This window comes from Budorcas taxicolor, chromosome 7, assembly GCF_023091745.1.
Source record: "Budorcas taxicolor isolate Tak-1 chromosome 7, Takin1.1, whole genome shotgun sequence".
Lineage (NCBI taxonomy): Eukaryota > Metazoa > Chordata > Mammalia > Artiodactyla > Bovidae > Budorcas > Budorcas taxicolor.
Window position 1 is genome coordinate 45,208,967 of NC_068916.1, and position 72,089 is coordinate 45,281,055.

A 72,089-nucleotide genomic window follows, 5' to 3' on the forward strand; every position below is an offset into this window, starting at 1 on the left:
CTGTTTTCATGAATATGGAACCCACTCTTTTAACTGAACAAAATGTAAATCCTAAAGTATGGGCTGATGGAAAAACTGTGGGTCGAGCACAAAATGCTGTTCCTGTCTTTATCAAGCTCAAAGACCTCACCTATTTTCACATCAAAAGCAATATCCCATTAAAGCCTGAGGTGTTAAGGAAGGGTTAAAACCCATCATTGAGAATTTAAAGGAGCAGGGGCTATTAATTCCCTGTTAATAGTCCATACAACACTCCTATTTTGGGTGTAAAAAAGTCAAATGATAAATGGAGACTTGTTCAAGATACACAAATAGTGTGTCTAATCTTTATACTTTATTGTCTGAAATTCCTAAACAAGCCAAATATGACTTTAAGATAATGGAGAGGATTCTTGAGCATTACAGGCTATTGCCACATTTGGACTCCAAGTTACGGGAAATTTGCCCAGCCTTAATATAAACTTTTAACTGAGACTCAGTAGGCCCAAACTGACAAGCTGGTTTGGTCCCCAGAGACACAAAAGGCTTTTAAGGCTCTTCAAACTGCTCTCTTACAGGCTCCAACTTTGAGCTTGCCCACAGGATCAGAGTTTAGTTTGTTACTGAAAAAAGGCTATGGCCACACTGCCTAAGGGTAATTGTTACTATTGTTTTACTAATGCCTAAAGCTCATAAGTCTACTAATGGGTGAAATTTTACTGTACTGACTTCTCATGATGTAAGTGGGATCTTAAACTCTAAAGTTCAGAGTAACAAGGGCTCCGTCTTTAAAGCTGCTGTAATGCAAGGGATGTCAAAAGCTTTAGGAATAGAGTATCACACTGTTCCTTGAGACGCCAGTCTTTCAAAAAAGTTGAAAGGCTAATGACATTATTAAAAGACATCCACGTAAGCTAACTCAGGAAACACAGGACAGTTGGTTTACAGTTCTACCAATGAGGGCTCGAACTAGCCCCCTCCTCAAAATGGACTGTCTCTATGACAGACTGTTTTTGTGCACAGATACTGCCATAGATCCTGAAGCCTTAAAATTAACTACGTGACTCAGCTTTTAGTTTCCCAACAGACATTGCTGCTGCTGCTGAGTCTCTTCAGTCGTGTCGGACTCTGTGCGACCCCATAGACGGCAGCCTACCAGGCTCCTCCACCCATGAAACTTTCCAGGCAAGAATACTGGAGTGGGTTGCCACTGCCTTCTCTGTCAACAGACATTAGCAGGAGGTTAACTCCTGACCCAGTCTTTGAGTCAAACAAGCCGCTGTTTGAGCCAGGAACCAAGATGGGCCTGAGAATCTAGGTGAGCTTGCCTCTGGTGATTCTGAAAGTCCTGAGCCTGCCATTTGACCCTCAAGACAACACCTTCCTGTCCTGGGCTCCTTCCTACACCGCATTCCAAAATCGGTCTAATTGCTGGGTCTGCAGAGCACTCCCCTCCTCATCAATTGAAGACTTCCCATGGTGGGTTTCTCTGCTTCAAGGAAAGAACTTTCTTCAACTCTGTGATGACATCTAACAATCCTAAGATGGACTGATATAACTATGGACATAATGTAACTTTTAATTTTGATTATGTTTTAACTTGGTTTAATGACTATTTTGCCTTATATCTGTAACTATAAAACGGGGTTTGTTTCTAACCGTCTGAAAGCTTTTAAGTTACAAACGGTTGTCCAAGCTCCTATGAGTGCCACAACCTCCTCCAACTATTACTTGAGGCCCCTGGATCAGAGACCCTCAATATGAGGATTAGGAGAATATGTTGCCTTAACAATTCAGGGACAGCGCCCTATCACAGCAGGAAGTAGTTATGGGATGAAAACGACGCCCCTTTCCCTTGACAACATAATTCTCCTAAAAGAAAAGGGGGGAATGAAAGTCAATTCCTAGGCAGGTTGATAAGAAGTCCAGGGTCCCCAAGGAGGAGAAAGGGTCTGGGGCTCTCAAAGCAGAGATAGGGGTCTGGAATTCTCAAGGAAGAGGAAAAGACAAACATCTTTTTTTTTTCTCTACATTCCTTAGTCTTAGTCCCATAAAACATCTTTTTCTTTAAGCCCTGAACTGATGATTACACAACAAACAACTCAGTTTAAACTCTGTATTAAGCAATACATGAACCGTGAACTTCCTGATGTTCAAGCTGGTTTTAGAAAAGGCAGAGGAACCAGAAATCAAATTGCCAACATCCGCTGGATCATGGAAAAAGCAAGAGAGTTCCAGAAAAACCTCTATTTCTGCTTTATTGACTATTCCAAAGCCTTTGACTGTGTGGATCACAAGAAACTGTGGAAAATTCTGAGAGAGATGGGAATACCAGACTACGTGACCTGCCTCTTGAGAAATCTGTATGCAGGTCAGGAAGCAACAGTTAGAGCTGGACATGGAACAACAGACTGGTTCCAAATAGGAAAAGGAGTACGTCAAGGCTGTATATTGTCACCCTGCTTATTTAACTTATATGCAGAGTACATCATGAGAAACGCTGGACTGGAAGAAGCACAAGCTGGAATCAAGATTGCCGGGAGAAATATCAATAACCTCAGATATGCAGATGACACCACCCTTATGGCAGAAAGTGAAGAAGAACTAAAAAGCCTCTTGATGAAAGTGAAAGAGGAGAGTCAAAAAGTTAGCTTAAAGCTCAACATTCAGAAAACAAAGATCATGGCATCCAGTCCCATCACTTCATGGGAAATAGATGGGGAAACAGTGTCAGACTTTATTTTTTGGGCTCCAAAATCACTGCAGATGGTGACTGCAGCCATGAAATTAAAAGACGCTTACTCCTTGGAAGAAAAGTTATGATCAACCTAGATAGCATATTCAAAAGCAGAGACATTACTTTGCCGACTAGGGTCCGTCTAGTCAAGTCTATGGTTTTTCCTGTGGTCATGTATGGATGTGAGAGTTGGACAGTGAAGAAAGCTGAGTGCCAAAGAATTGATGCTTTTGAACTGTGGTGTTGGAGAAGACTCTTGAGAGTCCCTTGGACTGCAAGGAGATCCAACCAGTCCATTCTGAAGGAGATCAACCCTGGGATTTCTTTGGAAGAAATGATGCTAAAGCAGAAACTCCAGTACTTTGGCCACCTCATGCGAAGAGTTGACTCATTGGCAAAGACTCTGGTGCTGGGAGGGATTGGGGGCAGGAGGAGAAGGGGACGACAGAGGATGAGATGGCTGGATGGCATCACTGACTCAATGGACGTGAGTCTGAGTGAACTCCGGGAGATGGTGATGAACAGGGAGGCCTGGCATGCTGCAATTCACGGGGTCGCAAAGAGTCGGACACGACTGAGTGACTGAACTGAACTGAACTGAATAAGGGCCTACTGGAGGAGGAAATGGCAATCCACTCCAGTATCCTTGCCTGGGAAATCCCATGGACAGAGGAGCCTAGTGGACTACAGTTCACGGGGTCGCAAAGAGTGGGACATGACTGAGCGACTGAACTGAACTGAAGGATTATATAAGAACAATGTATCCTGCTTGAGGACTGTTTCTCCGTCCTGAAAACCTTCTGGCTAATCCTGTTGTCTTAAAATGTAAATTATGGGAGTGGGTCTAGTAAGATCTTTACAACCTTGAGACAGTCTTTTGATTTATTGTAATAACTAATTTTAAAAGTATATAACTCCCTTGCTAACACTAGCAAGAGGGGCACTCTCCATCCCCCTTCTGATGTCTATGTCAGAAGTTTTCTCTGTCCTTTTCATACTTTAATAAAACTCTGCTACACAAAAGTTCTTGAGTGATCAAGCCTGGTCCCTGGTCCCAAAGTTAAATCTTCTTTGGAGATCACAAATCTAAGCTATCAGTAGGAAGACTTAACATTATTAAAATGTCTATTCACCAGAGATCTACAGGTTCAGTGCAACCCCTATCAAAATTCCAATTGACTCTTTTGAAGAAATAGAAAAGCTGATCCTCAAATACATATGGACTTCAAGGGGCCCCAAACAACCAAAACAAGTTTGAAAAAAATTTTTGAAAAATTTGAAAATAACGAAAGACTCATACTGTCTGATTTCAAAACTTACGACAAAGCTACAAAAGTCAAAACAGTGTAGCACTAGCATTAAGAATAGACACGTAGACCAGTGGAATGGAACTGAGAGTCCAGAAATAAACACACATATCTGCAGAAATTATTTTTGACAAGGATGCTAGCTAAGCCTATTCAATGGAGAAAAAACAGTCTTTTCAACAAGTGGTGCAGGAAAAACAAAGGGTAACGGTCCTAAGACAAATGAATTTCCACGGAATACAGAAAAGAATGAAGTTGTAACCTTACCTCACAAGGTGTAAAAACTAACTCCCAATAGATCAAGAACTAAATGAAGAGTTAAAACCATTAACTTTAAGAATAAAACTATGTTTCATGATCTTGGATACAGCAGTGACATCAAAAGCATAAGCAAAAAAAGAAAAAATTGATAAATTGACTTTATCAAAATTAAAAACTGTTCTGCATCAAAGAACATAAAATGGGAGAAAATATTTGCAAGTCATATATTTGATAAGGAATTAAGATCCAAAATCCTACAACTGAACAACAAAAAAAACAACCCAATTAAAATCTGGACAAAGAGATATAAAAATTAAAAAATAAAATTAATAAAAAATATTAAAAAAAACAAATAACCCAATTAAAATCTGGACAAAGATATAAAAATAAGCACATGAAAAAATACTCAATATTCTCAATATTACAATAAGATACCACTTTATACCCACTAGGATACAAATAAATAAAGGAGTGAATGAAAATAACAAGTGTTAGCAAAGATGTGGATCTGGAACCCTTCTACATTGCTAGTGGGATTGTAAAAATGACGCAGCTGCTGCAGTAGTTTGGTAGTTCCTCAAAAAGCTAAACCACAGCAATTTCACCCCGAAGTACATACTCAGAAAAATTGATAACAAGGACTCAAACAGATATTTGTATGCCAGTGTTAATTACAGCAATACACTATAGGTAGAAACAGGGCTTTCCTGGTGGTCCAGTGGTTGAGAATTCACCTGCCAATGCAGGGCACACGGGTTCAATCCCTGCTCTGGGAGGATCCTACGTTCTGCAAGGTGGCTGAGCCCGTGCACACAGCTACTGAGCCAGTGCTCCAGAGCCCATAAACCACAACTACTGAGCCCACACCCTAGAGCCCATGCTCCACAACAAAAAGAAGCAATCACAGTCAGAAACCCATGCACCACACCGAGAGAGCAGCCCCCACTCACCGCAACTAGAGAAGGACCACAAGCAGCAACAAAAGATCCAGCGTAGCCAAAAACAAAATGTTTAAAAAGGTAAAAATAAGTGTGCATTAACAAACGAACAGATGAACAAATGGAATATTACTCATCCATTAAAAGGTATGAAGTTCTAATCCAGCTACAACACGAAAACATTGTACTATGTGAAATAAGTCAGATACAAAAGAAACAATAGCATATGATTCCATTCATGTAAAATATTACACTAGGCAAATTCCTGGAGACAGAAAGTAGATTTGAGCTTAATAAGGTTTGAGGGGGTTTCTATTGCATAATGACTGCAGTTTCAGCTGGGATGATAAAAAGGTTTGGAAACAGTGGTGATGATTGCACAACAGTGTCAATGTCATTAATGCCACTGAATTACGCATGTGAAAATGGGTAAAATGATAAATTTAAGCTATATTTTACCACAATAAAAAGGTTAAAAAAGAAAACCAACAGCAACCTCAGTATTCATTGCAGCATTGTTTACAACAGCCAGTACATGAAAGCAACCTAAATGTCCATCGACAGAGGAATGGATCAAGACATGGTACATACATACAATCAACTGTTATTCAGCCACTAAAAAGAATGAATTAATGCCATCTGCAGCAACAGGGATGAACCTAGAGAGTGGCATACAGAGTGAAGTAAGTCACACAGAGAGGAGAGAAACCATACGCCATCCCTTATATGTGGAATCTAAAGAGAGAGGATACAAATGAGCTTACTTAACAACAGAAACAGACTCACAGACTTAGCAAATGGACTTACGGGTTGCTAGGGGGAAGGGGTATTTAGGGATGTCGGGATGGTATACACTGCTATATTTAAAATGGATAACTAACAAGGACCTACTGTCTAGCACATGGAACTCTGCTCAACGTTAAGTGGCAGCCAGGATGGTTGGGGAATTTGGGAGAGAATGGATATATGTTATATATGGCTGAGTCCCTTCACTGTTCACCTGAAACTATCACAACATTGTTAATTGGCTATACCGCAATACAAAATAAAACTTTTTTTTTAAAAACCAACAGCAAAAAAAAAAGGAAATATTTCAATTACATGAAGAGGATTTTCACCAAAGAAGATATACAGATGACAATCACATGAAAAGATGTTCTATATCATCATCTATTAAGGAAATACAAATTAAAACCATAAGACATTGCTCCACACCTAGCAGGATGCTTAAGCAAAAACTGGTGACAACACCAAATGCTGGTTGGGATACAGGGAAACTGGTTCACTCATTTGTTGCTCACAGCAATGTAAAGTAATACAATCACTCTGGTAAACTCTTTAGCATTTATTTAAAAAACTAAATATGCAGCTACCATATAACCCAGCAATTGCAGTCTTAAGCATTTATCCCAGAGAAATAAAAACTTATGTTCACACAGAAATCTGTACCTAAATGTTTATAGCAGCTTAATTCATAATTGGCAAAAATTGGAAACAATCCAGATGTCCTTGAGGAGGTGAATGGTTAAAAACATGGCATATCCACACCATGGAATACTACTTGGCAACAACAAGGAAGGACCCACTGCTGCGTGCAAGGACCCAGATGAACCTCCAGATGATTATGCTGAATGTGAAAGGCACCCCCAGAAGGTTGTGTACTACACGGTTCAATCTGTGATCGAATCCCAAGTCTGCACGCCAGGTCCCCAGACCCTGCCCAGCTGTCACCACTGAGGCAGCCAGGCACCCGCCAAACTGGCCCTCACCCAGAGGAGCACCAGGTCCGTCACTGCTAGCAGGTCACAGAGACAGGGGCGGGGCAGGTTCCCCACTGCCTCAAGTCCCGGGCCCGGCCAGCGGTGGGCTTGGTGAGGGCTCTGGAGCCCCGTAGGACACAGCCCGCAGCCTGTTCCTGGGCCACCAGCTCACACAGCGGCCTAGGACCGGGTAAGCCGGAGGCCCAGCGGGGGAAGGCCAGCATCTGCCTCTCACCTCACTTTCCACCCAACGACCACGAAAGAATGTATACAATGCATACCGCGTGATTCCATTTACATGCAGTCCAAAACTTACTACAGCGTTTAAGGATATATATTTACATGGCAAGTCTAAAAAGAAAAGCAAGGTAATGGTTGCCATGAAGGTCAACTAATAACTCCCGACAGAGGGAGAGAGATGGTGATGGTCGGGAAAGGGAGCAAGGACGAGGGTGAAAGCTGTTACTACATAAGCATTTGCTTTTTAATCACCTTTAAGCTGTACATTTGTCGCAGTCCTCTAGAGTGTTATGTTATATTCATAATAAATGCAATTTTTAATGGACGAAAAAGAGAATACACCTAAATGTTTAGGGCCTAAGAGGAGAAAAAGCTTCGGATAGTTTTTCTTCTAACTTTTGAGTAGCTGTCTCATTTTCTGTATTAACAAGCAATTAGTAATTAAGGGAGTCTGGAGTCAGACCTTACCTTAATTCAAATCCCAGCTGTCTCTTATCAGCTCTATGACATCAGGAAAGTCGCTTAACCGTGTGCTTGTTTCCTGATCTGTGAAGTGGGGATAATAATAGTAATCACCTTATTTAGCCAGTCTGCAGACATGGAAGAGTGATTTACCTGATCCGTGGGATACCCTCATTGTTAGCTGCTATTGTAACAAGTCTAAATTACCTTGACCATGAAGAAACAAAGGCGAGGGAATTCCCTGGCCTCCGGGCCAGGACTTAGGTTAGGACTAAGCACTTTCACTGCCATGGGCTTGGGTTTGATCCCTGGTCAGAGAACTAAGATCCCACAAGACAAGAGGTGTAGCCAAAAACAGCAACAACAAACAAAAAGCAAAGATGAAATCCAGTTTTTGGTGTGTAATATTCCTCACACTTCACTGTGACTGCTTAATTTCTTTTCTTCTCTGCCTGACAGAGGGCACCACGGGGACAGAGACAGTGTCTGCCTTGACCCACTGTCCTCCCCATTTCGCAGCACAGAGCCAGAGTGAAAGGAGCCCAGGTGTTCCGCTTTCAATGCAATACTGTGGTAATGGCAGAAGGTGGACACCTGAGGGTGAACCTTGGCACCCAAGCCCTGCCTCCATCCTTGCAAACCCCCCATCCCCTGCAGAGCTACACGATCCCAGCTCAGGCATACTGAGAGGCCTGAAAGAAACCTTCCCTGGGGTCCTGGGTCTCACTGCCTCTAGACGAAGCTTCTTGGTAACAGCCCAAGGCATGATAGGAAGGAAGCTGCGAGGTTTCAGGGAGTCCTAGGGGAGCTGGGTGGGCAGTCCCGGGACTGTAGGCAGCTCCTACCAGCTCCTTCGGCCTCTCCCCTTGGGGGACCCAAGGCTCGAGCTGGCTCTTCTGTCATCTAAGACAGGTTGGGAACTCTTCTCCATACACAAAGTTCTTTCACAAACATAAATCCATTTTTTCCTTCCTTACAAACCCATAATCTTATCAGTTGCCCATTTTACTTAAACATAGAGCTCAGACCAAACTCATCCAGCCCTGACCTCACCTCATACTCCTCCTTCCCTTCCTTTTCTCCCAGGTCTGTCTTCCTAGAACAGGTAGATACAACCTGAGCCAGGACATCCTCAGCCCCAGCCAAGCCCAGGATGTGCAAGTTAGCCCTGGAGACCCCAGATACTTCCTCACTCCCAGGGGATCAGGAAATGGGTTTGGCCTCTCCCAAGAGGCTGCAAAATGGTGTGCGAGGGACTCTTAGGGTCCAGAGGTCAGGCCCAGAATGGGAAGCCAACCCAGATCTGTGACTCCAGGGCCCACCAGAGCTCTAACCCATGGCAAGGCACTGCCTCCTTTGGAAGGGTCTCAGGTGGGAGTGCTGTCCTACCATACTCCAAAGGGTGGCCTGGGAGAGAAGCCCAAAAGACCCTATAAAGAAGGGCATGTTGGAAGGAAAGGACTCCCAGAACATGGCATCTCTAGATTTCCCAGCAGAGGTTTGGGGGTCTGCGGGAAAGAACCGTAAGGTTTCAGAGCACAGATATTATTGGTGTGTTAGGTATAGAAAGGCCTCCTACCTTTAAAAACAGCAGGGCTTTTAAATCTGGAGCCTCATCAAGAGCGCAAAAGGGGTCTGGGACTCCTTAGGAGGGAGCTTGAAGAGAGTGGGCTTAGAGCTAATGGGGAAAAAGCTGCTGCTTACAGGTCCAAAATCCCTGGAGTCACTTCACTCTAAACAGCAGGTCAACCACACAGGGCTCTTGAGATGGGGGTCAGAGGCAGCTCCAGTTCCACCTCCAGAGCCTGTCGTGGCAACTTACCCTCCTCAAGGAAGTAAAACCACAGGTGAACAGAATTTAACTATAACTGACTTCAAACCTCAGGACAGCCCCCTTTTCAGCTCCCTTGGAAGATTTCTGGCCCTCACAAGTTACTTGTAATCTCCTGAGCTTCTGCTGGGATGTTTCCACACCATTTCAGCTTACTGCTGAACCCAAAAAGGAGGGAAATTGTTGCACCACCAGATCGGGCAGAAAAAGGGCAAAAGGCAAAGTCAGCTAGAGAGGGAGAAAGAACCAGAACACTGGTAGCTGTGCTCACAGTAACCTTCATCCCCTTCACCTTCATGGGCAGCAGCTGCTCTGATCAGAACCTGGGGTTTGTGGGAAGAAGCCATGTCTCACACAATTAACGTGGGCTTTCGCTTCATGTAGGAATGTGGGTATTCAGACAGAGCGGACACACTCCATCGCGTTCTCCCCACTCCCTGCAGTGCCCGGTCCCAGATGTTATTAGTATTAGACTGTATGCCAGCTTCATGAGCCCATTTTCTCATCTAATTTCACAACTATGTCATCAAATGATTGATTTCAAGGGGCCTAGCAGGCATCATGCAGTGCTGAGTAAGGGGCTAGAGATGAGTAAGAGGCAGTCTCTGGTCTCAAGCTCACACTCTGGGGCAGACAACTATATAGACAGCTGCTTCCTGCACACATTCTATTAAAGAGCTTGCACTCACCCTCTACAATTCACATATAAGATCAAATTCCCAGGGACTTCCCTGGTGGTCCAGTGACTAAGACTCCACACTCCCAATGCAGAGGACCCAAGTTCAATCCCTCGTCAGGGAATTAGATCCCACATGCCACAATTAAGACCCGGCACAGAGCCATGTGGCCTAGCAGTCCTGGGTTCTCTTGCCCTACTGCTCTCCACCCAGGCACCCCTTAACTATAGTCTCTTGCTTTGTGAGAAAAAAAAAAAAAAATTTTTTTTTAAGTCTTGGGTAGCAGACTGGTTCCAAATAGGAAAAGGAGTACGTCAAGGCTGTATACTGTCACCCTGCTTATTTAACTTATATGCAGAGTACATCATGAGAAATGCTAGGCTGGAAGAAGCACAAGCTGGAATCAAGATTGCCGGGAGAAATATCAATCACCTTAGATATGCAGATGACACCACCCTTATGGCAAAAAGTGAAGAGGAACCAAAAAGTGAAGAGGAACTAATAAGCCTCTTGATGAAAGTGAAAGTAGAGAGTGAAAAAGCTGGCTTAAAGCTCAACATTCAGAAAACGAAGATCATGGCATCCGGTCCCATCACTTCATGGCAAATAGATAGGGAAACAGTGGAAACAGTGTCAGACTTTATTTTCTTGGGCTCCAAAATCACTGCAGATGGTGACTGCAGCCATGAAATTAAAAGACGCTTACTCCTTCGAAGGAAAGTTATAACCAACCTAGATAGCATATTCAAAAGCAGAGACATTACTTTGCCAACAAAGGTCCGTCTAGTCAAGGCTATGGTTTTTGCAGTGGTCAGGTATGGATGTGAGAGTTGGACTGTGAAGAAAGCTGAGTGCTGAAGAATTGATGCTTTTGAACTGTGGTGTTGGAGAAGACTCTTGGGAGTCCCTTGGACTGCATGGAGATCCAACCAGTCCATTCTGAAGGAGATCAGTCCTGGGATTTCTTTGGAGGGAATGATGCTAAAGCTGAAACTCCAGTACTTTGGCCACCTCATGCGAAGAGTTGACTCATTGGAAAAGACTCTGATGCTGGGAGGGAGTGGGGGCAGGAGGAGAAGGGGACAGAGGATGAGATAGCTGGACGGCATCACAGACTCGATGGACGTGAGTCTGAGTGTACTCCAGGAGTTGGTGATGGACAGGGAGGCCTGGTGTGCTGCGATTCACGGGGTCGCGAACAGTTGGACATGACTGAGCGACTGAACTGAACTGAACTGGGGTAGCCAAAAAATAATGTTGTTTCATTGTTTTTCAGTGGCTCAATCTTGTTGGACTCTGAGACCCCATGACAGCAGCATGCCAGGGGGTATCCTTCACTATCTCCTAGAGCTTGCTCAAATTTATGCCCACTGAGTCGGTGATGCCATCCAACGATCTCATCCTGTCGCCCCCTTCTCCTCCTGCCTTCAATCTTTCCCAGGATCAAAGTCTTTTCCAATGAGTCAGCTCTTTGTATCAGGTGGCCAAAGTACTGGAACTTCAGCTTCAGCACCAGTCCTTCCAATGAATATTCAGGGTTGATTTTCTTTAGGATTGACTGGTTTCATCTCCTCGCAGTCCAAGAGGGCCTCAAGAGTCTTCTCCAGCACCACAACTGGAAATCATCAATTCTTTGGTGTTCAGCTTTCTTTATGGTCTAACTCTCACATCTGTACACGACTACTGGAAAAACCATATAGCTTTGTTTATACAGATCTTTGTCAGCAGTGACGTCTCTGCTTTTTAATACACTGTCTAGATTTGTCATAGCTTTTCTTCCAAGGAGCATCTTATAATTTCGTGGCTGCAGTCATCGTCCACAGTGATTTTGGAGCCCAAGACAATAAAGTCTGACCCTGTTCCCACTGTTTCCCCATCTATTTGAAATGATGTGATGGGACCAGATGGCATGATCCTCATTTTCTGAATGTTGAGTTTGAAGCCAACTTTTTCACTCTCCTCTTTCACTTTCATCAAGAGCCTCTTCAGTTCCTCTTCACTTTCTGCCATTAGGGTGGTATCATCTGCATATCTGAGGTTATTGAAATTTCTCCCCGTAATCTTGATTCCAGCTTGAGTCATCCAGCCCGGCATTTCGCATGATATACTCGGCATATAAGTTAAATAAGTGGGGTGACAGTACAGCCTTGATGGTCTCCTTTCCCAGTTTGGAATCAGTCCATTGTTCCACGCCCGGTTCCAAATGTTGCTTCTTGATCTGCATACAGATTACTCAGGAGGCAGTAACATGTTCTCGTATTCCCATCTCTTTCAATAATAAATATACACACATATCAAAAAGTAAACAAAGTTGAAAATCTTCAAAAATAAAGTCAAAACCCAGTCAAGACATGCTTGCCCTCCTGAGGGGCTTCTCTAGCGCTCTACTGGTTAAGAATCTGCAGGGAATACAGGTTCGATCCCTGGTCTGGGAAAATCCCACACGGTGCGTAGCAACGAAGCCGGTGTGCCACAGCTCCTGAACCCAAGAGCCCATGCTCCGCACCAAGAGAAGCCCACACACTGCGACTAGAGATAGAACACTCACAGCAACAACCACCTAGAGCAGCCACAAATATATGAACCTTAAAAAACAGACAGACATGACTGCCGGCACAAATTCTAAATGTCCGCTTCTGCCTGCCTCACGACTTTCAACACGTTCTTTTTCAGATAAGACACAGAAATGGTAACTAAAGTGTTATCTATTATGCCATTAGTACCAACATTTGGAGCAATGCTCCTGGTCTCTCCGGAAACTGACACTGAAAGACTACACCACATATGAGTAGGATACATTGGTGCCCTAAGACTCAAATGTAGGTCTTATTTGTGCCATTCATTTCTATTTATGCCTCCTTTGCCTCATTTAACCCAACAAACCAATTCCAATACAGAAACATCCACCACAATATTATTTCGGAGTCAAAAACTGGAAACGATCTAAACAGTCAAGAGGAAAATAGTTAAATAAATTATGCAGCTATTAGATGTTTTTTAAAAATATTAATGACATAGAAAATGCTCATGATCTGTTAGGTAAAAAGCAAGATGCAAAACAATATGAAATCAAGTTCATTTAAAAATTGTTAACATACACATGTACGTCTGAATTATACACACACTTATAGACCAGTGACTTGGGTGCCTTAGTAAGACACTGGAAGCATTTTTGATCAATGTACAATCTGATGATCCAAGTCAGAGGCTATTTGATTGCAGCACTGGGACATGGGTAGCAAAGACTGTGCCATCAGGAAGCACCAAAGAACCCCAGATCCACTAAGGGGGGCAATCCTCCAGGATGGGAGAGGCTTCAACAGGAAGACAACAAGGAAGCGGGATGCCAGAAGTGCAGCACACTGATTTAGCTGCTCTACTTTCGTTTGCAATCCTACTTTGCTACAGTTTTCAATGAACCACAGTACATGGCCATAAACTAGATCTAAAGTAGGATCTAGAAATGTTATGCAGAATTCACAGAAGCAGAGTCCCAATGTTAAAAGGAACAAAAGCAAGCTAATACATTTTCTTTTTTTTTCTTCCCAAAGATACACTACCCATCTATCACCACCCAGTGAAGGACACATCATTAAAATGAAACACGCTCATAAAATCATGAATTTATATCTTTGCCATTTATTTTTTAAAATCTTATTCAAAATATTAAATAATACAATTTCAGATATGAAAAAAATTACTGCAAGAACAGTTCAGGTGTACTTCCAGTGTGCCTCCCTTCCTTACTCAAACAGTAAACTGTCCACCCAAGAGAAAGGATGGACTACCCTGCCTCTTCCATCTCTACACAAACCATATGCCCACTAGCTCACCTGGGTTTTGTGAGTGGCGTTTAACATATATTAGGGGTTATGTTTTCTAAAAAGTTGTTGTGACACCTATAAGTCAACTATGTTTCAAATCATATATTTACATACTGATCAACTCCTTATGATAGAAAGACAAGTCAAAATTAAATATAGTAAGTAATTTCCAGTTGCTATTAAAAAAGAACAAGAAACCAAACACAAAGGGAGAAAGAGTCAGTGTACATATACAGCCTTTATGTATACAAACAGGTATAATTTTAATTTGAAAGCCCTAGATCCAATATTATTTAAATTACAATGTCTCCTAAAATTCATTCAAACTTACTATAAAAAATAAGCGAGTGAACAAATATGATATAATTTTAAACTCTGCCCCTTGCTTGAAAGCTTGGAGGAACCCGTGCTACAATCAATTGCTAAGTAAAAGCAATTGTACGTGTATTTAATATTTCACAACAATTTCTACCTCTAAATTTAATTCAGTAATTCAAAGCAAAAAAGCTATCTATAACATCTTATTTACGTCTACTGCAAACTGCAGAGTCTCTATTGCCAGAATTTTTAGACACATTTATTAATGTGCTACTTAAAATCGTGGTCAGAATGAGCAATAATAAATTATACATAAATTATCCAAAAATATCCAAAGCAGAGAGTCCTGGAAGAAAAAAATGTTACTTATATGTAAAGCATTATTACATACATCCTTGTAGATTACAGTTTGACAGCACAAAGAAATGTGTGCTTAAGAAACAGTATTTGGATGGCAGAAAGAGAATCTGAGTCAGCAATATCAGATGTGTTAGAATTTAATTATAAGTTTGGGATTTTTTTTTAAGTAGCATTACTAACACTTCCAGAAGAAGTACAATAAAGAAATCTAAAACAATAAAAAACTAACAGGTAACACTTAGCTCCACATTTTGGACACCTGATTGAATTCACCTTTAAAAACATAGATAAAAAATTATATACTCCTTGTTCGTGATACTTAATTTCCAAAGCACCAAGGCAAAATAAAGAGAGGCCCACCTCCCATTTAAGTATGAACTGCCAATGGCAAACATCTGCACAATATCATATAAAAAGTCAAGCAAATAAAATTACATAATAAGCAAATGCAAATCACAGTGCTTTAAAATATATAATCATTGGTAATCTTCAGAGAAGGCATTGCTTCATTAACATTCTGGTCAAGACGATGATATTCCACTGTTTTGGAACAAAAACCATCACGCCATTTCCTGCTTTGAACCAGAAGGAAAATCTGGAATAAAACAAATCAGATATTTAAAAGAGAAAATACAGGACATGCTAAAAGTTTTTATAACTGAAATAACTGTCTCCTAGGTTCCCAAACACAAAAGTAAAATGTCAACAACAAAAGGGCTATTTTGTTTTCCATCTTGTAAATAAGCTGAAACAGTGCTTTTTAAATTTTAATGTGTACAGAAGTCCCTGTTAAGACTGATTCCTGGCCTCTCTCTTCAGGGATGAGCTAATAGATAGCAGTGGAGTCCAGGAACCCACCTGTTTAACAAGTCTCTTAGGTGTTTAAGTCCCTAGGGCTTCCCTGCTGGCTCAGATGGTAAAGCGTCTGCCTACAGTGCAGGAGACCCAGGTTCAATCCCTGGGTCGGGAAGATCCCCTGGAGAAGGAAATGACAACCCACTCCAGTACTTGTGCCTGGAAAATCTTATGGACGGAGGAGCCTGGTACGCTACAGTCCACAGGGTCGCAAAGAGTCAGACATGACTGAGCACCTTCCCTTTCTTTCTTTAGGCGCTATTTGTAATAGCGATGGTCCAACACTGAACAGTGGAATAAAACATAGCTGGCATTCAAAATTCCATCCACCTACAAATACAGAGCTAGTGAGAGACCACTGAACCGCAAATAAACCAACGCAAAACCACAAATGAGATATTAGAATCACTGACTCCAGGAGCTGGAAGGCATTCTGAAATTACCTCTGTATCATTTTTGCCGGTGAGAAAATCAACGTCCTAAAGGGGAGGTGGGTGCTAGGAATCACAAAGCAAGTTACAACAAAGTCAAGAACTGAGATTTCCTGACCAGTAAGTATTGAAAAGGACACTGTGTTTGATTTCCCTTTAAGTATTTAAAAAGTTTAACTGTTTAGCTCAGGGACTGCAGAGCCCCCAGATGAACCCTCACACTAAATTATCCATACAGTCCTATTTATGCTCCTCTGCCTCATGTAATCCAACAAACCAATTTTAGTACAGCATGTTCTATACTACTAATAATAATCATATTATTATTTCTGGATCAAAAATTGAAAACAACCTGAATACTCAACAGGAAAAAGTTAAATTATATAGCTATTAAATCATGTTTTTAAAGAATATTAATGATACGAAAAATGCTCATAATTTGTTAGGTAAAAGGCAAGATATAAAACTATATGAAATCAAGTTCACTTAAAAATTATTAGCATACACATATATATCTGAATTATACACACATTTACAGGCCAGAAATATACCAAAATGTTAATAATGCTCAGCTTTGGGTAGTAGCTTACATTTTCTTTTCTACATTTTTCTGCGTCCCTAAAAAAGACATCTAATACTTTAACAACCAGGGGAAAAAAGTTATCAAAATAACATTAACTTCAATGTAAATAAATTATAAGTCCTAAATTAACATCTCTCTCCACAAGCACTCCCAATGAAGTAGCAATACCAAATTAAGACATAAAACCTTTAAAAAAAAAAATCATCGGGCTTTGGTTTTGCTCAAAATCAATTGCTTCTTTTTTAAAAAAGCACATGTAGTAGGCTTCCCTGATAGCTCAGTTGGTAAAGAATCCGCCTGCAATGCAGGAGAAAGTGAAAGTGAAGTCACTCAGTCGTGTCCCACTCTTTGCAACCCCATGGACTGTAGCCTATCAGGCTCCTCCGTCCATGGGATTTTCCAGGCAAGAGTACTGGAGTGGGTTGCCATTTCCTTCTCCAGAGGATCTTCCCGACTCAGGGATTGAACCCAGGTCTGCCGCATTGCAGGCGGATGCTTTTACCCTCTAAGCCACCAGGGAAGCCCCCGGTTCAATTCCTGGGTTGGGAAGATCCACTGGAGAAGGGATAGGCTACCCACTCCAGTATTCTTGGACTTCCCTTGTGGTTCAAATGGTAAAGAATCCACCTGCAATGTGGAAAACCTGGGTTCGATCCCTGGAGAAAGGAAAGGCTACCCACTCCGGTACTCTGGCCTGGAGAATTTCATGGACTGCATAGTCCATGGGGGTCGCAAAGAGTCAGACATGACTGAGCAACTTTCACTCACTCACTCACATGCAGTAAAGCATTCTGTCATTTGTTAAAAATCCACACAGACATACAAGCTGATGAGATACCACAATATTTTGCCATCAACTGAAACCTGATTAAAAGAGGGAAAAAAACCTCTGAATAAGCAAAAGCATTAATAAGAAGTATGATTGAGATAACAGAGGGCAACTAGAGGGGGTGAAAAAATCTCAAACTTACCTTCCTTTTGTTGTGATATGTAATATAAACAATAGCAATACAAAAAGCAAAAATAATAAGGTGGAAAAAGAAATGGCTATCTTCCTCTTCTATATTTGAGGCTGGGGTTTTAAAAGGTCTCTCTGACTGTTCAATTTCCACGTAGCCCCTGTTTTCTTCCAAGGCTTCACTGGACTCATCATCCCGGGGGCTGGTGGTCCAGTCATAGTCTGGTTCTCCGTAATCCCCGTTGTCCAGAGTGTCTTTGGCAGTGGACGGAGAACTGTTCAGTGTGAGAAGATCCTCCTCCTCTATGCTAGGATCTTCATTGTTATCAACTTCCTCTTGGGACAGAGAAGTAGTGGGCGAGGGATGAGGGGACACGGACGCCACTCCACTTTTTTCTGTACTAGTTGTGGGAGGGAGAGTGGTGCTGGTTTGGAAAGCAGGTGTGGTTTGGTTTTCATTTGTTAAAGCATTCGTATTTGGAGTAGAAACATCTGACTTGAGTACAGGCTGGCTCAATGACTCAATCTGTGATTGAACTAAAATAAGTAAAGAAAGAAATGTTACACTGAAATCTCCAAATTTATCTCCACCAAGCTAAAAGGAAATACACCTATATTTTTCACTAAACTAGGATTAGTCACCTTTCTGTTCTGCAGGTAGTGAAATCCAACCTTTGTGAAATTAGAACAGGGGGCACAAGTGCTATATGGACTTTGCCATCGTGACCTAAAGTCAGATCCCTCTCTATTCTTTCTTTTTCTTATGGTGGCAGACTATGAAATGCAACAGGTCTCTTATGCTGCTTAAGTTCTTACTATCTGGTGAGGCAACTGTTATCTGATGAATATTTCATTTTCTATTTTTCATTTTTTTATTTCATTTTAAATGCAACACCCAAATTCAGATGCGCATGTTACGCTCTCAGCAATTATACTGTGTTTTCCTAGCCTGTTTACCCTTCTACTCTCTTAGTAGACCATTCACAGTTTGCTCTGTCCTCAAACTTCTAAAACCTTTTCTGTTCTCCTCATTGTCAAAGGCTAATATAGCTTCCTGACTTTTCTCAGAAAAATGAAGCCCTCAAAAGAGAAGGTCCACAAACTACCAGAACTCTCAGCTCAGAAGTCCAACTGTCTACCCGACATGTCCGCTTAGATCTGTCATTCAAATTAACACGTTCAAAATGAAATTCTGACTTTCACTGCTAGGAAGATGGAGTAAATGTATTTTTCCCTATTCTTCCCACGGAAAACAAATAAAACTCTTCCTATTACATAGAAAATAACACAACTGTGAAAGGTGGAAAGAATAAGGCAGAGCGATCAGAGACCTCAGGACCTGAGAAACAACCCAGAGTTGACTATCCCGAATATTCTTTTTACCTCATGTATTCCAGAGTTGGAGCTGAAGAACGCAGTAACCTGGAAACACCCAAGAGTATGGACAAAACAGGCCCCCAAAAGAGCCTGCTCTCTCGCCAGAAGATCAAGAGAGAGGCAGCCTAGCAAGAAAGAAAACTTTTAGACGACTGCTCTTACTCTCTCCAAACAAAGAGCACCACTCTCCACTCACAGCAAAGACCAAGTGGGGAAGCTAGACTACCCCCTGAGCAAGCTGCACTGCGGTGCCCCTTCACCTCCATAAAAGGACATGTCAGAGGAGGCCCAGTGGACGGTCAAGACTTCAGCCATGGCCCAGCAGTCGCGAGGCTGTCCCCACCAACACATCGGTGCAGGCGACGAGTGGAGCCGAAACTCCCACCTCTGCCCAGAGCTACCAGGCCCACCGCTGTCCTTAAGGCTCAACGCAGATCAAGCAGAGACCCTAGATGTCTAGCTTTAACTGCAAGTAATGTGCACCAACCCCCACCTCCCCTGTCAGAGCAATGTCATAAAAAGCAACTAAAAGAGAAAGTTTAAGACCAGAATCTTAAAAACCCAAAGTACCACAACTTACCACATATGAAATACATAATCTGACTAGCCCTTTAACTATTAAAGAAACTGAATTCTTAATTTTAAAATTCCCCCAAATTAAATATCCTAGCCCACATGAGAATGGAGAATTCACTGGAAAATTTCACTGGAGAATTCTACCAAATGTTTAATGAAGAGTTAACATCAATTCTATACAACCTCCTCCAGAGACCTGTGGAGGGAACACTTCATGATTCCTTTTATGAAGCTCCTGAAACCAAAACCAAAGGCACTACAGAAAAAGAAAATCACATATTGGTATCCTTCATGAACAGAAATGCAAAAATTCTTAACAAAATATTAACAAATAGAAACCAGCAATATAAAGTTCCCTGGTGACCTAGTGGTTAGGAGTCCAAGCTTTCACTGCCCAGGTTCAATCCCTGGCTGGGAAACTGAGATACCACAAACCACGTGGAACAACCAAAAAAAGAAAAAAGAAATCACCGATATATAAAATGATACTCCATGATTAATAAGGTTTATTTCAGAGATGCAAGATCGCCTCAATACTCAAAAATCAATGTAATCTAACAAGCTAAATTAACCTTGGCCTAAGACTCACACCTTTTGCAAAAATTAACTAAAACATGGATCACAAGTTTAAATGTAAAGCTACACATATTTTAGGGGCTTCCCTGGTGGTATACTGGATAAGAATCCAGCTCCAAATGCAGGGGACATGGGTTCAATCCCGGGTCCAGGAAGACCCCACGTGCCGTGGAGCAGCTAAGCCCATGTGCCTCAACTACTCAGCCCACACGCCTGGAGCCTGTGCCCCACGAGAGAAGCCCACACACCACAACCCGAGAAAGCCCACACACAGCAGCGAGGACCCACCACCACCAAAGCTTACATAAATCCAATAAAATAATCATTTTTTTAAAAAAACTACACAGATTTTAGGAAAAGACCTCCAACAAAATCTTCAGAATCGTGGACTAGATAAATTCTTAGACCAAAAACACAATACATAAAAGGAAAAACTCATAAACTGGATTCCGTCGAAATTTTAAAACTTTTGTTCAGTAAAAGACTTTCGTGAGAAAGACAAGACATGCTACCAAGTGGAAGAAATATCTGTAAGCCCCATACCCAACGAAGGACTAGTATCTAAAATACATGAAGGATTATGACAACTCAAAAGTGAAAAAGCAAACAACCCAATTAGAACATGGACAAAAGACATAAAGAGACATTTCACCAAAAAGAGTATACAGATGGCAAACAAGCACAGGAAAAGATGTTAACCATTAGCAAAATGCAAGTTAAATCTCCATGAGATATCACCATACACCTATCAGAATGGCTAAAATAAAAAATAATGACCATGTCAAATGTTGGCAAGGACGCAGGGTAACAAGATCACTCACATTTTGCTGTGGCTACATAACATGTGGCAACCATTCCAGAAAACAATTTGGCAGTTTCTTAAACTAAATGTGCAACTACCACATGACCCAGCAGTTACAGTCCTGGGCATTTACCCTAGAGAGACGAACACTTATGTTCACATAGGAATCTTTGCATAAATGTTTATAGCAGCCTTATTCACAATAGCCAAAAACTGGAAACAACTCAGATGTCCTTCAATAGATGAATGGTTGAACAACTGAAGTACACATACATGCCAAGGAACATTACTCAGCAATAAAAAGGAACAAACTATTGATACATGAAACAACTCAGATGCATCTCCCAAGAATTATACTAGGTAAAACCAGCCAACTCCCAAAAGCTACATATTACATGATTCCATACATTGCATGCACAAAATGACAAGATTACAGAAATAAAAAAGATTAGCGGTTGCCAGGAATTCAGGAGGGAGTAGGGATAGGGGAAAAGTGAGGGTGACTTTTAAAAGAGCCACAGAAAAAGTCCTTATGGTGATGGAAATGCTCTGCATCTTGACTGCATCAATATCAGTGTCTGCTGCACTACAGGTTTGCAGGGTACTATCACTGAGAAAAACTGGGTAAAGGGTACACAGAATTTCTGTACTTTATTTTTTTACAACTGCAAGCGAATTTACAATTATTTCAAGATGAAAAGGTTAAAGACATGAATTTTCACTCCCTACTCCGAAAAGAGAAGACAAAGAAACAACAACAAAAAAACCCTGTTCTATCTACAGTCTGTCTCCTTCTCAGTTATCACAACTCCATTTCTCTGTTGTTCGAGCCTAAAGCCTTGCAGTCATTATTTTAACACTCCACATCCAATCTGTTACCCTACCTTCAAAATATATGGAGAATTTGAAGAGTTTTCACCTCTCCATTGCTACTGCCTAATCCAAGCCACCATCATCTCACCTAGATTACTACAGTAGTCTTCTAAATGATCTGCCTGCTTCTACCATAATCCCCAGTGCCCACTCAACAGCCAGTCACCCTGTAAAACCTTGTGCTAAATGATGTTACTGCTCTGCTTAAAACCACCTAGTAGCTCTCCGTTTCTCTCAAAAGTGAAATTCAAAGCCTTCATAATAGCCTATAAACTCCTATATGATCTGGTCCCCATTATCTCAATGCTATTACCTCTTACTAATCTTCCAAACTATTCTATCCCCACTGCCTACTTAACAGATAGCAGGCATTCAATAAACACTTATTGAACATGCTCTTGACCCAACTCTCTCCACAAATCCTACACTGCTTCCCAAGTACTGTTTCTGTACCTACTGAAAGTGAAAGTGAAGTCGCTCAGTCGTGTCCGACTCTTTGTGACCCCATGGACGGTAGCCTACCATGCTCCTCCTCCCTCCATGGGATTTTCCAGGCAAGAATACTGGAGTGGGCTGCCATTTCCTTCTCCAGGGAATCTTCCCAACCCAGGGATTGAACCCGGGTCTCCTGCAATGCAGACAGACGCTTTACCGTCTGTGCCACACCCTCTCAAAAACCTTTCTCATAGTTCTCAGCCAGGTAAATCCCCACTGACTCTTCTAAGGATATCTCCAACATCACCCTATTTGTTGTTGTAACTCCAATACCAGCATCAGGTAGGAGTCTACCAGGGAAGCTCCAGGTAGGAGTAGAGTTAATAAATATTGTTCAAGGAGCAAAAATGTGGAAATTAGGACTTCCCTGGTGGTCCAGTGGTTAAGCTTCTGTGCTGCCACTGCAGGGGGCATGGTTTGAACTCTGGTTGGGAAACTAAGATCTTGCATGCCCTGCAGTGCATCCAAACAATAAAAAACACTAGACGTTACATTCAAGAAAACGAACTTGGAATTCATCTGAAACATTTGATGTAAATTAGATCAACCTTCTGGACCACCACTCCTTCAAAGAAAAGAGGCTGACCCAGTCAGCTATGACATGTATTCAGAACAAAGTGGTAACTCTGACTTCACAGATTTACTTGTTCAAGTTTACATATATATATATGGCACCCCACTCCAGTACTCTTGCCTGGAGAATCCCACGGACAGAGGAGCCTGGTGGGCTGCAGTCCATGGGGTATCTAAGAGTCAGATACGACTGAGCGACTTCACTTTCACTTTTCACTTTCATGCACTGGAGAAGGAAATGGCAACCACTCCAGCACTCTTGCCTGGAGAATCCCACGGACAGAGGAGCCTGGTGGGCTGCAGTCCATGGGGTATCTAAGAGTCAGATACGACTGAGCGACTTCACTTTCACTTTTCACTTTCATGCACTGGAGAAGGAAATGGCAACCCACTCCAGTGTTCTTGCCTGGAGAATACCAAGGACAGTGGAGCCCGATGGGCTGCCGTCTATGGGGTCGCACAGAGTCTGACACGACTGAAGTGACGCAGCAGCAGCAGCATATATGTATGTAACTTTAGATTTCTAAATATATGTTCCATCTCTACCCTTCCCTATTTGATATTATCTCTCTAGTTAAAAGTTAACTTTTTAAAAATAAAAAGTTTTTAATTTCTCTTCTACTGGTCCCTTTTTAAAAACTTCCTTACACTGTATCAATATTTCTCTGAGAATTCATTCACACATTGAATTCTGAGAAACAATGCCTTAAAAATTGAATACATTACATATTAAATAAATTAAGGCAACATCTGGGAGCAATATGATGGCAGAACATAGAAAGCAGGCATTTTTGAAATAGCATGGCAGACCTGGTCTTACAGTGAGTATCCCATAATCCAAAATAATGCTTACATTAGTTTTTTTTTAATCTATCAAACAAACACATAAAACTAAAAAAGTCTCAGAGATTGTCAAGAATACACCCAAGCAAGCACTGAAAGTTTAAGAAATCTAACACGGAACAAGTTTAAATAAAACTGATATGGCAACTTTCTAACATTTTATGGTTACTTGAAGTTCGAAACTCAATACATTCTAGCTAGACTTCCATGGTCTTCTGACAAGAGTAACTATTTTGACATCACTCTACCCTAAGGTACACTTACAAAGAACATCGGTATTAGCCGAAGTTCTACACATGCTACACTGTACTGCAAGGAGCTGCCTCCCTATTAAAAGCCCGTGTCAGAAGATTTTCAACCATCTTTTAAAAAGTTGTTTCTGAAATTATAGTTACCAGCTACATATACCCCTAAACCATATATCTTAAGCATTCCAGCAAGAAATATGTTTACATGTCAGTTTTTTCTTAGATGATTAAATGACCAAAACAACCATGCTACTTAAGTACTTTAGGAACAGGAATACTTGCATCAACAGGAGAAATCCCCCTTATTTACTAGCTATGAAAGGACCTTAGGAAAATGGACCACAGTCCTTCCCCAGACTTACAAACACTTCTGGGACGGTGGTCCACACACTCTCAGTCCTGCTGCGGAAACCCAAGTAAGTAATCACAGCACTGTAGCAGAGGAAGGTATGGCTAGACAGCCCCGCTGGCAAGTAAGTGAACACTATCCTATTCATACTGTTTTTCATCTGAACTCAGAAAAGATTTAGGCATAAGGATTGTGCCTTGGCCTGAAAATAAAAAGGAGCTACTACACAAGATACTGCTTAAACGCATTATAAATTATTAGTGCATTTGTTCCTCCCAAGTCTCAGAACACGGTTTACAGGTTTCATTTCTCAATAAGGCCTTCAATATTTTGATCAACAATGTAACATTTCTAAGAAAAGGAGTACTTAATCATGTAGCATTACTTAAAATAGCCAAGATACAGAAACAACCAAGGAGCTCATGAATCAATGAATGGATAAAGAAATTGAGGTATATATACAGGATGAATTATCATTCAGACATAAGAGAATGGAATCTTGCCATCTGCAACCACGTGAGTGGATATTCAGGGCATTACACTAAAGTGCAATATGTCAGCAAGAGAAAGACAAATATCATGATTTCATTTACATGTGGCATTTAAAAAACAAAACAAAAAAGCTAAACTCATAGATACAGAAAACAAAATGGTGGGGGAGGCAGGGGGAGAGAGTGGAGGTGAAAGGAATCAAAAGATACAAACTTCCAATTATAAATTAAATAAGGCATGCAGATGCAATGCACAGCATGGTGACCATAATTAATAATACTGCATACTGGAAAGTTGCTAAGAAAGTAAATCTTCAAAGTCCTCATCATAAGAAAAAAAATTTTTGTTAACGATGCAGGGTGCTGGATGGCAACTAGACTTACTGTGGTGACCTCTGTATACAAACATCAAATTGTTATGCTGTACACCTGAAACTAGTATGTCAATCATGACTCAAAAAACTAAAAAAGAAATGCTTAAATCCCACAGATTCATCAAAATGAAGCAGGGCTATCTAGGACAGAGAGGGACACAGAGGGACACAGAGAAGGGGGACTATGTTTACAAAGAGTCTCACTTGTCCCAGAACTCCTGTCCTCCTAAGCCCCTCAGAAGTCCAACACTCTAGCATTCTGGCTCTTTACCAAGCATCAGAACCTCCCAGTCCTCAGAGAGGCAACAGTACTCAAAGATAGTTCTTTTCCCTTTTGCTCTCCAAAATATTCCATCAGCTCAGTCCAGTCACTAGCCCTACCCACCTTCGTCTTTACGACTGATCTCACCGTCCCTTGGCCCAGCTAAACCCCTGGGCACCCACCCCTGACCTTGGGACTCTCTCTGGATACCACACCTTCTAAACTCTTCAGCACCTCTCCCCTCTGTCCTCTCTTCTAGACCCTCCTAACTCCCATCTCTATAAATAAAAAGAAAAAAAAAAGCTGTGTGCCATTCCAGTTCCACAAGAATCAAGCCATTAGTCACTGCAAGTGCCCATCACAGTGGGCCTGAGGGGAATTCAGGACAGAGAAAAACAGGATGATATACGGGTCCTATCTAAGGAAATGCTTCTTTAAAGAAAAACTTCAATAATCCCAGATTCCGGTGTCTTCCCATATAGAGAAAAGTACTAAAATTATAACCTTCAGGTCTGTTGTTATTAGCAATAATCTTTTGATGTTCGACTACATGTCCCAGCAAAAAAAAAAAAAAAATCATACATATTCTGGCTCCTCTCTCGACCTCTTCGAACAATTGCTCAGAACTGAAAAGCTGGCTCCGCCCGCTACAACCTTCAGTAAGACATTGAATAAACTCAACCCACAGCTCTTACAGTTGTGCGTTGTGTTTTTTGTTTTGTTTTTTTTTACTCCACACCTCCAAGGAATTTTGGAGACCGTATCACAGCCATTCTCTGTAGCAACCCATTCTTCAAGACTCTCTAGACACGACGGCCACTCCTCCTTCCCCGCCCATCTACACACTCGCTGCCCGAGTTCCCGGAGCTTTCAAGCCCACTTCTGAGGCCTCTTAAAGACCCTACCTTCACAGACCCCTTCAGACAGCCTCGCCAGGGCTGTAGAGACCCTGCCCCTATAGATACCGCCACCTGCTCCGGACACTCGGAATCGCCCGTTCCCTGGCGGGGCCCGTCTTGGCGTTCCGCGCCGGGGCCCGCCCCGTCTTCCCGCGCCCGCCCTGCCGCCGCGCCCCCTTTACCACTGGGCATGATGGCGGATGCAAGCAGGAGGGCCAGGACCAGCGGCCGCGCCAGCCCTCCGGGGACCTGGACACCTGGCCTGGGCAGCAGATTTGCTTGCTCGGCGCCGCTCATCCTTCTCCGGGCGGCGGCAGCCATAACGGTCTCGGCCAAGAGCCTGCGCGGTTGCTAGGCTCTGCGTCGTGACGTCAGACATTGCGTAAAGCATGGCGGCGTCCGTAGGCGTTTGCGTCCCAGCGTGATGACGCCGCGGCCCGGAATGGAGTTCTGGAAACGGGAAAGGAGAGGTACAGCGGGATTTGGGGCAAGGGGGAGCTCCTCAAAGTCGGCTGCAAACTAAGGATGTAATTTGTAAAGTGTGAAGACTCTCCCTCCCACGTGATGGGCTACTATACAGCTAATTGTTTTAGAAGATTTTTATAAGGATTCAACTTTGTAATAGAGTGATCCCAAAAGAGAAGTAACTGCCCTCCCCCTCCCAAAGGCAAAGGAAACATAAATATTAAGAATGGGTGGTGGAATTTTAGGTTAATGTTTTATTTTTTACCTTTCCCCATAACCGTTTATTACTTCAACAAATACTTAGCACCTCCTCATATTTCAGTATACAGCACTGAAAGAAACTCCCCACCTTTGTAGAATTTTTCTTGTGAGGGAGACTACAGTGTAAAATACATACTATATAATGGTAAAGGTATTATGAAGGAAAAGCAGAGAAGTGGTCTAGGAAAGAGGAGTAAGCTTCTATTTTTAAATCCTGTCACTTAAAACCCCCAGTATATGAAAATGCAAATTTAGAAGCTTCCAGAAGTTCCCTTAAGGCCCCAGCCATAATGCTGTGGTCTGTGTGTTCTGAGAATGTTTTCTTAATAAATGTATGTAGGCTTCAGGTCATAAAATTACATCTGATTGGTTTACAGGAAATCGTGTCATGAAACAAGACATTTATTTCACCCCACAGCTTCTCCACTCGGGTCTCCATGATTCCCTAAGAAGCTCGCTCCTCCCCCATATACAGCTGAGCTGCCTCTCTGAGGAGAGAGGGCCTGTGTTCTCCTGAATCTGGTTTCCCTTAACATTTATCTGGCCCTGGTGACCGCTCAGAAACACACAAACTCTGTGTTGTCAAGAAAACTAAAAGGTCATTCATCTGTTCATTTCCCCAAGCCAGCCACAAGGCCAAATAGACTGAATGGTACCCTTATTGCAAAACTTTCAGGCTAGCCAGGGTTCAAAGTCCTCCCAAGTTCCCCTAGAGCTTTCCCTCTGTGAGTACAAAAACCATCGCTCAGTTTTACCAATAAGTCTCAATTGTAGCATCTGCATGTTGGGAGATTCGGGTTTAATCAAGCCTTTTTCCTGTAATAAACACCTTCAGTCCTCTTTTTTGTCCCCTTTGTTCCTTTGTCCCCGTACTAGATTGTTTCAGTTCTACTGGTGTATCATGAACTCAGGGCGTTTTGCACAATATTCTGACATGCTGCATGCAACAGACAATATACAGATGGAAAATATTTGCTGAGAGCCCTTTGTACCTTTCAAAATATCATTACTGTACCTAGCATCTGACTGGATGTACCCAACAAGCTTTATGCACCACAGTCTCTGAACACATTTAACAAAGTTCTCTTTGAAATAGCTGCAGGTCTTTATGAACCTAATGAAATATGACAAATACTGAGGCCAGCAGGTTTGAGGTGACCAGTTTGCTAAAAGTAAATCTGATACCTGTTTGGAATTGCCACTTCCAAACATCCATAAAAAGGAATTCTGCCTAAAACCATTTATCGCTGAATAGGAAAAAAGTTTACATTTGATGAAGCTGAGTAATACACATGCAGAGTTACTATTCTATTCATGTTTTGTAAATGCTTAAAGTCCACAAGTTATTTTTAAATACATATGGCAGAATCCATCCCCAGTGATCCATACCTTTATATGATCCCCTGCCTTTGGGAGGGACAGGTGAATGTGAGCTAGCACTCCTGTGATTAGATTATGCTATGTGGACAGTTGACTTTAATGGGAGACTATCCTCAGTGGACCTGACCTAATCAGGTGAGCCCTTGAAAGGATTAGGACACTATAAAATAGTTATGGGGATGTAACGTACCATAATGTAATGTGACCATAATTAATGGTCTTAAAACTTATCAGGGACTTCCCTGGTGGTCCAGTGGTTAAGACTGAGCTCCCAATGGAGGGGGCATGGGTTTGATTCCTGGTTGGGGAACTAAGATCCCACATGCCACATGTCCAATAAATAAATAAAAACATTTTAAAAAAAAGAAAAGAAACTTCTCATCACAAGCAAAAAACAATTCTGTACAAGTAATGGATGTTAACTGGACATCCAGGTATGGTGATTATTTCACAATACATACAAATATCAAATCATTTGTTGTACACCTGAAACTAACATAATGTTATATGCCAATTATATCTTAATTTTAAAAATAAAATTTTTTGAGAATTAAGTGTTTGGGCTCTTTGGAGGAAATAAGAAGTGTGGCAAGGATTTGCTGGTGAAATTTTTCTGTTCCAGCTGTTGCAGCTTTCAAAATGGAGAAGATCACATGGCAAAGAATGCAGATGGTCTGTGTTTGCTGAAGCAGCCCCTAGCTGATGGCTGGCAAAGAAATATCAATAGAAACCACTGTTTTAGAACTAAAGGAAACTGAATTCTGCTACAACCATATGTGCCTAGAAGAAGACCCCAAGCCTAAGATGAAGACACAGTTTGGCTGACATCCTCATTTCACCACTGTGAGAATCTTAAGAGAGCCCAGGTACTAGTGCTTAGACTTCTGACTGACATACCTGTGAAATAAGTAAGTACTGTTTTAAGCCACTAAATTTGTGGTAATTTGTTATGCAGCAATAGAAAACTAAAAATATCACACACACATAACCACAGCAAGAGGCTGAAAAACAAGATAAACATAAGCCCTGTTTATTTACACTTTTATTAATAAAGACAACCAAAGAAGGATAAGGTTTCAATATTTTATTCAAGTTTTATTTTAAGTGATGTTAATTACAGCATTTGAAGGGGAGAATCTAATTCCACACAAAATGGAACTCTAAAATGTACCCATTAAACTGCTAAAAAATAAACTTTAGTGGCGAGAATACAACAGAAGTCCAATTTAGATTCTGAGTGTTGTCACCATGTGATTACAGTCACAGAGACTCTTCCCAGCTTGCAGCTGGGGCTCTTAGAAGCTATTTCATACTCTGGTGCAAGGGCAAAAAAACCACAACATGAGAGGGAATTAAGTCCTGAATTATTGGCTTCATCACAACTTCTCCACCCCAAAATGGCACAAAAGAAAACAGCTACCACACCCTGCAGACTACTTTTTGTGTGAAAGAGGTGATGGATGGAGGTGGAAAAAGTCCCTGCCTATAAAAGTCCCTTTCAGTTAAGTTTGTACACACCATCAAACAAAGAGCCTCTCCTCAATCAATTAGGGTAGGAAACCAAGGTTCAATTCTCAGGAAGTTACAATTTCATTCGATTACTCAATAGGAATTTACAAAGTGCCTGCAAATTATCAGCTTCCACTTGCAGCCATTTCTAGGTAAAAAAGAAACCTGACATCTCATGGGGCCAGCAAGCTCCCCACCAAGTCTACAGCTGAAAGGACCTTTTTTGAAATTGGGTTTCTTCTGTACCTCTGAAAGGGTAACACCCTAAAGCTGAATCATCTTTAACCTGGAAGTCTAACATGATATTTAACAATACTTGCATCCCAGACATACAACATTAAAAGGTACACTAAATTCTGAAGGTAGCTATGCTGCAAAATAGTTTAAAATTAAACGATTGTACAGTATTCATTTATGCTTGAAACTCCAGTCCTAGACCAAGCTTGTGGCCACCAGCATTGACATTCTTGCCATCCAGCAGAGCCGACAGTGTCAGTTTGATACCTGCAGGAGAAATCAGGGAGAGGAAGGGAAGAGAGAGGTAGAAAAGAAAGGAGAGGAAAGGTTAGCTCAGGAGGATCACTGCAGCACACTGGAGACACCACATCAGGTTCAAAACCTGTTCCAGCCGTGTGTGATCAGCAGGAGCAAAACCACAGGGCCCTTCAATCCCTGCTACTCAACACCATCTGACTAATGACTAGGCAGCCTAGCATGAGCTGATAAAACAATAATGATTCTTCCACAGCTCACCCAAATCCACTTAAGGGACTCTGCTTTCCTTTATCCTCTCAATATCCCTGCTGTAATCAGCACCATGCAGTAAACTTCTTTAGCAAAAGCCCCCTGAAACAAAACCCTAGCCATGAATCAGACTCCAAGGTCTTACGCTCCCACTCACAGCACGGATACAAACACAGGATACATACACACCCACACAACTAAATGCTATCTTCTCTAGAATAGCTTGATTCTGCCCATCATGTAATCTTAGATCTCCAGAATTCAAAGCCCCAATTTAACCAAACTAACCCCAAGGTGGTATTATTTCCTATAGCTGTAACATTAATTCGATGGACTGGCCTAGCTATCTTTGCAGAAGAAACCTGGAAACCAGTTTTACAATGAGGATGATCAATAGGCTGGTTTAAAGAACTTGCTGGAAATAAGTATCAAGTATTAGGTATACACTGGGACAAAGAATGGAAGAAAATAACTCAAAATGTAATATATGTTAGGCTTGGCCTTTTTTCTCCTACTTATCACCTCTCCTGTTCTCCAAATGTTTTATAATGATAGCACTCCTTTATAAACATTCAACTGTAAAATGATATACACTCATTTACAATGTTCTGTACAGTTATTTATAAGCAATTAACCTAAAGCAGCAAAACCAGCACCACATTTTAAGACAACTAATTTCACCAATACATACCTGGCTTTAGGGTCTGGGTATATCCTAATCCTATCAGGCTGGAGTTGTTCACTTTAGCCTAGTCAAGGAAAAGGTTAAGAGTGAAAATGTTAAATACTTCATGTTACCGTCTCCGAACTGAGTAAGAGCTTTTTAACCAACCAACTCTGGATTTCAGTATCAAATTCTATTTTTTCATGACCTCTTTGTTTACAGGATTCATTAAATTCAATATGAAATATATTAAATTTAGGAACTAGGTCTCAGAAAGTAACACAAAGGGATAACACAATTTTCAATTAAAGGGAAGTTATCATTTACATTTGATCCTTTATGGTATGTGGCCCAATTCCATTTATACTGAGTGTATCTGTATTTTTGAGCAGGTGAGAACACCTTCACTTATGGCCAGAGACCTGAAAGACTTTCTTGGATAAAAGAGTTCTTCGAGATCTACTTGTTGCGATAAGGAAATACAGAGCAAATATCTGATGAGGTTATGAAGCTTTTGTTAAGTGGCAGAACATTGTTTGAATTTTCTCTTCATGAAAAACAGAAATAAAAACCATAATGACATGAAGGAAATTCAGCACAGACAAGCCTGAATATTTGGAGCAACAGAATTCCTGGAGAATGACTTAAATCTTATACTTAGTGAGTGCTGATTAATAATCAATAAAGCAAATGAGTCAATAATAATTTTCCCTTTATTCTCCTGCCTGAGTTGTAGGGAAATCCAGGCCTCTCCCTGACCCCTTTCTGGGAAGTGAGAGATCAGCAGAGCAGGCTCAGGCTGTGAGAACATCAAGTCCTGGCAAAAGCGAGAGCTACCAGGGCGCGTGTTTTCCCGCTCACATGGCTGTTTTTAGACCTGGCATCTCCCACAGGAGAAAACAGGAAGGAAGGCCTCCAGGCAGGCAGTGCCCCATCTAGCTGTTCCATCTTGCCCATGCCATCCAAATAACATGGCCCCTTTTCCTTTGTTTTAAAGTGCCTAACCTTAAAGAAGCCAAATTCAGTTCCTATCTCAGGAGACTGTAAATTACACAAGCCAGCCCAGAAAGCATCCTGCAACATGAGACTTCCTCATTCTACCCCAAAAGGGCTACAGCTGGCAGTGCCCTGTGACAACAGAGATGAGCTCAACAAGATTTAATGCAAAAACTGCAGCAACCCAAGGGTCCACGAGCTATGCTACAGGGGTCTGCAAGATAAGAGGCCAATCAGTCAATACGAGGACCTGATTTCTTAATATGCAGTACAGGAGCAGGGCAGGAGAATGAAAACTGAGGGGGAAAGAAACATTTAAAACCTTGGGTTCAAGGTTTACAGTCTGCAGCATGGACTAGGGACTGGTTAGAGAAGGAGGCTCCACAGCAAGGCACTCTGGGTCAAACACAAACCCCAGCACTTAGCAATTGCCTGCCCTTGGGGAAGTCACTCAGCTGCTCTGAGCTTTCAGTTCCTCATCTGTGAAAACATGGATGGAATAGTTTTAAAACAGCACCTATCTCAAATGGGTTGTATAAGAACTAAATACAGCAATTCACATATAATAGGCTCCATACAGTGTTTGGCACCCACAGTAAGTACAGAAAGTCCTATTACTCTCATTGTTTTACTCATGGTAAACCCTTTCACAGTGAGAAGAATCACTATCTGAAGCATGGAACTCCACCAGCCCAAGGGATCAGGTGGGGTCTCAGCGATGCATGATCCCACAGGTACCCACCGAGAAGCAGGCGTCAGGGTCAATCTGGTACTTGGCTGCTATTCCGAAGCGAGTGTTGCTATTTCCTGCGGTCCAGGCCAGATTAACAGCAGTCTCCAACTTCTTGTTCACCTTCTGATAAATGGAGCCACCAAACTCTGTTCCATCATTTCTGCAAATAAGGACAGGACAGATACCAAGCAGCTTAGCAAGGGGGGCTGAGCTGGGCAAAGCCAACCAAGTCTTAACAGAGGATGGGAATGTTGTAAATGGACTTAACTGATCACAAAACAGGCACCAAATTACAAGCAGCCTGACAGGAATGGCACAGACACCAGGGCTGGGAAGGTTCACAGAAGGTAAAAGCTATCTCAGGCATCACTGGGAACACGCAAGGCAACTCAGTCAAATACTCGGGCTGCATGGGACTTGAAGTTTGCTTTCAAAATATTCTTTAAAATAAAAATGGTGACTAGGGCAATGGGATTGTGAATTCTGAGTGCTTTCTTCCTTCAGCTGCTAAAGTTATTACATTTATGAAATGCTGTATTATAAACACGGAAATCAAGAACAAAGCCAGAAATGGTAAGAAAGTCCAGGCCATTCATACTCCTCAGAAGGCAGCCGATAGCCAGTGCTTAGCACCAGCTGCTGCACCCACTGCTGAGGGTGCACGGCCAGTAGGAGGAGCAGCAATTACCAAAGAACTCAACCTCTAATTGAGGCTCGCTGGCCCATGCATAGTGTTGACCCATGCTGCAACACCTACAGTCTCGGTGAGCCCTGAAAAGGAGCAACTTGCCATATTATAAAATGTTTCTGTCTTTCAAAAATGGAATGAAACCCAGCAGACCAAACTGTTTCCTCTCTTCGCAGCCTCTGGGAATACCCTCTTCCCCTCCCTGACATTTTTAATATAAAAAAACAATGTCAAAGTTCTGCTCCATCATTTTGGGTGTCTCCAGTGGAAACTGTTAAGGCAGAGCCTACATACTTTGGAATCCAGCGAAGAGCCTAGAACTCACTAACCCAACAAAAAAATTGTTGCTGTCTCATTACAAACTCTGCTTTTCACTAATACACTCTCCTAAAGTAGATGCTCACAGAACACATTCTAAGTTCTTAAGTTCTCCCCTGAAATTTAGCCAGTCAGACACTGTGATTCCAAAAAGTATAGGAAGAGCCCAGACACCACCTGATTCATAGGGAATCTAATTTCTTCAGAAAGTCAGTATGCTATAAAACAGCAGCTTGTCAAACACAATAGATTCTGGAGTGACTGGTATAACGCAAAGAGGCAAATTTTCTTGGGCTTAAATGTGTTTAAATGTTAGATTTCTCAATGCGTTCTAAAACCAGCAACACTTCCTTCCTGTACTGCACTCTTAAAACCATAGACAGAGGGAACTCGCTGTACAGAATTCATCTGTATGAAGCACACAGAATATCTGTTACACATCTGGGCCTCTGCAAGACCACGGCAACCCAAACTAGCTGTGTCAGCTGTTTCCATGCCAGTTCCAAAAATGAACCATGTCCACTTACTGAAAGCCTTGAGGCTCAAATAAGAAAAATAGCTAACAGTCATTGCTCTTTCTGCTGCTGCTGCTGCTAGGTCACTTCAGTCGTGTCCGACTCTGTTCGACCCCAGAGACGGCAGCCCACCAGGCTCCCCCGTCCCTGGGATTCTCCAGGCAAGAGTACTGGACGGGGTTGCCATCTCCTCCAATGCATGAAACTGGAAAGTGAACGTGAAGTCACTCAGTCGTGTCCGACTCTTAGCGGCCCCATGGACTGCAGCCTACCAGGCTCCTCCGTCCATGGGATTTTCCAGGCAAGAGTACTGGAATGGGGTGCCATTGCCTTCTTGTTCTTCCTAGAACTGTACAATTTCCCAATTCCAAACCAAGGAAGCACTTTCTGAATCAGCCAAAATTCTCAATTAAAAAATATTTCTATGCTTGTGATATTATTCCGATGACTTTCCTGCATGTTATCTTTTTAAAATTTACTTTTTTTTTTTAACCTTTTTTGAGTATACACTTCTGTGAGTTTTTATAGACAAACTTGTATGGCCAGAATATAGAACAGTCCCACAATCAAACTCCCCTGTGCACCCCTTTGTATAACACCCTCCCTGTTCCCCTCTCTCAGCCACTGGGCTGTCCATCTCTATAGTTTTCCTTTGATGTTTCAGTTTTAAAAGACTCACATTTTATTAATTTGTTATGCTAATATACATCTTTGTTAATTTATTATAAAAAATACTCATTTTTTATTAATAGAAATGTTACTAGTTTAGACACACATACCATTTACTTGTCTGTAAATTTTAAGTCACTTCTTTAGTGACCTCTAGTGGAAAGAAAGAAATCTGGTAAAGTTGTTCCCAATTTATACCACTCGTTAGTTTCTTGTATCTGCAGAGATATCACGGATGAAATTTTTGTTTCCCTTCAATCTAAATCAGTACTCTACTTCAACCACGGATGAAATTTTTGTTTCCCTTCAATCTAAATCAGTACTCTACTTCAACCCTCAAGTTTGATTACAAAGGGTCCTCTCTAACCTACCCTGTAATTTTCTCTTCCCTTCACAATACTGTCCAGTTAATAAACTTTTAAATGGACTGCCATGCAGAGAAGACAGTATTTAACTGAGACAATCATCTCCTAATTTGTCTGCCATGCCAACATTCCATTCAGTACAGCAAGCTGGTTCTCGGGCAGTATACAGAGAAAGAGAGAGAGGGCTACAACTCCCCACCCCCAACCTATTAACTAAAATGAAAGGACCGCCAATGTCCGTAAGGCTGCAGGGAAGGGATGCTCCTGCGGACTGACATCATGCTCTTGCCATAACTGATCAGTCTTTCTGTGTGCACCAGGGACAACATGTTACTGTCCACAGAATAGGAAGAACCTACATCACCTCAGGAAATGGGTAAGTGAGAAAAAAGAAAAACACTAGCAGGCCATTTGGCTCTTCTGATTCCAACAAACTCATTTCAGTGATTAAAAATTGAGCTTAGAAAAAAATCATGAACACTTACACGTTAGTGTGAAGCTGGAACTCATCGGTCTTGTAGCCAACTGCAAAGTTGCTCTGAGTCACTCGAGACTTTGCAGTCTCAAAATTCATCTGGTAGCCAGCCAGCCAGCCTTCATAACCCAGCACCAGAGCGCCCCGGATGGAAGGACCGGCTATGTCAAAATCCACATCGCAGCCCAGGTTGATATGTTCCCGCTTGTACCCTGTCTTGATTTTAGCATTTTTTTTCCTGGAGGAAAAGAAATCATATTAAAATCAGAAGTTAACTCATTTCATGACAACCACTCCAGAAATACACATTTTAAAACACTAATCCCTATTTGAATAGGGGGGTAGGAAGGCAAAGTCAGGGCCCCAGATCTCCTTAAGCAGCTGTTGCAACCTCTCTTCAACCAAAATCCAAAATAATGCAGAAATGCCACCTTAATGAAGTGAGAACATAGGCTTGTAAAAGAAACACTAAGTGATTTTTACTAGCATCTCCCTATGTTTAATGTAGTGACCTACACAGGCATTCATTAGGTAGAGTGCCACCATGTAATTATGAAACACATGCATCTTTGTTATTTTCCCTATCTGTTGGGGGGAAAAACAGTCTGTCATGAAGGTAGTTATCTACACAGCAGCTCCTTTTCAACAATTTTCTTTTTTGGTCACATCCCACAGGATGTGGGATCTTAGTTCCCCAGCCAGGGATTGAACCTGGAACCCCAGCAGTGAGTGCACCAAGTCCTAACCATTGATTGGACCACCAGGGAAGTCCCTAAACAGCAAATTTTAGTATGTGGCTCACTTGGTAAATAAAGAAACAAATACTAGATCCTTTCTAAGTAAATTCAACAGGCGGCTTTTAATTCAGTATCCATGCTATTCCAATGAGCATAGATTTCAGAGAACCAGGTAGTGAGGTAGAACCTGAGTTCCTGCGGTCGTAAGGGGCCAGGAAGCCTTTGTAGTCTGAACAAGACCCCAGGTTTGCATGTATGACCAGACCAGTGCCTCCCTTCCCTATTTCACAAGACCCAGCATTTCTCAGGAAGTGCAGGTGAGTTGTGTCACCTTCAAATACATTATCATCATGCCTTTTACCAAAAATCAGCATTAGAGACAAGATCATATCTATCCAATAAAATTGACTATTTCCAACTGATAGTTTCTGTCATTCAACTGCAAAATGAACATCTTCCACAGCAAGAACACTTCCAGTGGAGACCTCAGGAGAAAGCAGGTATGCTTCAAGGATCAAGAACCACATAGCCCTGTCCACCCCAACTTCATTCATACTGAGATTAAAGCTTCACCTCCAGCACCCTGACTGTGGGCCCTAAATACCATTCCCTCCTAAAAGGAACCAACACTCCTCAGAAAACTGCAGATTACAGGTTGAGGCAGGAAAGGTGCAGGATGAGCCTGAAGCATCTATCAAAGCTATCAAAGAATCAATGTTGGAGCAAAAGGACTTGAGAACTAACATGAAGAGGCTCCCAAGGGCTTCAAACATGGGACAGTATGAGCAATGGATTGAAGTATATCAAACGTTTCAACCTACGAACTCAAGACACATACACATTGGTCATCTTTAGAGACTAGTGAATCAATTTGTTTTGAAAAGTCAATTAAAAAGGCACCAAACACGTATCCCACCTTTCCTATACTAACTATACCGCAAGATAACCAGAGTTGATGAGAAGTTTCTCTTTATTGAAATATTCCAGCTAAAAAAAAATGAAGGAAAGATAAAGGTAGAAATATCACCAGTGTGTAACCCCTTGAGTAGATCATGAATGGCACTAACATACAAAGAGAAAACCAGACTCCCGTGTGCATCCTTATGGAAGCATATTTCAGCACCACACCCGCCCAATGGACTCTAAATATGATGAAGCCTCTAGACTTAGCAATCCACAGGAAATGTGGGGGACAGGGGGACAAGTTAAACAACACCACAGAATATAAACAGCAAAATTCATGTGTAATTCTAGAAAACAAATGATCTCATTTTAAAAAATAAATCTCAGGGAAAAAAAAAAGATTCTTAAAAACTAAGATCTAGGGGCCATATGAACCAATCTTTATGTATGGACAATTTTTGATTCTATAAAATAGTTTCATGAAATCAGCTAAATCTGAAGAGACTAGACTTAACAATATGTAGAAATTATTATTAATTTTCACAACGTAATATTGTGGTTATGCTTTCTTCAAAAGGAATCTTATTTAATGATACATATTAAAATATACACAGATTAAATTATGTGATATCTGTTATTCAAAATAATCTGAGGGTAAGAGGGATTGATTATGGATGTATAAATTAAACATGACTGGCCATGGGATGATAATTATCAAAAGCTCAGTGATGAGAACATGATGAAGGTATAATATACTTTTTGGCATTCATTTGCATGTTTGAAATTTTCAATAATAAAAAATGTAAAGATTAAACACTCCAAGTTTCAATGAGTCAAAATTTCAGAGATCACAGGTGAAAATAAAACGAACAGCCTTCCCTAGTGACAGTGAAACTTGCAACTTTGGTTCAAGTTGCTTCTGTGCATTTTTGCAAGCTTTGAAGAAAAGGAGTGACAACCAACTCTCTCTCTCTCAATAAGAGAAACTTAAGGGGCTTCCCTGATGCTCCAGTGGTTAAGACTCCATGCTCCCACTGCAGGGGGAACATGTTCGATCCTTGGTCAAGGAACTATGATCTTACAAGCTGCACGGGGTGGCCAAAAGGGAAAAAAGAAAACAAACCTATTTAGGTCTGCCTGCTCTTTAGGGGAAGAAACCTGGGCTATGATGATGTACCTGATTGGCACCAAGCAGGGTAGGATAACTGATGGAAAAAACAGCTGCTCAGAGGCTGACATTTAGAAAGAGGGAGAAACCAAGACATGGAAATAGCAGGCATCTTCTAAGCACAGGGAAAACGCTGCTGCTGACACAAAATACAACACCTATGCCAGGGCCTTTGACCAGTGGTGTGGACCAGCCACAGTGGACAGTTACAAGGTGCCTCCACATGTCACCTCCATGGATTCTGGCCAGAGGCACCAGGTCCCCAAGGAATCCACACTGCTGGGGCATTGACTCAGGTTTCTCTCCAGGCTTGGCTCTAGGGCAGCATTCCACACCTTTGGAGCTTTTCCCCTTTCAGATATTATTGGGATTCTTTTGAAGCTATTTAAACAACGGTGCTAATTTGACAGGCACCTGAGAGGTATACTCTAAGCTGTGGTTAATGAGCTGGCTCTGTATGTGGCAGGTACCCATGTCCTGATGAGGTCGTCTGCAGCCTTATCTGGCTGTGGTAATGTTTAGCTCCTTAAAGGAAGCCAAGATGCCTTCCCAGGCTGTACCCTCAGACACGTGGAAAGACAGCTTTCATTTCCAATCTTCATCAAGTGCTCAAAACCTTCCTCAAATACCCAACAGCAATGAGTACATCTTGTGCCCACAGTCTTGGTTACTAAACACCATTCCTCAATAAAAGGAACCAAAGCTTCTTGGAGAAATGGCTGACAGCAGGACTAGAAAAGGACAAGGACACTTTCTGAAGAAGTGTTCACGACAGGGGCTTGTCAAAAGCACACAGGACGTCAACTTGAAGGCATTCCCAATGGCCATACCTGGGACAGCATGAGTAATAAAATATAGTAAGGGATTATAACCTGTACAGTAAAATAAATGTCTAAGAATCTATACTGATACAAATAACTGATCAAATAAATAAAAGGCGGTGAAGGAAGAACTCTTCTTCACAGTAAAATCTCAATAAATGTAGAAGGGATGATGGGAACAGAAAATCACCATTTGCCAAACATAATTGTTACAGGCCAGAATCACTGATGGATCCAAATACTTGTTGAGTCAAAGTATAAAAAATAAAATATCTGCATGGTCTCAAAGCATCTCCCACACAAGATACTGGTTAATTATAAAGAGAAAAAAATGTTTTACAGATAAATCTGCAAACACCACTTTAATCAAGTGACCCAAGTACCATCACCAGTAATGAGGCACATTAACATATATCTCCTGATGTCATACACCAAGATGGAGAGAACACAGCATGAAGTCTGAGGTTGTCACAAATGCATAACCTGCGTTTAACCATGAGAAAACATCAGACAAATCCAAATCGAAGGATTCTACAAAGTAATTGGCCAATTATCTTTCAAAGTGACAAAGTCATAAAAGATAAAGACTATGCCCCAGGAAAAATGAGAGGATACTGAAAGAGGAACTCCCCAGGTCATAGGGGCCCAACATGCTACTGGAGATCAGTGGAGAAATAACTGCAGAAAGAATGAAGGGATGGAGCCAAAGCAAAAACAGTACCCATTTGTGGATGTGACTGATGATAGAAGCAAGGTCCGATGCTGTAAAGAGCAATATTGCATAGGAACCTGGAATGTCAGATCCATGAATCAAGGCAAGCTGAAAGTGGTCAAACAGGAGATGGCAAGAGTGAATGACAACATTCTAGGAATCAGTGAACTAAAATGGACTGGAATGGGTGAATTTAACTCAGATGACCATTATATCTACTACTGTGGGCAGGAATCCCTTAGAAGAAATGGAGTAGCCATCATGGTCAACAAAAGAGTCTGAAAGGCAGTACTTGGATGCAATCTCAAAAACGACAGAACGATCTCTGTTCGTTTCCGAGACAAACCATTCAATATCACAGTAATCCAAGTCTATGCCCCAACCAGTAATGCTGAAGAAGCTGAAGGTGAATGGTTCTATAAAGACCTACAAAACCTTTTAGAACTAACACCCAAAAAAGATGTCCTTTTCATTATAGGGGACTGGAATGCAAAAGTAGGAAGTCAAGAAACACCTGGAGAAACAGGCAAATTTGGCCTTGGAATATGGAATGAAGCAAGGCAAAGGCTGATAGAGTTTTGCCAAGGGAACGCACTGGTCATAGCAAACACCCTCTTCCAACAACACAAAAGAAGACTCTACACATGGACATCACCAGATGGTCAACACCGAAATCAGATTGATTATATTCTATGCAGCCAAAGATGGAAAAGCTCTATACAGTCAGCAGAAACAAGACCAGGAGCTGATTGTGGCTAAGATCATGAGCTTCTTATTGCCAAATTCAGACTTAAATTGAAGAAAGTAGGGAAAACCACTAGACCATTCAGGTATGACCTAAATGAAATCCCTTATGATTATACAGTGGAAGTGAGAAATAGATTTAAGGGACTAGACCAGATAGACAGAGTGCCTGATGAACTATGGAATGAGGTTCGTGACACTGTACAGGAGACAGGGATCAAGACCATCCCCATGGAAAAGAAATGCAAAAAAGCAAAATGGCTGTCTGAGGAGGGCTTACAAATAGCTGTGAAAAGAAGAGAAGCCAAAAGCAAAGGAGAAAAGGAAAGATATAAGCATCTGAATGCAGAGCTCCAAAGAATAGCAAGGAGAGATGAGAAAGCCTTCCTCAGTGATCAATGCAAAGAAATAGAGGAAAACAACAGAATGGGAAAGACTAGAGATCTCTTCAAGAAAATCAGAGATACCAAGGGAACATTTCATGCAAAGATGGGCTCGATAAAGGACAGAAGTGGTATGGACCTAACAGAAGCAGAAGATATTAAGAAGAGGTGACAAGAATACACAGAAGAACTGTACCAAAAAGGTCTACACGACCAAGATAATCACGATGGTATGATCACTCACCTAGAGCCAGACATCCTGGAATGTGAAGTCAAGTGGACCTTAAAAGCATCACTACGAACAAAGCTAGTGGAGGTGATGGAATTCCAGTTGAGCTATTTCAAATCCTGAAAGATGATGCTGTGAAAGTGCTGCACTCAATATGCCACAAAATTTAGAAAACTCAGCAGTGGCCACAGGACTGGAAAAAGTCAGTTTTCATTCCAATCCCAAAGAAAGGCAATGCCAAAGAATGCTCAAACTACCGAACAATTGCACTCATCTCACACGCTAGTAAAGTAATGCTCAAAATTCTCCAAGCCAGGCTTCAGCAATATGTGAAGCGTGAACTTCCAGATGTTCAAGCTGGTTTTAGAAAAGGCAAGGGAAAAAATAAGAAAAGGCAAGGGAACCAGAGATCAAATTGCCAACATCCGCTGGATCATGGAAAAAGCAAGAGAGTTCCAGAAAAACCTCTATTTCTGCTTTATTGACTATGCCAAAGCCTTTGACTCTGTGGATCACAATAAACTGTGGAAAATTCTGAAAGAGATGGGAATACAAGACCACCTGACCTGCCTCTTGAGAAATCTGTATGCAGGTCAGGAAGCAACAGTTAGAACTGGACATGGAACAACAGACTGGTTCCAAATAGGAAAAGGAGTACGTGAAGGCTGTATATTGTCACCCTACTTATTTAACTTATATGCAGAGTACATCATGAGAAACGCTGGGCTGGAAGAAGCACAAGCTGAAATCAAGATTGCCGGGAGAAATATCAATAACCTCAGATATGCAGATGATACCACCCTTATGGCAGAAAGTGAAGAGGAACTCAAAAGCCTCTTGATGAAAGTGAAAGAGGAGAGTGAAGAAGTTAGCTTAAAGCTCAACATTCAGAAAACGAAGATCATGGCCTCTGGTCCCATCACTTCATGGGAAATAGATGGGGAAACAGTGGAGACAGTGTCAGACTTTATTTTCTTGGGCTCCAAAATCACTGCAGATGGTGACTGCAGCCATGAAATTAAAAGACGCTTACTCCTTCGAAGGAAAGTTATAACCAACCTAGAGAGCATATTCAAAAGCAGAGACATTACTTTGCTGACTAAGGTCCGTCTAGTCAAGGCTATGGTTTTTCCTGTGGTCAGGTATGGATGTGAGAGTTGGACTGTAAAGAAGGCTGAGCGCCGAAGAATTGATGCTTCTGAACTGTGGTGTTGGAGAAGACTCTTAAGAGTCCACTGGACTGCAAGGAGATCCAACCAGTCCATTCTAAAGGTGATCAACCTGGGGATTTCTTTGGAAGGAATGATGCTAAAGCTGAAACTCTAGTACTTTGGCCACCTCATGCGAAGAGTTGACTGACTGGAAAAAACTCTGATGCTGGGAGGGACTGGGGGCAGGAGGAGAAGGGGACGACCGAGGATGAGATGGCTGGATGGCATCACTGACTCGATGGAGGCGACTCTGAGTGAACTCTGGGAGTTGGTGATGGACAGGGAGGCCTGGCATGCTGCGATTCATGGGGTCGCAAAGAGTCGAACACAACTGAGCGACTGAACTGAACTGAACTGAACTGACATTACTTTGCCAACAAAGGTCCGTCTAGTCAAGGCTATGGTTTTTCCAGTAGTCATGTATGGATGTGAGAGTTGGACTGTGAAGAAAGCTAAGCACAGAAGAATTGATGCTTTTGAACTGTGGTTTTGGAGAAGACTCTTGAGAGGCCCTTGGACTGCATGGAGATCCAATCAGTCCATTCTAAAGGAGATCAGTCCTGGGTGTTCTTTGGAAGGAATGATGCTAAAGCTGAAACTCCAGTACTTTGGCCACCTCATGCGAAGAGTTGACTCATTGGAAAAGACTCTGATGCTGGGAGGGAGTGGGGGCATGAGGAGTAGGGGACGACAGAGGATGAGATGGCTGGATGGCATCACCAACTCGATGGACGTGAGTTTGAGTGAACTCCGGGAGATGGTGATGGACAGGGAGGCTTGGCGTGCAATTCATGGGGTCGCAAAGAGTTGGACATGACTGAGCGACTGAACTGATGCCCCAGGTTAGAAGAGACAAAGGAGACTTTGCAATTAAAAGCAATGTAGTATCCTGAACTAGATCATGAATGAGAAATAAGACATCAAAAGGACAAAAGATTAGCTAACAAATCTCCTGGTCTGATAATTATATGAGATATTAACATTAGGAGAAGGCAAGTAAAGAATATAAGAGGATTCTGTACACTGTTTGTGCAGCATTTTTATATATGTTAAGTATAAAAATAGTTAAATTTCCAAATAAAAAAACTTTTTGGTTATGTATATATTACTGCAAGTCCTAGAGTCGTCTCTGCAAACTCCCCAAAGGCAGTGAGCAAACCCTTTACAAATTCCAAAGTGTGCCACCTCAAGGCAGCAAGCAAAGTCCTAAACAGCAAATTCAAGCACGTGGGCACATCCTCCAGCCCTTGTGCTATCAGTGTCTCTCTGGATAACTTCTCCCATCACGGTGCCTGGGGGGAAGCAGACAAGCAGGAAGGCCATGCTCCTGCAGGAGAAACTACAGCAGAGATGAGAACAAGGTAGATTCAGCTCCTGGCCAATAATCTTCAGACCATCCATAATCAAGTTATAAAAAGACTATAATCTAGAGGCAGGATCCCAATGTGCCCAGTCCTTGTGGTCACCCTGCACAGGGTCTGAACTCGGGAGCGTCTCCCTCTAATAAATATTCATTGGAAGAAGAAAAAGGAAGGAGAGAGAGAAGAAAATCACATCAAATGGCAAAAAATGGAATTCAGAATGCCACTGAACCACGCACCTAAAAGATAGTTGAGGAAGTAAATTTTATGTGCATTTTACCATAATTTTAAAACTAAATAAACTAAGAAATGAAATTCAATACATGCCCTTGAAGCTTATCATCAGTCTGCAAAACAACCTTCTCAGACCTAAAAGACCCAACTGCTGAGTGGAAAAAAACAAGAGTGTGTTCTGGAGGAGAACAACTCCGTCAGTCACTGTGGAAAGCTCCAGGAGCTGAGGCAGACCAACACATCCTCTTGCCTCCCATGCTGTGCTGTGCTTAGTCACTAAATCATGCCCGACTCTTTGCAATCTCATGGACTGCAGCCCACCAGGCTTCTCTGTCCATGAGACTCTCCAGACAAGAATACTGGAATAGGCTGCCATTTTCCTCCTGCAGAGGATCTTCCTGACCCAGGGATCGAACCTGCATCTTCTGTGTCTCGTGCACTGCAGCACTGATGGCTCATTACCCTCCCTGATGGAAGACCGAGGTCCTCAATAACCAGCAAGCCTAATCTGCCTGTGGCTGGAGGGCCTGAAGCAGAAACGTGCAGCCTCAGGAGCCACCTTGCAGTTAAAGCCCACACACTCTCAGTGTCCCTAAGTAGGAAACTGGGGAAAGGGCTCTCCAGCCTGAAAAAAATAAGGCTAGCAACAGCAACCCTTTAGCCCCTGCTTCCAAACACTGCCCTACAGCCTTGGCCACTTAACATTACCAGCAGCCTCACTCACAAGGAATGGAGCATCACTGGACCAGAAATCCTGCAGCCTCCTCAGCTGAGGCGAGTAAAACAAAACAAACAGCACAGAATGAACCTCACCATAAAACACTGCTAAGTGTCCTTACGGAGAAAACAGATGAAATTCTTACCCAGTGTTTGGTGAGAAGGATGAATCGAAGGTCAGCTTCAGGCCACGCGCAAGCTGAACAGAAAAGAAATTCACCAACAGGGTTAGTCACAAGACAGGCCAGCAGACGTCACTTGGTAAAACTGCGTCTTTCCACAGGTGCCCATTACCTGATCTTCCACAGTAATCTCCGTGCCTAGTGTGTTGTCAGTGTTCCATTTCTCTGTAAACGTCAGGCCATATTCAGTCCATCTGTACTTGGTTTCCAGGCTGCCCGTCACTTTGGTGGTCTCGGTGTTGGCTGAACCTGAGCTCGTAAATTCCTTTAAAGAAGACAGTCACAGCCTGCATGCCAGCACTTCATTCTGCATCACTCCACCCCTAAATGGACTGCACTTTCCTTTATGCAAAAGGTGAGACCCTGAACGTGTGGGTGCAAAAGCTCCATCTATAATTCAATTAGATATTTAAAGTGTCAAAAAGGCTTCCCCGGTGGCTCAGTGGTAAAGAATCCACCTGCCAATATAGGAGATGCGAATTCTATCCCTGGGTTGTAAAGATTCCCTGGAGAAGGAAATGGCAACCTATTCTGGTATTCTTGCCTAGGAAATTCCAAGGACAGAAGAGCTTGGTGGGCTACAGTCCATGGGGTCGCAAAGAGTTGGACACGACTTTGCAACTAAACAACTATTTAAAGATGGAATCCGCTAACTAAAGGAATCTTACAGAGAATTCTATATCAAGAGACAGCTTCCTTCCTCCCCTGCAACTCTTCAGTCTGGACAGGAAGGCATCATGTCCTCTTTCCATCCTGTCTCCAGGCTCATATAGAGAAAAGGCTTTGAGCTAAAGCGGACACTGCAGTAATTCTACCCAAAACTTCTTCCTTCCGACAATTACCACATGCGCAATCTAAAAGATACTACTAATTTTTTTATTAAATAATCATGTGGTATGGAACACAGGTCAATTTTGAAATAAGATACATAAGGAAAAATAAATCGGAGACCTGCCTCATATTCCTATGAGTATTAATAGATGCTAAATTGGGGACCTAGTGGCTTGGTTCCCCTGGACCACCCATTCCACAGAAGAGGCAATAAATGTGACAACCACAAGTTGCCACAATCAGAAAAGTCCCTTTGCTTGCCACTCAGATGGAAGTTATTTATTATTTACTGATCTACAATAAATATCCATACTCCGTGTGGGCCAGACAACTTACCAATCCATTCTCGGATTTTGTTTTCAGATCAAGTTTTATTAAGCCAAATCCTAAAGAAAGAACATGGTCACTGTTAATAGGTTAAATAACTCAAGAGCAGCATCTCTGCCTCCCTTAGGCAATCTTAAAAATGCCATGAGTGCAGAGGGCACCAGTCTCCACGGGCTGCCTGCCTCTGTGGGTGGAGCTTGGTTGCCATGGAGACTGGTTGCCACGGAACAGTGGCAGAGGGAACAGGCACAGCCCCACCTGCAGCCCCAGCGGAGTCTGAGAAAAAGGTGTGTGACAGCATGAGCACCAGCCTAAGGAAAAGCTAAATTTAGAAGCCGCAGTCCACTGCAGCGGCACCCAGACCTGCTCCCGCCTGGGGGAGGAACCGAGCAGGTCCACTAGTCTGAGCAATTCGCTCGCCGACCTGAACTGGGCGCGCAACCAAAACTGCTTGACTAGCCAGAGAAGGCTTATCTCTTTTCCCTGACATGAAGGTTCTAAGAGCTGACTGACCCAGCTCTCTCAAACTGTGACGGGTAGAATACCAAACAAGCGGACCCAGTCTCTGAGCTGGAAGGCCACTCCATGCAACACTCACCATAGCCCTTGGTGAAGACATCCCTGGCAGATTTGCCAAGATCAGCATACGTGGGAGGCACAGCCATCTTCTGCTATAATAAAAGAATCACCATAATAAACACTCTGGAAATTACAGATATTCATTTTCCACCAATAAAAATCATCAGCACTGACTTCCAGGTACCTTTTTCCCCCATGTGTGGACAAAGATACCTGTGCAGTCTCCTTCTGCTTCTGCGGCCAGAGGTGGAAACACCCAGTAGGTTTTTATTGACAGCAGACCAGTCTGACTTTGGAGACCTCTTCTCTTAGGTATCCCCAGGATTAAGCACAGGCCCAGAATATGGCAGGAGTCAGTCAGTATTTGCTAAATGAATTGATTGTCAAAGACACACTCCCATGAGCCAGCTACTTTACTGAACTGCAGGACTCTTGCCAATAAAACATTATCTTCTTACAAAATATTGACTGCTAGGACATTAAATACACTGAATAGAAATCAGGGCTTTTCAGAGTATCATATTTTCCAAACAATTCTGATTTCATTCATTCAACAAACATTTATGGAGCACCTACTATGTGTCAGAATGGACTCAACATTTCACAAAACATTTGTATTTTATGGGAACCCACTTTTAGAGTATCATATTCCTCACAGAGGAAAGAGTAAAACCTACCTACCTAACTAGGCAACTTTTTCCCATGGAAGGAAATGCAAACACATCCCTCCCAAATTTAATTCAAACCAACATCTACTGAGTACCAATGTGACTTTATTTTTAAAACCGACTCTCAAAGTACTACTTGGGATTGATGCATATCACTATGTCAGTCAACAAGCATTTATGAAACACCTCAGTGTTCAAAGAAGGCAAGAACTCCCAATAGTCCTCACCCTAAGGACCACGCTGTGTTGCTGGGAGCCTCCGCATTGACACATTATGTACCCAGAATTAAGACTCTAATCTGGATGGCACACACCCCGTGCTCCACCCAGGAGGAGAGGGGAACATGAGAAAGCATTATCTTCTGCATCTTCTCCATCTCCAAAACTGTTTGCCTCAATTGGCCAAAACTCCAAGTAACCCAAAGATGTATCTATTTTAAACACAGGACACCTAAATTACCAAATGGGAACGCATACACCCCGTGTAAAGTCACATACACATGTACCCACATAAATAAACATCCACAGGGCATGTTCCTGGTTAAGTGGGAAACCAGTGAAAAGTGGTCCAAGTGATCCCGGGGAAGCAGCGTCACAAGTGTAAGTTCAGCCTGACCAGAGCCTTAACTTCAAAGACACTGCAGGGAGCACACAGAACCCACGAGCATAATGTTTAAAAACAAACCAACCTGCAAGCCTCCACAGTTTAAATTATAAAACTGTGGTCCAAGTCCTAGTTTACTTTTTTTCAGAGGTTTTGCTAGCTCTGTCCCAGCTCCCTTTTGTATCAGAGCAGAGAGGAGCAGCCCAGTAAGCTGTTTACGTGATCCTATTTTTGTTGCTGTTGTTATTTCTCGCACATGATTAGGCTGGAACCAAAGGCAACTCAGCCCACATTAGGATCAGGGCACAAAGAACACGGGGGAAGACCCATTTTAGGCTGCTTCGACTGGTTTTTCCCCAAGTCTGTGGACTTCTCTCTCCCAACCTGTTCCCCTTTCACCCCAAACGAACCCCGTAGGCACACCCACCCCAGGGACAGACCAGGAAACCAACCACCAGACCCTCCCTGCTTTAGCCCACAGATGAGCCTCGGCCCCTCCCAGGAGAAGCAAGGAAACAACCAGGGATTGACAGCTGAGGTAACAGAGCCCCAAGGAAATATGCAGAATGTCTCAGCAAAGGGCCCCGAACATTCTGCACACACACCAGCACTAACAGTTATCAGTGGACACAGGACCCCTCTTCAGTGCCGTCCCCTTCCCACCTGGGCACAAACTCAGCCCCAGCCAGGTGACAGGGAGAGCAGTCCAGTCCCAACATCTCCAGGTCAGCTAAGACCCCCTGTACCTCAGGGGTCAAGGCCTTCCCAAGTACCCTCCCCTGGCTCCAGGACCCACCTCACCAGGCACACGCGGCTTTCACATCTGGACCAGTCCATCCCTCAGGAAAGAGGCAGAACACTCATCATTTAATGCTCCCCAAATGCCCTTGCTTATCCCTAATCCCCAAAACTGAAAAGCAAAGCCACCTGTCAAAACACACTCCACCCACAGCAAAAATCACCCTAAAGTGGCCACTAAGGAGATTACCATCCAGGACAAGAGAGGTGGGATGGCGGAGCGAGCGCACATAAGACCAGGCTCTCCTTGCATCCCCAGCGCAGCAGCTGGCAGGGAGGGCACACAGGAGCCAGGGGCTGAGTGGAGCCAAACCCGCTCCTCAGCCTGAGGCAACACCCGCCCAGGAGAGCATGACCCTGCCGCCCTCTTCGCCAAAGGCTCCCGACAACTGCGTGGCTGTAGCTCCCCCTTCTGCTCTTCCTGTGGTCTTCCTCTTTGCCTGCCTCTTGTCTCTGGCTGCACTTATCTGACAGGACCAAAGCAGTTCCGCCTGTTTGAGCTCAGCCTTCTTACAACGGCAAACAGCACCCAACACAGTTCTCAGCACCTGCTTCAAAAACAATCTCACTGTAGAAATAATGATTGCCACCCATGCTCTCTCGGGCCAGGACTGGAGGGGGAGAGAACTCAGCGCCCTGCTTTCTCACTTAACAGCCTGCCTGCACTGACTCGCAGGCTGAACCCTGGTCCCGGCCCCTCCCGGCACCTGGATCGGCTCCAGACCACTCCCCATCATCTCTGCAGCATCCGTCCAAGCATCTTCAGAAAAGGGAACCATCGAGTGCTGCTGGTGAGGGTGTAAACTGGCGCACCCACTGCGGAAAACAGTATGGAGATCCTTAGAACTGTCACATGATCCAGCAATTCTACTTCCAGTGTTCATCCAAAGGATACAAAAACACGAATCCGTTAAGACACATGCACGCCTATCCTCGTCGCTGCACTGCTTACAACAGCCAAGAAATGGAACAGCCTACAAGCCCATCAACAACTGAATGGACACTGAAGATGTGGCACGTGTGGGTATGTATGTGTCTGTGTGTGCATCCACACAAGTGACATACTACTACTCAGCCACTGGAAAAAAAAAAAAGATGAAATCTGGCCATTTATGACAACATGGATGGACCTTGAGGGTATCATGCTAAATTAAATGAGTCAGACGGAGAGGACTTTTATGTAACCTCCATCTTGGAGGGACATATCCTCTTTGAGTCCCCTGTGATTTCACTCATATGTGGAATGCAAAAAGAAGAGACAAAAATAAATGAACCCAAACAAACACAGAGAACAGAGTAGTGGTTACCAGAAGGGAAAAGGGTGGTGGGCGGGGGCGGGGGCTGAGGGTGAAGGATCAACTATATGGTGACAGATAGAAACTCAATTTTTGGTGGTGAGCACACTGCAGTGGATACAGAAGTAGAAACATAAGGTTGTACACATGAAGCACAGACTATTAGAAGCTCAGCTTCCCGAGACTGAGCATAAAACAGGATACTCTGACATGGGCAGGCAGCCAGCCCTGGACAGACAGAAACCAGAAGGGAAAGGCAAGACCCCGGGTCTCTACCTGGGTGATGGCTTTGAGGCAAAGCCTGGGAGCATGGTTCCCAAAGGTAAGTGGGAAGCAAGAAATGGCCACGTCAGGCTGAGCAGACCTGCCTGTAGTCACTGATGACTTTGGGAAAGACAAATAAGTCACACCAGAAGACAGGAATCACTGGTTCCCCTCCACTGCCTGCCAGCCTACCTACCCAACACTCCTTGGCTGACCTTGAACAGATTATGCAAGCTCCACTCCAGCTGAGGAATGAAAAGCCAGCCCATACTGGAAGCTCAGAAGGGAGAGATAGTATATCGCCCAGCATGATCTGCGTAACAGTTATGTAACCTCCATCACGGGAGGACACATCCTCCTGGACTCACGAGCTATATGACAGTGGCAGCTCCTCTGCTCCCAGCTCCCCACTACCCCTAAAAAATGCACACCTGCCCCCAGATCACACCACTGAACTCAGAGCATCCCAGAGCCTGGCATGCGCACATTTATCCAAAATATGGACAAGGCTATGTGTGCAAACATGCCAAGGCCCGGTAAATAGCAGGTATTCAGTATAAATGTCTGTTTAATGAGTAAATGTGCAGCAAGCATCACAGTATTTTTACAGTAGAAAAAAAGGAAACAGTATCTGATAATAGGGACAAGTAAACATGTAATCAGGAGGCAGGAGCTCCGCCCACTGGGAAGCTGCAGCCCCAGCACAGGAGGGCAGGCGTGCTCAGAGGGACTCTGCAGGGGGCGACAAGGGCTCCACCCCTCTGCTGGGCTTTTCTGGTGGGTGGGGGTGGCTGCCAGGGGTGGACCCCAGTCATGTCTAACTCTTTGTGACCCCATGGACTGTAGCCCGCCAGGCTCCTCTATCCGTGGGATTCTCCAGGCAAAAATACTGGAGTGGGGGCTTCCCAGGTGGCTCAGTGGTAAAAAATCCACCTGCCAATGTAGGAGACACAGGAGACATGGGTTCAATCCCTGATCTGGGAAAATCCCACAGGCTGCAGAGCAACTACGCTTGTGTGCCACAACTATTGAACGTGTGCTCTTGAGCTCGGAGCCACAGCTACTGAATCCACGTGCCATGACTACTGAAGCGCGTGGCCTGGAGTGTGTGCTCTACAAGAAGCCGCTGCACGGAAAAGCCTGTGCACCCCAACTACAGGACAGCCCCCGCTCACTGCAACCAGAGAAAAGCCCACGCAGCGACGAAGAGCCAGCGCAGCCAGAAAATAAATAAATAGAATTATTTTTTTAAAAAAATTCTGGAGTGGGTTGCCATGCCCTGCTTCAGGGCATCGTCCCGACCCAGCGATCGAACCAGTGTTTCCTGCCTCACAGGCGGATTCTTCACTGCTGAGCCACCCAGCAAGCCCACCACGGATGTTGGGGAGACCCACAACTAATGTGCCCCATCCTCACAATGGCCTAAGGAATGCTGAACTCAAGCTGAGGAGACCAACCAAGCGCCTTCAGAAGACAGCACTGCCACTTCTAACCTCAGAACCAAGCACGGACTTTGTTCAAAGGGCTTCAAGGAACCACACTATAGAGACCGACACATCTGTGTTTGGGAAGGTCACTCAACCAACAGACTCGCACAAGTACAAATGACAGTGCCTACTGCTGGTGAAAATGATCGCTCCCGTTCCCGCCAAGCAGGAGACTACAGCACAGTACAGCGCCCGAGGAGCCCGTTGCTGGCAGCGCCCAAGGGGACACGCAGTAATCCTAGTGGCCACGCCACTGCTAGGAACACACTTGCAGGGGCACCCAGTGCTCACGAGGATGCTCACTGCAGGGTTGTTTTTAAACACGGTACCCAGAAGCAACCTAAATGCCCACCACCGGAGAAACAAATGAATAAAAATTATGGTGCTTGCAAACTAAGGCACACCGTGTGGTAACCAAAAAGGATGAGGGAGATTTTCACACGGTGGCACAGCCACTAACACGTCAATGAAAAAAGCAAGTCACAGAATACGTATAACTCCATGTGGCTGAAGGAAAACTTACTGTGGCTACCTCAGAGCTGCTTCTAGAACGGAAAAGGGGTTTAGGAAAGGAGCAAGATTAAAATAGCATTTTCATTTTTGATTCTATTTAATCACTTAAGTGGTCTGGGCACTTGATAATTTTTTTCTAAGCTAAGAACAGAAAATTTAAAAACCTAACAAATGTGTCTGAAATTAAGTCACACTGCAAAAGGCTGCTGCAGCAGAAGTACCAGAAGGAAAAGCTCTCTCAGTGTCGATACTGGTTCCAGGAAGAGAGTTAAATCAGAGGTGGCAGGGCTAACAGGTAAGGCCTGCGGGGGGCACATTCGACCCTCAGGTGACCAGCTGTAGCTTTAGCCACCCTGCCCAGAAGGCAGGAGGAGGGCAGAGCTCCCTAACTTCAGTGTGCGCGACTCGCCTGAGGCACTGACTCAGAAGCCTCCTTCCCTGCTTATCACACAGGCAGGGCGTCCCTCAGATGCCACAGAGAAGAGTGGGCTGGCTCCCTGCATCAAGCACCCACCAGAATCCCCCACTTTGAAGTATGCTCTTTTCTCCACAGAAGCTCCCTTGGAAGGGTGCAGGCAGCAGAGCCTTGATGCCCTCAGAGAGCCAACGACCACTGCAACAGCTGATACAGAGAGCGGAGTGGCCATGGGTCCAAAGGGCTCAGGCAGGAACAGCTGAGAGCAAGTCTTCTGAACACAGGTAACCCCCAGTGAATCAAGAGACAGTATTTTCAATGACAAGGGTATAAGAGGATCAGGACCTAAACATCAAGAGCCACCTGCCATGGAATTTCTCCACGCATCTGAGTACCCAGGTAGCAGGGCGCAGTGACTAATGGAAGGGGCTACGAGACTGGCAGAGGCTCTAGCTGTGTGACTTTGGACAAGCCACTGGTACGCCTAGGATCTCATTTTGCTCATCTATAAAATGGGGCTAACAACAGAGTCTTTCTACTGCCGTTGTTGCAAGGATTAAGTAAGGTAAACAGAACACGTAGAATTGTCTGACACACAGTGAGTACTCGATAAAGGGTAGTGCTGCCACAACCCCCTACTCTAGATACTCTTTGTTTGCCCCTCCAGATGCACTTTCCTCCTCCGTCCTAATCTGTGCCCCAAGAACTGATCCTGTGGGCTGTGGGGTAGGCTCAGCCAACAGGGGGTACCAGCAGAAGATGGGAGAGTGAAGCTGGGGTATTCATCCCCCCAACTTCATCCCTCCCTGTTGGGCCTCAGGTGGGCAGTGACTTCCCTCTACTCAAGGCCACAGCTCCTGCCAAAGGGCCCCCTCCTGGTTCTAAAGGACCCAGAGGCCCACACTCCCTCTCAGGTCCCCCACACTCTGCCCACACCTTTGCAAATGATCCCTTCATCATGCTTTCTTTAATTACCCCATGGGAGTGTACATCTGACTCCCGCAGGTCCCTAATCCACACACAATCAATCACCATCAGCATCACCATCTTTGGTTCCCCTTAGGAAGGAAGACTTGTGCAAAAGCCTTTGGCTCTGCTCTTTCTTTTCCTTTTTTTAATATTTATTTATTTGGCTGCACTGGGTCTTAGTTGTGACACTCACGATCTTCGATCTTCCTTGCGGCATGGGGGATCTTTAGTTGCAGCATGTGGGATTTAGTTTCCTGACCAGTGATCGAACCCCTGCATTGGGAGCACAGAGTCTTAGCCAGTAGACCACCAGGGAAGTATCAGCTCTGCTATCTCTAACACCATTCTAGACAATCTATGGAGGGCAGAACAGGGCCAGCCTATAAGAGGAGCATCCAACCAGCCAGGGATTAGAGCAAAAGCAACTCCTCCAAACTCTGGGGCCCAGGAAAAGAAACTTCTCCAGGAGGAGGCCGGAGCTGCTCTGAAAGCCAACACGTGAGGCCAACACCATCAGGAGCCTCACTACACCCACACTTTCTCACCAGAAGAGGCAGCCCAGGAGAATGGCTTTGACTGGATCTCCGGGATGCTGGCAAAGCAATGCCCGGGCTCGGGGAGGTCTGTGCTCTCAATGCGGCTGTCCTCCTCCCCACACCCTTCCATGAGTGTCTCACAGAGGGCAACCAGGCTTTCCAGGCGTTGCTTCTATTTTAAAACACCCTGGAAGTGGAGCCACCACCAGCACAGCCTTCCACAAGCCTCAGGAGAATGTAGCTGACTTGGGGACACCCTGCCTGCCCACCCACCCATCAAGAGGAGAAGACCTGGGCTGGCAGGCAGCACGCCAAGGTCTGGGTCCCAGGAGCCCCTGAGGCTCCTGCCTGAGCAGGAGGTTTGCTGCCTGGCTTGCCCCAGTGGGGGTAAAACAGACAGTGCTTGGGCAGGTAGACTCAAGAGTCCAGCACACCTGAGTTCCCATTCTACTCCACCACCACTCTCTCGTTCTGAGATCTTAGGCAGGTCGTAACCTATCTGCATCTCATTTCTCTTCAGTTCCAGGGCAGAGTAAGAGTACTTGACTCAGCAGCCCTCTCAAGGACTAAATGAGACTGCTGGTATACAGCATTTAGTACAGCAGCAACTTAGTACATAAACAGCTAAGCAACAACACAGTAGCTGGGACCCAGAAAACATGTAACAGGCACAGGTAGTATTTATTTAAGATTGTCACTTTATGTTTCCTATCATAATTACAGCTGCTGGGCAGGCTGCCAAAAGGTCATCCTGAATCACAGGGTCCAGACTCCTCCCCAGCCATAATGAGGCATTGTTTAGCTGAATACTGTCCAGCCAGGTCCTGGAAGAATGCCTCCCTCCTCATCCCAAGAAAAAACTGACCCTTCTCCTGACAAACACCCTGAGCCACTGCCCTTGCAATAAACAGAGTGACTCCACTGACTGCTGCTCACCCACCCAGGTACACACTCACTCTGATCAGTGTGTAAAAGAGTAACACTTTCCCTCTGAACAGCAAGGTCTACCTTTCAAAAGGCACGCAAATCTATTAGCTCCTCAGAGTGGCACCTTGGAGTGGCAGCTGCAGAGAGAAAGCACCAGGACCGGGGGCTGGCCAGACCAGGCCCTGAATTCCAACACCATTCCCACTGAGCTGTGTAACCTTGGGACGGTTATCTCACCACTCTGTGCTCAAGCCTCCTGACCCACGAAATGGAAACAACAGTACTCCTCCCCCAGGGCTTGGAGGGCAGCGGATTCAACATCATAGTTCATATGTCAACCGGCCAGGAGGGTGCTGAGCAGGCCCTCAATAAGGAATGGCTGAAACGATGATCATCACACTCTTACAGGAGAGAAACAGGAACGAGCAAGTAACTCAGCCTGTGTACTAGACCCTGTGGCTCATGTCAGAGCTGTGTTGTACAAGCTCAGTCTGCTCCCCAGGACTCTTTCCAGCATAGTTCCAGGTAGAGAGCTAAGATTTCCACTCACCCTCTGCCCTGGGAGAGCAGGCAGTGAAATGGAAGCTTGTGCCCAAGTGCAACTGAGGGGCGACCATAGTGGAGCCCAAGGCTGCCCTGAGCACCCTGAGGGGCTGCCTGCAGGCTTGGGCTGACCCTCAGGCACATGTGCCACTCTTACCAAAGATGTCACTCCTTGAGAAATCCCCACTGACAGCAAAGTGGACTTTGGAAGCATCTTACCAGTAAAGGTAAGGGTGAATATCCCCCATGACCACCAGCTTGGAGGTGTTTGTCCACCTTTGCCTAGCATCCAATGGGGTCAGAGACCCACAGACAACTCCCCACTCCTGGTCCTCCCCTGAGCCCCTCCATTTATCTACAAACAGCCCATGCCTACAGAATAGCAGAAATAAAGTAATCAACTGAGAACAGCCTCCAACCCCAGGGTCAAGCACTTTATTCGGGACAACTCCAGCAGAAGCCCCTGACCCACTCACCATCAGAGAGAGAAGAGGCACCAGGCCCACGGCCTTTAGGAGAACCCCCTTCACCAAAGTCATCCTCCCCCACAAGCCAGAAACACCAGTTCAACAAGCTTCCCAAAGGACTCGGAAAGTCGCAGAATGAGGATAACATGTTCAAAGCAATTATTTCAAATTAGGAAACAGTTTTGCCTCTCACAGCTCTAGGGCTCTACACACTGCTGTAGCTCCTTAATTATTTGTGACTCTGCAAGACAAAGACTATCTTCTGGAAGTGAATGAGATGTGTGTCCCTCAAAGAGGACGTCCATGATCAAGGGACTGTGGGCTGGGCCTGCAGCCACTACATATAACCTTCAATAATCCCACAAATATTGATACTGAGTGAGCACCTACTAAGTCACACGTTGGAATGGCAAAAAAAAAAAAAACACTATCCTTCTGTCAAAAGGGTGAATCTACTTTGGATAAAAAGTAAGAGTACATTTACCCCCACAGACCCTTCTCAAGTACCTACTACTGCCAAGTGGCACCACTCCAAGCACTGAAAACAAAGCTGTATGAAGCTTAAGTCTGACCCTGTAGGAACTCAGTTCAGAGCTGGGATAGAAAGAAGGCAGACCCTGGGCAATGTGCCCTGGCCTTACCAACAGCATGTTTGGGCAAAGGAGGGGCTCATTTCCCTATTTTCCCTGGAGAGGGGAGGTGATTAGGCAGCTCCAGGCCTCAGGTAGAACACGCTTAGGCTCAGCCCAAGTCTGCAGCCACATTCAACTTCCTGCTCCAGCCTGACCTTGGTTGTCGGTAAACTTAAAGGCTTTTCATGAATTATCCTGAAAGTTACTCAATGCCTGGCACACAAATGTGTAATAATAATGCTTAAAATAACAGGGGCTATCTTTATTGAACCCTTTCCAGAGCACCACGTGGCACAAAATAGTCTGCAGGGGTTGGGCTAGATTCTGCCAAAAAGTCTCAAGGGTAAGTGTCAAGGTTTCCTCCAAGGCCTTCTCCATATCAGGCACTGCTCCGCACACTGGAAGTTAATCAACTCATTCTTCCCAAAAACCCAATGAAGAAGAGGGATGATTGCTCCATTCTACAGATGAAAAAACTGAGGTTTGGTTTCTTCCCCACTGTGTGACCTTGGACAAGTCACTAATGCTGTCGGCCTCAAATCCAAAGGACTAGCAACCAGTTTCCTGAATCCACCACTGCATTCGGTGAATGAATGAGCCATCGATTAAACAGGAATTTCTCCTAAGGCCAAGGAGACCACAGGGCTCCCCGCGGAACCTCCTTTTCCAACGCCTAACCTTCTACCCAGGTCCCAGCTCCGGCCCTGGTCGCCGCGGCCTAACTGGACCGTCAGCCTCCCGTTCCTCCCGAAAGGCGCTGGCACGCGCGGACAGTGCTGGAGGCCAGCTTCTCCGGGCGTGGACCCGACAGGGCGTGCAGGGCCGGACCGCGGGACCACGATCGAGGAGACAGTATGGCTCGCACAGGTCCGTGAGCCCGGCCCGGCGAGCGTAGGTGGCGGGCTGGCCCCTGCCCGACCCGCGCTGGCGGGATCGAGGGCCAGAGGGCGCCTCCGAGGAAGGTCACCTAGACCGGCGGCCGGCCGGGCCTCCACGCGGCGGCCCGTGCCCTTCCGCCCGCAGGTCCCCGCCGGCTCTGGTCCCCAGCCGCAGGCGCCTCGGGATGTCTGGGCTCCCGCTCCCGCGCCCGGGCCGGCTCGCCGCCCGCCCGCCCCGCGCGGCCTGCACTGCCCGCCGCTGACCCGCCAGGCCCGCGCGGGCCACTCCCGCTCCCCGCCCCGGCCGGGCCCTGGGCCCCTCGCCCTCGCCCGCTCCGCGCACCGTCTCCTTCCCCAGCTCCCCGGGGGTCGGCCCGCGACCCAGGGCGCAGGCAAAGCCCGGGCCCCTCTGCGCTGCGCCTACCTCGGAAGCGTTGGCAGTGGGCTCCGCGGGCGGCTACGGCGGGGGCTGCAGCGCGAGGAACCGAGCGAGCGGCGGGGCGGGGCGGCGCGGACGGCGGCGGCGCAGACCCGCCCCGCCCCGGCGCGCCCGGCCCGCGAGCTCCGCCCCCCGGGCCCTCCCGGGACCCCGCCCCGGTCCGGCCCGAGTCCGCCTCCAGCTCCCGAGCCGCGGGCCGACCTTTCAGGCACCGCCCCACCCCAGCCGGGGCCCGCAGCGGATGCTGTGCCCGCGGCGTGAGCGGGAACGCGTGATTGCCTGCGCGCGCCCGGGCACAGGGCGGCGGGACGGCGTGGGACTGACGTGCTCAGGGCTGTGTGCGTGCGCGGGGACACGCTTGTCGCCGCCCGCGCCGGCCGTCCCTGCTGGAAATCTCGCCTGGTTGAAGGATTCGGGGAGGGAGGCAGGGGTCTTCCGGTTAGCTAAGCAGTGGCCGAGGCCCTCTGCACCAACAGAAGACACGCGGGGCTCTGGATCTCCTGCTCGGCCTCAGGGCTGGGAGACAACACCCCCTCCCCCGGGACTTGAGGGGGCGGGGGGCGCTGGACCACGGCCTGGCCTGGGCGGACGAACTGACCCCCAGGTCCCCCACCCCTCGCCAGCAGAGCCCGCGCGGGCTGTTAAAGCGGGTTCCGAGCCCCTGAGGTCAGTTACAGCTCTGGCCAGAGTAATGGGCGCCCGAGGCGGCGCGGATACAGAGTAGCGCCCACGAAGGCCGTTCCTCGGCTCTTGGCTCCCAGCCCCCGACACAATGTTTCAGGCTCCTCTGACCCCGCTTCTTGCCTCTCTAGGCTCGCAGATCCGGATCCCGACAGGGGCTTGGAACCCAGCGCGCCGAGAAAACCCCCGTGCGCCGAGCATGCACTCAAGATGGGCAGACAGTTTAAACACCTCGCAGTGAGAAATGAAAATCTCGTTTTGCAAGAATGTCCTCCTGCTGAGTCCAATGGCGCGCGGACTAGCTGAGGGCTCCTCGGACAGCCCTTCTCCAGGCAGGGCCTGGCCTCCCCTCCCGGCGTGGTTAGAGTGCGCAGTCTCCCTACCAGGCCTGCGAGACCCACCCCTAGCGGACTTCGAGAATTAATGAATTCCTGCTGCTGCTGCTAAGTCGCTTCAGTCGTGTCCAACTCTGTGCGACCCCATAGACGGCAGCCCACCAGGCTCCGCCGTCCCTGGGATTCTCCAGGCAAGAACACTGGAATGGGTTGCCATTTCCTTCTCCAATGCGTGAAAGTGAAAAGTGAAAGTGAAGTCACTGAGTCGTGTCCAACTCTCAGCGACCCCATGGACTGCAGCACACCAGGCTCCTCCGTCCATGGGATTTTCCAGGCAACAGTACTGGAGTGGGGTGCCATTGCCTTCTAATGAATTCCTAGCCAGGTTAAAATTCTGCACATCGTTCGCCTTCAGCCAGCAGACGTTCTCCGAGGCTTGAGGCGTCCAGGGCCCCCCTTGAGGCGGCGCCAGTCTATAGAATCAGGACACTCGCTCACAAGCAACTGTGGCACAGATTAGGGTAGGCAACTGGGGCGTGGAGAGAGGCAATCAGGTCAGGCTGCTGGAAAAACGTGGCAGCTTCAGTGCGGCAAGTGGCAAGTGGTGTTACATCGTCCTGGGGTGTTGAGAAGGAAGGCAGCTTAGGCAGGGGGCTGGGGCCAGGGGTGGGGGTGGGGAGAAGAACAGCACCCTGGCCCCTGGAGGGGCTAAAGTCTTACTGAAAATATGAGGAGGAGTTCCTGGACCCCTTGAGGTGCTGGAGAATAGAAGACCCACGCCAAAACTCACCCCAGGTCCATGGTCTGTTCCATGATTGACTGGGGACTCCGGGCTCCCCAACCTGGCTGTCCCCACCTCCACAGCCCACTCCTGGAAGAGGGTCTGACAGAAAAAGCCTCCGAGTCACCCACCAGTGCAGTGAGGCAGAGTTGGGGACAAGAAGAACTCAGGGAGGCAGGCAGGACCAGACTCTGAAAAGACAGGGCTTCAGAAACCTTACCTGAGCTAGGAGCAGCTGCCTTCCCAGGGTCAGTAAAGCCCAGGTGTGACATTTGAAACAAATGTCCAAGGTGCTCCTCCCCTCCAGCACCTCCCTGTCAATCCCCCTTCCATGACCTTCGGCCTGGGGAAAATGCCCCATGCTTCTGGGGCTCCTCTAGGTACTACTTACAGTTTAATCCACCTGAGAGCCCTTTGAGTGACATGCTGGCTGTGTGACCCTGAGCAAGAGGTCTAGTCTCTCAGTTTCAACTTTAGAGGGTCGTTACTCATGTATGAATGTGAGAGTTGGGGATGACAGAGGATGAGATGGTTGATGGCATCACCAACTCGATGGACATGAGTTTGAGCAAGCTCCGGGAGTTGGTGATGGACAGGGAAGCCTGGTATGCTGCAGTCCATGGGATCTCAAAAAGTCAGACATGACTGAGTGACTGAACTGACTAACTGATCGTGAGTTTAAAATGGGAGACATAGAAGTAAACACTCAGAAAACTGTGAAAGGATCAGGCTGGTCACAGAAGCCCTGAGGTCCAAGTGTTGACCCCTCCCCACCGCAGTCCTGATTAAGAGCAGAGTAAAGGTAGCCTGTTCTACCAGGCTTACCATACCGCCAAGAGCCCCTCCGCCAGCCCACCTCCACTCCTTCTGCCACAGCTGATTGGGATGGGGATGGGCACCAAGAGCAGCCAATCAGGTCCTCTCTTGCAAACTAGATCAAGTCTAAACATTATCCTTTGGAGGAATGACCCTTCTCTTCCTCCTTTGAGTTCTTGTTCAGTCGTTAAGTCGTGTCCAACTCTTTTGGACCCCAAAAGTTGTAGCATGCCAAGCTTCTGTGTCCTCCACTGTCTCCTGGAGTTTGCTCAAATTCATGTCCATTGAATCCATGATGCTATCTAACCATCTCTTCCTCTGTTGCCCCCTTCTCCTGCCTTCCATCGTTCTGAACTGAGCATCAGGGTCTTTTCCAATGAGTTGGTTCTTCATATCAGGTGGCCAAAGTATTGAAGTTTCAGCTTCAGCATCAGTCCTTCCAAAGAATATTCAGTCTTGATTTTCTTCAGGATTGACTGGTTTGATCTCCTTGAAGTCCAAAGGACTCTCAAGGGTCTTCCCCAGCACTACAGTTCAAAAGCATCAATTCTTTGGTGCCTGCCTTCTTCATAATCCAGCTCTAACATCCATACATGACTACTGGAAAAAGCATAGCTTTGATTGTACAGCCTTTGTCAGCCAAGGGATGTCTCTGCTTTCTAATAGCCACCGAACAACAGCAACAACAACAGGGTGAGAGAAGGTGATGTAACAACAGAAAGAGAGATCGGTGAGAAAGAAGCCAGAAGATGCTACAGGGCTGGCTTTGAAGATGTAAGAGGCCACGAGCCGTGTGATGCAGGCAGCCTGCAGAAGCTGGAAAAAGCAAGGAAATGGATTCTTCCCTCAGGGCCTCTAGAAGGAACCAGCCCTGCTGACACCTTAACTTTAGGCCAGTGAGACTGACTTTGGACTTCTGACCTCTAGAAATGTAAAATAATAAATCTCAATTATTTTAAGCCTCTAAACCTATGACAGTTTGTTATGACGGCAATAGGAAACTAATGCACGAACCCCTGGAAGACCATATTAAAAATGATTTATTGGAATGCTGTCTTAGCTCAGGCTGCTATATGTAACAGAAGACCGGGTGGCTTAAACAAGAGCCATTTACTCCTCACAGGTCTAGAGACTGGAAGTCTGACATCGAGGTGTTAGCATGCCCAGGTTCTTGCTAAGAGCCTTCTGCCTAGTTACATCCCTGCAGGGTCTTCCTTGGTATGCGGAGGCAGAAAGATCCTGTGTCTCCTCTCCTTTTCATCAGGGCATGAATCCCATTGTAGGGGCCCACCCTATTGACCTAATCACCTCTCTAAGGTTGCTCCTCCCAAGACCTTTCAAATTGGTGATTAGGGTTTCAACAACCGAATTGGTGGGAGGGGTGGTGGAGTGGGAGCGTGGAGCACAAACATGCCGTCCATAATAAATGGCAAGATTCCAAGTGACTTTTCTCTTTTACATTCTCTACTTTCCAACTTTTAAATAACGTGGTAAACATATAAAAATCAAACAACAATAAAAAGAGGCAGGGACTCCTGCTATAAAGCTAATTGCAGTTTGGAGCACAGACCTTCCTACCCTTGTGTGGCCAACCCAGGCCTCTCTCCAGGCCCTGCACTGGTACTTGTCAGGTCCCCTACGAGGGACACCAGTGTGTGTGCCTTTGCACATGGGTGTGGGCTGTGGGGGTGGGAGTGAGGGTTGTGAGTAGGACGGGAGTGTCCTGGAATCCTACCAGAGACCTCTGAGCTAAGAGAAGCAAGAGTTTCTCCTCTGCTCAGCATGTGCTGGCTCCTTAGAGAGATGAAGAATACCAGGGGGAATTCAGCTAGGGCCCCCTTTTATTGCAAGGGATAAGAAACCCTTTCCCAGATCCCACCAGAGAGTGAACACATCTGGTTTCCCCTAAAGGCAGAAATGGAGTTGCCTCTTCCCCAGCACTTGCATACTTACATTCACTGAAAGAAAATCTGATGAAGAATTTCCAATTTCTTTTTCTTTTCTTTTCTTTTCTTTTTTTTTTTTTTTTTTTTTGAGAGAAGGCTCTGTGCCAGCAACTTAAACGAAGAGTTGCTCTTTCTTTTTTTTAAAAAAATTATTTATTTACTTTTGGTTGCGCTGGGTCTTCGTTACTGTGCGTAGGCTTTCTCTCATTGAGATGAACGGGCTTGTCGTTGCAGTGGCTTCTCTTGTTGCAGAGTACAGGCTCCAGGGTGCGAGGGCTCAGTAGCATGGGTTTAGTTGCCCCACAGCATGTGGGATCTTCCCGGACCAGGGATGGAACCTGTGTCCCCTGCATTGGCAGGCAGATTCTTATCCACTGAACCACCAGGGAAGTCCCGCAATTTCTTCATCACAGACTCTGCTAACAGGCACAACTTGGTTGCTTTTTGGTTTTGTTTTTATTTAAATTGTGAGTGAGGTCAAATGAAGTTTAAATGGTTTTGTGTCTGACACCAACCTGGTAGGGCTGCCCAGAGGTGCTGGCTCCAGGCACTGTCTGTTCCGGCCCGCCATGCAGGGAGGAGTGGTTTACACACTGCACACGCACAAGCCACGTGGATATGTGGGGCTGAAATTCCGGCCACACACAGCTCACGGAGACTTGGGTCCCGATAAGACTGCGTCCACCACAAGGAAAGGCCTGTGTTTTTGCTTCTGGGCAACTTTTCACAGTCTGTTGGGATGTGTCAGCTGGCAGCTAAGGTGCATGTATCCCTCTGCCAGGCATTGTCTGCTGCTTTTCCCACAGCAGGTGGCTTCTCACTCTCTGGGCCTCAGCTTCAGTGCGGCCTTCTCAGAGCTGCCTTTCCCCACCCACAGGCTAAGGCAGGTTCCTTTCTCCTCTCCGCCCTTACTTGGAGCTCAGCCCTTTTCCCCTCCATAGCACATTGCACATTTTAAATGACTTAATAGGAGACTTCCCTAGACCTTCACAGGTCCAGTGGCTAAGACTCCATGCTCCCAATGCAGGGGGCCTGGGTTCAATCCCTGATTGGGGAATTAGATCATGCATGCCACAACTAAGATCCTGTGTGCTGCAACTAAGACCCAGTGCAGCCAAATAAAAAAATAAAAATTTAAATTAATAAATAACTTAATAGTTGGTTTGCTCTCTGTTATCTGTCCTCCCCCCTCCCCCACTAGAATGAGTGCCAGTCACATTGCAGCTGTTCAATAAATGGTGAGTAAATAAATGACTGAATAGATGATGAGGGATATGGGGCATAAAGGAAGGGGACTGAATTGGAGTCACTTACCAGCCCTCTTTGCAGGTCGCACACCTTGGGGACAGCTATTTTCTGTCCTACTGGCTGGACATCTAGGAATCAGGCTCTATGTGTTGAGAATCCTCTGGAAAGAATGGACTCACAGCCGTGGAGTAGGCTGGGACTGCTTAATTTGTCCATGTAGTTAAGCATTTAATCTGCACCCAAGAAAGGTCTGACCCTTGCCCTAGACTTCTGGAAAGAAATCTCAGCCCTTGCAGTGTCATGCCAGATAGGAGTATCTTTATTTAGGGCAAGGGTTAGGCCATAGGGCTTATCCTGTGGCCACACAGAATAAACCAACAGTGTGACTCAGGGTGGGGACTGGCCACGCAGATAAGCTAGCAGTGTGATTTAGGGTGAGGGCTTTGACTCCCAGGATGCCAGAGGGACTGGAGGCTGCTCTCAGCTGAGTGGGCAGTCGATTGCAGAGCCCCAGGGAACCTCGGGATGCCGAAGCTTGCGAGAACTTCCCGGTTGGCAGTATGCCATGTGTACTGCCACACAGCACTGCTGGAGGAGCTAAGAGTGTCCAGGAGTCCACCGGCAGAGGACAGCTGGGTGCTCTGTGTGCAGCCCTCCTGGACTCTGCCCCATGCATGTTTCCCATCTTTTGGCTAATCTTAATCTGTATGCTTTCTGTGTAACCAACCAGGAAGTTTAACGGCCCTTGGTGAGTTCTGCAAGTTCTCCTAGTGAATTAGCAAACATAAAGACTGTCTTAGAGACCCCAAACTTGCAGTTCGTATCGACAGTGGGAATCATTCTGTGGACTGTACTCCCTCTAATGTTGCACTGCCATGAACCCCCCACCACACACACACACACACACACACACACACACAGAGTGCCCTGAACTCTCCACCACATATACACACATGCACACACACACACACACAGAGCGCCCTGAACTCTCCACCACACACACACACACACACAGAGTGCCCTGAACTCTCCACCACACACACACACACACACACAGAGTGCCCTGAACTCTCCACCACACACACACACACACACACAGAGTGCCCTAAACTCTCCACCATATATACACACATGCACACACACACACACACACACACACAGAGTGCCCTGAACTCTCCACCACATATACACACATGCACGCACACACACACAGAGTGTCCTGAACTCTCCACCACATATACACACATGCACACACACACACACACAGAGCGCCCTGAACTCTCCACCACACATACACACACACACACACACAGAGTGCCCTGAACTCTCCACCACATACACACACACACACACACACACACACACACACAGAGTGCCCTGAACTCTCCACCACATATACACACATACACACACACACACACACACACAGAGTGCCATGAACCCCCCACCACTCACACACACACACACACACCCCCACAGAGTGCCCTGAACTCTCCACCACATATACACACATGCACACACACACACACACACACAGAGTGCCCTGAACTCTCCACCACATATACACACATGCACACACACACACACACACACAGAGTGCCCTGAACTGTCCACCACACACACACACACAGAGTGCCCTGAACTGTCCACCACATATACACACACACACACAGAGTGTCCTGAACTCTCCACCACATATACACACATGCACACACACACACACGCAGAGTGCCCTGAACTCTCCACCACACACACACACACACACAGAGTGCCCTGAACTGTCCACCACATATACACACACACACACACAGAGTGTCCTGAACTCTCCACCACATATACACACATGCACACACATAAACACAGTGCTCTGAACCCCACCACCAAACACACACACACACACACACAGAGTGCCCTGAACTCTCCACCACATACACACACACACACAGAGTGTCCTGAACTCTCCACCACATACACACACACACACACACACACACACAGTGTCCTGAACTCTCCGCCACATATACACACATGCACACACATAAACACAGTGCTCTGAACCCCCCCACCACACACACACATACACACACACACACACACAGAGTGCCCTGAACTCTCCACCACATACACACACACACACACACACACACACACACAGAGTGCCCTGAACTCTCCACCACATACACACACACACACACACACACACACACACACAGTGTCCTGAACTCTCCGCCACATACACACACACACACACACACACACACACAGAGTGCCCTGAACTCTCCACCACATACACACACACACACACACACACACACACACAGTGTCCTGAACTCTCCGCCACATATACACACATGCACACACATAAACACAGTGCTCTGAACCCCCTCACCACACACACACACACACACACAGTGTCCTGAACTCTCCACCACATATACACACATAAACACACATAAACACAGTACTCTGAACTCCCCCACCACACACACACACGCACACACAGTACCCTAAAATCCCCACCACATACACACACACGCACACACATACACAGTGCCTGAACTCTCCACCACATATACACACACAGAGTACCCTGAATCCCCCATCACACACACACACAATGCCCTGAACCCCCATCATATGCACACACATAAATGCAGTGCTCTGAACCCCCTCACCACACACACACACACACACACACACACACACACACAGTGCCCTGAGCCCCACCACCACATACATACACACACACACAGAGTACCCTGAACCCCCCATCACATACACACATAAACACACACACACAGTGCCCTGAACCCCACCACCATACACGCACACGCACACACACACACTGCCCTGAACCCCCCACCAGGTACACACACACAAGATGCCCTGAACCCCCCCAACATGCATGCACACACACAGGCCTGCACGTGCACGCATGCACGCACGCACACACACACACACACACTGCCCTGAACCCCCCACCATGTACACACACACAAGATACCCTGAACCCCCCACATGGATGCACACACACACTCCTGCACGTGCGTGCACACACACACACACACTGCCTGAGGACTGGCCTCTCCTGGTTTCTCCTGGCTGACTGTGGTCTGCTGTCAGACCAGGTGTCTGCCCTGGTTGGGACCACACCATCTGCTGGTTCTTATTCCCCAAGGCTTCCTCCAGGAGCTGGAGAGTAGCTGCTTCCTCTACTCCTCTTTCCCAGCTGCCGGAAAGAACTTTCTTTCCCGTGTAGGCAGTGACAGGTAGACAAGTCAGCAGCCAAGCTGGCTAGAAGCCCGAGTGTCCCTGCCGTTGTCCCTCCCCAGCCTCTCACGGCCCCTCCTCTGTGACTACTCTAGTCTGCTGGAGAGGAGACTGCGGACGATGGGCTGACCAGCAAGGGTTTTCTCTGGAAGTGCCTGAGCTCTCCTAAAACTTACTAGGACCCTCCCGCTTCCAGTGCCCACCAGCTCCCCCAGCGACCCAGAAAGGGACTGCAGAGCCAGCACAGCCCAAGACAGCAGCTTCCGATGCCTCTTGAAGTTCTGAAGTTTCAGGTTCAAATCTAAACTTAGCATCCTTGCCACGCTGGTATTATAAAACCAGCTCTTCTATGAGTCTTACATAAGAAGATAAGGCCCTTTATTCCCTCCCTCACTGCTCCCCAGCTCCTCCTCACCTCTGGGAAAATCCTTGCTTCCCGTTAACTGTGCTAACCCTCCACCCCTACCCAAGGAGCTCACCCCTGCTTTCCCTAAACCCCAAACACAAAACTCATTATTCCACCCACAGTAAATCTGAAGAAGGAAAGAACCAAGTTTGGCCTCCTCCCTGCCTGGTGTGATATCAGCATCATCCTACACAACCACAGAGGATTGGACGACATGACCTACCTCTTCATGAACCCTGAGCCTCAGGCTCACTCAGCAGAAGGTAAGGAAACACACTTTGTTTTCCAGGGGTTATGGAATGGAGAGCTTATTCACAAAGCCTTTCAGGGAAAATAAATAAATCAAGTTACCAATGTCTTAAAAGACACACAGGTGGCCTAAAGGAAAAACCAGCCCAAGAAAATCCAAACTTAGTACACAGAAATGGAAAAGTGATGCTTCTGAAAATGTAGTGCATGTGAGAGTCACCTGGAGGGCTGGCAGAATGTGCAGGTGGCTGGGCCTCCCCCTTAAGCTTCTTCGTTAACATTTCTGGGGTCGGGAAAGCACCTGCATTTTTCACAAGCACCCCGAGAGATCCTGGAACAGCAGTCTCAGAGAATGGCTGTGACCTTACGTAACTTCACAGGAAGAAATTCAGGGTGTGGCTGCTCTGAACACCAGTTCCCTGAGGTATTAAATAAAATCAATTCAGAACATTTTTTAATATCCCTCTTCATCAAGATCTGTGTGCTGTAAAGAGGGATGACGGTCTAGGAAGATGCTTTACTTTATGCCCTCGTCCTGTCCCTCTCACTCATTCATTCAGCCACTATTCACTGGAGGTTACTATTTTCCAGACACTGGCCTAAAATCCAGGGATCTGGGTTTCCCTGGTGGCTCAGTGGTAAAGAATCCCCCTGCCAATGCAGGAAATACAGGTTCAACCCCTGGTCCAGGAAGATTCCACATGCCGCGGAGCAACTAAGCCCATGCGCCACAAACACTGAGCCCATGCTCTGGAGCCCAGGAGCCAAGCCTGCTGAGCCCATGCACCGCGACGACTGAAGCCTGTGCTCTAGAGCTCGTGCTCCACCGTAAGAGAAGCCACCACAATGAGAAACCCATGCACCACGACTCGAGTAGCCCCCACTCACTGCAACCAGAGAAAAGCCTGCACAGCAGCTAAGACCCCGCACACTTTATAGCCTCAGTTCAGTTCAGTTCAGTCGCTCAGTCATGTCCGACTCTTTGCGACCCCATGAACCACAGCATGCCAGGCCTCCCTGTCCATCACCCAAACCCATGTCGGTGATGCCATCCAACCATCTCATCCTCGGTAGTCCCCCTCTCCTCCTGCCCTCAATCTTTCCCAGCATCAGGGTCTTTTCAAATGAGTCAGCTCTTCGCATCAGGTGGCCAAAGTATTAGAGTTTCAGCTTCACCATCAGTCGTTCCAATGAACACCCAGGACTGATCTCCTCTACAATGGACTGGTTGGATCTCCTTGCAGTCCAAGGGACTCTCAAGAGTCTTCTCCAACACCACAGTTCAAAAGCATCAGTTCTTCAGAGCTCAGCTTTCTTTATAATCCAAGTTTATAGCCTGCTGCTGCTGCTGCTTCTAAGTCACGTCAGTCATGTCCAACTCTGTGCGACCCCATAGATGACAGCCCACCAGGCTCCCCCGTCCCTGGGATTCTCCAGGCAAGAACACTGGAGTGGGTTGCCACTTCCTTCTCCAATGCATGAAAGTGAAAAGTGAAAGTGAAGTCGCTCAGTCATGTCTGACTCTTCACAACCCCATGGACTGCAGCCTACCAGGCTCCTCCGTCCATGGGATTTTCCAGGCAAGAGTACTGGAGTGGGGTGCCATTACCTTCTCCAAGTTTATAGCCTAGTCCCCTGCAAATAAGAAGTGCAACTACCCTGCTGGAGAGAGAGGCCCAGCTGCCTTCCCACCCCTACTGTCATCCCCAGTAACCATCTCCAGCTCTGCCAAGCTCCCAGCTTAATGCAACCAAAAGCATGACCCCAGGCGACACAATCTGGAACAGAGGAACCTCCTAGCTGAGCCACTGCACTGGCGCAGGCTTCGGATGCGTGTGGCTCAGACAATGGCGGGAACAGCAGTGAAGGTGGGGAGAGTGCAGAAGGTAGATGAGCCTGTAGGGCTCAGCGATGGAGATGATCCTTCTGGCTGTGTATCGAGGGGCTGATGCTGTCTGTACTGAACTGGGAGCTCTGAGGAGGGTCAGGTATAGAAAAGACAGCGAATTTGGGTTTGACTATTGGAGGCGCCAACCAGCATGGGGGAAAGAGAGTCTGAGAAGAGGAGAGAGCAATCAATAAAGTTGACCTGATTTTTTTTTTTTTAACAATTACATCATTAAATATTTAACCAAAATAATAGGAAAATGTCCCATTCCCGCTGACTTCCCTTGTTGCCACACACGCTGGCTGGCCTCATTTGGGGCTTCCCTGACCCAGCCTTCAGCTTCCCTGGTGGCTCAGAGGGTAAAGCATCTGCCTGCAATGCAGGAGACCCAGGTTTGATCCCTGGGTCAGGAAGAAGGAAATGGAGAAGGAAATGGCAACCCACTCCAGTATTCTTGCCTGGAGAATCCCATGGACAAAGGAGCCTGATAGGCTACAGTCCATGGGGTTGCAAAGAGTCAGACACGACTGAGCGACTTCACTTCACTTTGGCCCAGCCATAGGGAGAGGCCCTGAACTGGAGCCCCCACTGTAGCCCACCTGAAGGCAAGTTGCTTCCCTGTGTCCCAGGGCTGGTTGAGCCAAGGGTGCACTCCCAGACACCGACCAACAGGTGGCAGCACATGTAGCGCCGGTCACCAAGAGGCCTCTGAACAACAAATTATCTAAGAAGCTTTCCCTGTGAGACAGGCATCAGTTCAGTTCAGTCGCTCAGTCGTGTCCGACTCTTTGCGACCCCATGAATTGCAGTACGCCAGGCCTCCCTGTCCATCGCCAGCTCCCGGAGTTCACTCAGACTCACGTCCATCAAGTCAGTGATACCATCCAGCCATCTCATCCTCTGTCGTCCCCTTCTCCTCCTGCCCCCAACCCCTCCCAGCATCAGAGTCTTTCCCAATGAGTCAACTCTTCGCATGAGGTGGCCAAAGTACTGGAGTTTCAGCTTTAGCATCAGTTCTCCCAAAGAACACCCAGGGTTGATCTCCTCTAGAATGGACTGGTTGGATCTCCATGCAGTCCAAAGGACTCTCAAGAGTCTTCTCCAACACCACAGTTCAAAAGCATCAGTTCTTCTGTGCTCAGCTTTCTTCACAGTCCAACTCTCACATCCATACATGACCACAGGAAAAACCATAGCCTTGACTAGACTCCCGCATTTACAGTGGCAGCTCATCTTCAGACAAAGATTTCAGGCCACTAGGGTGCTGGGCTGGTTCTCTCATCCAACTCCAAGGGCAATCTCCAGGGAGCATCTGGCAACATCCGGAGAGACGTTAAATTGTCTCCACAGGGGAGCATGCGCTTCAGGTGGATGCTGGAGAGAGGCCAAGCGCGCTGCCAAGCATCGTTCACAGGACAGTCCCCACAGCAGGAGTCATCTAGCCCGAAGGAGCAACAGTGCCGAAGGTGAGAAAACCAGTTTAATGGAGGTTTCGGACCTCCATAGACCAGGGGCCCAGGACTAGGCTGACTCCCAGCCTCCCCTCCCCCAGCAGCCATGAGAGGCCTCTGTTGCCTCCCTCACCTGCGGTCTCCCCTCTCCTCACAGACCTCACCTCTTTCATGCCTCACTCAACAGTTCCTGATCCGCAAGCATGTCCTAGGCACTGTGTCGGCCCTGGAGAGACCGCAGGGGATGGAAGCTCCCTGCCTATTTCACAGAGCTCAGAGGCTGCAGGGACAGACAGTATATTTTCAAATGTAACGAGTGCTATGTGGACACAAACAAGGCACTGAGATACCAAAAACTAGAGGGGCTTCAACAAGCTTTAACCAAGAGGACTGGAAAGGCCTCT

At 45.6% G+C, this 72,089-nt stretch overlaps 2 protein-coding genes, 1 long non-coding RNA gene and 1 other non-coding gene across 5 annotated transcripts; 2 read left to right on the forward strand and 2 right to left on the reverse strand.

The window, feature by feature from the left end:
* Positions 1–13,832: 13,832 nt before the first annotated feature.
* Positions 13,833–26,590, reverse strand: C7H5orf15 (chromosome 7 C5orf15 homolog). Its single transcript, XM_052643600.1, has 3 exons — positions 26,442–26,590; positions 17,535–18,058; positions 13,833–15,289 (listed from the first exon to the last, which is right to left on the reverse strand). The coding sequence occupies exons 1-3, from the start codon at positions 26,578–26,580 to the stop codon at positions 15,158–15,160; spliced, it is 795 nt and encodes a 264-aa protein (XP_052499560.1). The 5' UTR covers positions 26,581–26,590; the 3' UTR covers positions 13,833–15,157.
* On the forward strand, positions 15,593–15,664 carry TRNAC-ACA (transfer RNA cysteine (anticodon ACA)). The gene has a single exon. It is a non-coding gene; the product is annotated as a tRNA-Cys (tRNA).
* A 39-nt stretch (positions 26,591–26,629) lies between the features above and the next one.
* LOC128050637 (uncharacterized) lies at positions 26,630–31,981 on the forward strand. The gene is made up of 3 exons (XR_008199682.1): positions 26,630–26,729; positions 28,988–29,273; positions 31,675–31,981. It is a non-coding gene; the product is annotated as an uncharacterized LOC128050637 (long non-coding RNA).
* Positions 29,440–58,682, reverse strand: VDAC1 (voltage dependent anion channel 1). 2 transcript variants are annotated; one of them, XM_052642929.1, is made up of 9 exons: positions 58,600–58,682; positions 47,200–47,272; positions 46,611–46,660; positions 45,556–45,708; positions 45,408–45,460; positions 36,052–36,279; positions 33,021–33,171; positions 31,310–31,367; positions 29,440–30,378 (listed from the first exon to the last, which is right to left on the reverse strand). In XM_052642929.1, the coding sequence occupies exons 2-9, from the start codon at positions 47,264–47,266 to the stop codon at positions 30,287–30,289; spliced, it is 852 nt and encodes a 283-aa protein (XP_052498889.1). In that variant the 5' UTR covers positions 47,267–47,272; positions 58,600–58,682; the 3' UTR covers positions 29,440–30,286. The 2 variants fall into 2 exon arrangements, with proteins under 2 accessions (XP_052498889.1, XP_052498888.1); XM_052642928.1 differs by lacking the exon at positions 58,600–58,682 and adding an exon at positions 49,440–49,517.
* Between the last annotated feature and the right edge of the window lie 13,407 nt (positions 58,683–72,089).

Bases quoted from the DNA above. Each gene is read 5' to 3' on its own strand.
- VDAC1 (XM_052642928.1), bottom strand. From the start codon at position 49,502: ATGCAAGGAGAGCCTGGTCTTATGTGCGCTCGCTCCGCCATCCCACCT. The intron at 47,273-49,439 runs GTAATCTCCTTA...CTTTTATTATAG, and splicing joins CACCTCTCTTGTCCTGGATG to CAGAAGATGGCTGTGCCTCC. The intron at 33,172-36,051 runs GTAAGTGTTCAT...CCTTATTTGCAG, and splicing joins TTCCAGCTTCACACTAACGT to AAATGATGGAACAGAGTTTG.
- C7H5orf15 (XM_052643600.1), bottom strand. From the start codon at position 26,580: ATGGCTGCCGCCGCCCGGAGAAGGATGAGCGGCGCCGAGCAAGCAAAT. The intron at 18,059-26,441 runs GTAAAGGGGGCG...TACTTATTTTAG, and splicing joins ATCCGCCATCATGCCCAGTG to TTCAATCACAGATTGAGTCA. The intron at 15,290-17,534 runs GTAAGTTTGAGA...GTTTTATTCCAG, and splicing joins CATATCACAACAAAAGGAAG to ATTTTCCTTCTGGTTCAAAG.